The 52,174-nt window shown below is 57.5% G+C and overlaps 3 protein-coding genes across 8 annotated transcripts; 1 reads left to right on the top strand and 2 right to left on the bottom strand.

Moving 5' to 3' along the window:
* Positions 1-5,071: 5,071 nt before the first annotated feature.
* On the top strand, positions 5,072-7,673 carry CHRM4 (cholinergic receptor muscarinic 4). The gene has a single exon (XM_049647433.1). It carries the CDS (start codon positions 5,175-5,177, stop codon positions 6,609-6,611), a length of 1,437 nt encoding a protein of 478 aa, XP_049503390.1. The 5' UTR covers positions 5,072-5,174; the 3' UTR covers positions 6,612-7,673.
* A 294-nt stretch (positions 7,674-7,967) lies between these two features.
* Positions 7,968-9,906, bottom strand: MDK (midkine). The gene is made up of 5 exons (XM_049647443.1): positions 9,804-9,906; positions 9,412-9,488; positions 9,080-9,247; positions 8,799-8,960; positions 7,968-8,089 (listed from the first exon to the last, which is right to left on the bottom strand). The coding sequence occupies exons 2-5, from the start codon at positions 9,485-9,487 to the stop codon at positions 8,064-8,066; spliced, it is 432 nt and encodes a 143-aa protein (XP_049503400.1). The 5' UTR covers position 9,488; positions 9,804-9,906; the 3' UTR covers positions 7,968-8,063.
* Positions 9,907-11,128: 1,222 nt separating this feature from the next.
* DGKZ (diacylglycerol kinase zeta) lies at positions 11,129-44,547 on the bottom strand. Of its 6 annotated transcripts, none has more exons than XM_049647487.1 (31): positions 44,370-44,547; positions 23,355-23,463; positions 22,805-22,900; positions 22,438-22,515; positions 21,332-21,388; positions 20,897-20,965; positions 19,624-19,695; positions 19,402-19,518; positions 19,230-19,301; positions 18,862-18,957; positions 18,512-18,594; positions 18,350-18,410; positions 18,134-18,247; positions 17,892-18,032; positions 17,220-17,298; positions 16,969-17,024; positions 16,748-16,810; positions 16,571-16,644; positions 16,371-16,482; positions 15,802-16,001; positions 15,499-15,599; positions 15,322-15,401; positions 15,160-15,229; positions 14,976-15,016; positions 14,354-14,493; positions 13,531-13,562; positions 13,278-13,321; positions 12,696-12,816; positions 12,566-12,599; positions 12,241-12,340; positions 11,129-11,929 (listed from the first exon to the last, which is right to left on the bottom strand). In XM_049647487.1, exons 1-31 carry the CDS (start codon positions 44,543-44,545, stop codon positions 11,813-11,815), a joined length of 2,805 nt encoding a protein of 934 aa, XP_049503444.1. In that variant the 5' UTR covers positions 44,546-44,547; the 3' UTR covers positions 11,129-11,812. The 6 variants fall into 6 exon arrangements, with proteins under 6 accessions (XP_049503444.1, XP_049503430.1, XP_049503433.1 ...); XM_049647473.1 differs by lacking the exon at positions 44,370-44,547 and adding an exon at positions 42,101-42,372; XM_049647476.1 differs by lacking the exon at positions 44,370-44,547 and adding an exon at positions 42,101-42,371 and having other exon boundaries at positions 22,438-22,512.
* Positions 44,548-52,174: the final 7,627 nt, after the last annotated feature.

Genomic DNA, 52,174 nt, shown 5'->3' on the forward strand with positions numbered 1-52,174 from the left:
GCTGCTTCCCCGTGACATCACGCGGCTCGGGGAAAAGTGCGAGCGTGAGCGCGAGTCGAAGCCACAGCGCCGGGAGCTGCGGGCGGAGCAGGGGCCGCCCCTTGGCACCCCGTCCCCGCCCCCGGCCCGGCCGTGCGCCCCGCCCGCTGGCCCACGGGCCGCCCGCTGGTCCTGCCGTCTGTCAGGTGCGAGGGGACCGGGGCGGAGGTGTCTGGTAAGTGACTCCGCGGCGGAGCGGGGGCGGGGGGACACGGTTGCGAGAGAAGGACGCGGGGCTCTCGGACCCTCTGAGGCTCCCCGGAGGCTAGTCCCACTGGGACGTGTCCCCAGGCTCCTTTGGGGGCGAGAGCGGTGCTGGGAGCTGCACAGGGCCGGTGGGTGAGGGGCCCCGCTGGAAGAAAGACCCAGAGTCTCGGAAGCTTCTCCAGGTGCGCCTCTGGGAAGGAATGGACATTCAGGAGGTCGGGGGAGGGGGTGCCCGCCCACAGCCCTCAAGGCACCTGGAGCAGCCGTCGGGGGCGGGACCCCGCACTCCAGCCCTCCCACTGGCAGCTCTGGAGGGCGCCGGGCGCTGGAGCCCTAAGGAGCCTTTTTCCCGCCCGTCTCCCCGCCCCCCACCCCCGGAGCTGCCAGCCCACTCCGGTCCACGAAGTCCTCCATCCGCGACCTTGAACCCCGACGGAAACACCCCTACCCTCTCCCGGTGCCCCTCCCCCACTCCAGGACTACTCCCTGCGGTTGCCCAGGCTCCGAGCCCGGGAGAGCCAGAGCCAAGCCCCAGGCCCAGTGGCGGAAGTGTCAGCGCAATGTCGATGCCAAATTTCCTGAGCTCCTTCTCCCTCCTGTGAACTCTTGAGTCTCTTCTCCCGCCCCAAGGACGGATTCAGGGGCCACAGCCTTCCCAGAGCCCTACAGTGAATGCCTAAGAACCAAGGACCCACACCCCAACCCCCTCCCCACGTCGTCCAGAGCACGCGCTCCGTTCTCGTCCGGAAAAGGGGGGGGGGGGTGCTCCAGAACCCAGGAAAGCATGGTGCCCACGCCCAGAGGCTGCAAGAACTGCGTGCTAGGGCTTTGGGGGGAGGGCGGGGCACCAGAGAGCCAGGGCCCCATCGACCAGGACGGAGACCTGGAGGAGCCTCTGGAGGAGCCTCTAGATGAGCCCAAATAATACCCTCCAGGTCTTCCCAGGCCCAGGGCTTGAGAAATCAGGTGCCCACTCAAGATGCTGGGGCCAGACAGTGCCTCTCTGGTGGGGTCTGGTATGGGAGCGTTAGAATATTACACTCAACTGACCCAAGCCCTGGCTGGGCCTCCGCGTTTTGGGGTGCTGCTGGTACACTCTCGCGGGCGGACTGGGCACCCTTTGGGCATAATGCTCCACGGGCAGGCTGAGCTGAGCCTGGTGTCCTGTAAGGCTAGTGGGGCGACTCAAGCAGCGGCCCCTCGACAGAAGTCAGTCACAGGCTGGGACGCCACCCACACCGCAGCGTTGGGACCGGGGACACCACTGGGTGCCAGCTAAGGCAATGCCCCAAGGTCAGGATACCGTTGCAGCCCAGATTGTAGTCTAACCTTGCTGTCCTGGCCACGACCCTTCCCCACCCACGAGCAGAGCACGATCCAGACACTGGCTCTTGACTTGATTTTCTCTGCGCTGAGACAGCCAAAGTCTGAGCTGAGTCTCCTGGCAGGGGCTTTTGGACCGGAGTCAGGTCACCTACTGTGGACCCTGCCTTTGCTCCTGTACACAAACTCACAGGGACAGGGCACACTCGAATCGTGTGCATCCCCCAGGCCACAGCACTCCGGGACCGCACAGGCATGCACAAGCACGTGTCCACATGGCACGGGCCTGCTCACGCGCACACGGGCACACTGGTATCCAGGCGTGGCCGAGCGCGCACACACGCACATGCAGCTACTAGCTTCTACTCGCGCTCCCCAGTAATCACACACAAACAGAACTCGCACTCGCCTTCCCGCCCACATGTTCCTCGGCGGGGGCCGAGTGTAAGTCGGGCGCCCTTAACTTTTCCACCACTGAACCCGCGTGGAGTCGAGGGCAGCTCCCAGGCGGGGCTTGGCGGGGGAGGGGGTGAAGGGGTGGGGAGAACCGCGTCCTTCCCCTGGGAGGCCCTGCCCTGGAGCCTCCTCTGTGCTCGCGGTCGCGTTGGAGTTGGGGGCGGTGGCGAAGAGCGGCCGCCCTCCCGGAGTCCGGAGCTGGTACCCAGGGCTCGACATTGCCATCTAGTGGTGTGCACAGCCCTGGGCAGCGTCTCCCTCCTCCCCACATCTCGGGCAGGCCTGGATCACAGAGAAACGCCCCCAGAGAGAGTTGCTGTCTGAATGCCTCCGGGAGACCCCCCAGAAAGATGGTGGTGTGGGGGGCGGGAGACACCATGCCTCACCTTTTCTGGGCTGGCAGCTTCCCCAAGAGGACCCAGAGCGGAACTAAACCACCTGCCACCTCCTTGGAGACAAGATGTCCCGGAAGGAGACAAGAAAGAGGTCTCTTCTCTTCTGGGAAAGCCAAGTAGGGGGGCCGGCAAGGAGTGGGAGGGGATCCTTAGTTCTTTGGTTTTGAACAGTGGAGAGTAGAGGCAGGAAATCAACCTGAGGCGGGTTGAGGTTGAGAAGGTGGCTCCTGGGTTCTAATCCTGCCCCTGCCCCTACTTACACACTGGATGACTTTGGGCCAGCTAATTAACATTGTCCTCATCTGTAAAAAGATACTTACATCAGTGAGATGGGGATACTATTAGTACCTGCCTTATCAGGCTTCTGCAAGGATTAAACCAGATAATCTATATAAAACACTCAGAGGGGTTCCTGACTCATAGTTAACACTCAATAAACCAAGGCTATTATGTTTTTCATATTTGGCACCTCCAACCCTGTTCCCATCTCGCTGGCCTGCGTCCTGGCCTGGGGAGGTGAAAGCAAGGCTCTCCTTGGAGCTGGCGGACCATTGCCCACCCTGCACCTGCCTGCATGTGCCTGGGGAGGGCAGCCTCTCCATGCTGGCGGCCCAGCTCCGAGGGCGACACCCGGAATCTCTCCAAGCTGAAAGGAGCTGTCAGAGACCCCAGGGAGGGTGGTGTTCAGTCTTTGCCCTTGACTCGTTTGTGACCTTGGAGATGGCCACACCCCTCTTTGAGCCTTTCCTCCTGGGAACCAAGGGTTTGGACAGGTGAGCATGAAATGCCAGGCTAGGAGGCTGGGGCTGTGTCTGCAGTGGTGAATGAGGGGGGTCGAGGCCAGGCTTGGGCGGGGGGAGTCACCCTGACACCTGCCTTCAGCCTGTGGCACATTTTCATGCTGGAGATGGAAAGTCTAGTTGCTGATCCCCACAGCTGCTTGGGCGGGGTCCCAGGACCCAGTCGTCTCTATATAGTGAATGAGCAAGAGAAGGGCAGGAAGGTGATGTGGCTTGTCTAAGGCCACACAGCTACACCCTGCTGGCCTTGGAGCCTGGGCTGCAGCGGGACTGCTCCTTGCTCCACACACCCCGCCTCTCTCTCTCTCTCTCTCTCTCTTCCTCTCTCACACGCGGACGCTGTGTATACGACAGTGCTCAGGGCTGGCGGGGCTGGGAGGGGGCCCGTGTGCGTGTGTGTAATGGTGTGCATGTTGGCGGGTGTGAAGGAGGCTGGGCTGAACGGCTGCCCTGGCACGGCGCGCCGGGCGTGGGCCCCTCTCACGTGTATGGGAGAGGAAGGCGGGGGAGAGATGAAGAGGAACCTGGGTGGGAGGGGGCGCAGGCCGTGTGCTGGGGGGGGGGGGCACTGGTGTGCTGGTGGGCCCGGCGGCGGGGTCGGGTGGGGGGGGCTCTGGCTGCGACAGACTCCCCTGCAGCACTGCCCCTCTTCCCCCTGAGACGCTCTGGGTTCCCTTCGGGCTTCCTTTGGGTTCTTGGTCGGGGTGAGGGCTGGCCCTGGCCCCTTGGAAGCCATGTGTGCCTTTGCTTGGCTGGCAGGCCCTCTAGGCTTCTAGGCTTCTGATTCCTCACGTCCTCAGCTCCCACCACTCCCGCTGGCTGTGGACAGTCCCTAACTCCCCTGCACTGAGGCTCCCCCCCCCCCCCCCCCGCACTGGGGCTGGGAGGGAGGGCTGGTGGGGGGACGTCTCAATGGCATGTGCCTCCCGAGCCTCGCTACATGGCACTCTCCTCCTCATCCTTGAGGCTTCCCTCTCCGTGCCCGCTCTGGTCATCCCAGAAGCCCTCCCCGAGGTGGGACTACTGCCTCTTCTGGCTCTCTGGGCCTCCTTCTGCCAGAATCCTTAGCTCTGGGACAGCAACACGTCAAGGATTTTGTGGAACCTTGGTCAGGTTATTTAACATCTCCGTGCCTCAGTTTCCCCATCTGTAAGTAGTGAAAAATCAAGGATTCTACCTCACAGATTTGTCGTGAGGAAGAAATAAATTAATATTTATAAAAAGCACAGAAAGTTCCGGACACTTAGACAGTTAAGTATTAGCTGCTAATATGTATCCTTGCCTTTGTCCTCAGTACCTTCTGTAAGGATTGAGAACAGGTCCCCTGGTGACTTTTGGTTACAGAACGAGGAGGTAAACGAACACTTCCGGCCGGAGCCACATGCTGACCTCTGGGACCACTCAAGCCGTCCCCATTGCTTCTGTGGGCCCTGCACACACTGGCCTGTCTGTGCCCCACACGTGCCTCAGGACCTTTGCTCTGGCCATTGGCCCTGAGTAAGCCACCTCCGCAGCTCTTCACATGGCTGTCTCCTCGCCACTGTCCGGATATCACCTCCTTGGAGAGGCCTTCACTGATCACCCAGCAAGGCAGCATCCCTCTCTGTCCTCTGACTCCCTCACTCTACTGTTGCCCTGCCTTGTTTTCGTTCTAGCACTTTTTTTGTCGCTCACGTGTCTGTGTGTCTGCCCTGATCAGGCTGTAAGCTCCGTGAGAGTGGGGGCCGCGGGTGTCTCATTCACGTCCGTAACTCCTGCACCGAGAACAGTGCTTGCACAGAGTAGGCACTCAGTAAGAGATGAACGAAGGGATGGGTCAGAGTTCTCTAAGGTTCTGCGCGATGATGTCCCTCTGTCACCTTGAGTTACCTCTGCAATCCAATTCTACAGCTCATCCTTTTCTCTCTCTCTCCTTCCTTCTCCAGACACCGCCCGCCCACTACCGCTAACCAAAATGGCGAACTTCACACCAGTCAACGGCAGCTCGGGCAACCAGTCTGTACGCTTGGTCACATCGACCCACAACCGCTACGAGACGGTGGAGATGATATTCATCGCCACGGTGACAGGCTCGTTGAGCCTGGTGACTGTCGTGGGCAACATCCTGGTGATGCTGTCTATCAAGGTCAACAGGCAGCTGCAGACGGTCAACAACTACTTCCTCTTCAGCCTCGCGTGTGCCGATCTCATCATAGGCGCTTTCTCCATGAACCTCTACACCGTGTACATCATCAAGGGCTACTGGCCTCTGGGCGCCGTGGTCTGTGACTTATGGCTGGCCCTGGACTACGTGGTGAGCAACGCCTCTGTCATGAACCTTCTCATCATCAGCTTCGACCGGTACTTCTGCGTCACCAAGCCCCTCACCTACCCGGCCCGGCGCACCACCAAGATGGCGGGCCTCATGATCGCCGCCGCCTGGGTCCTGTCCTTCGTGCTCTGGGCACCTGCCATCTTGTTCTGGCAGTTTGTGGTGGGCAAGCGGACCGTGCCAGACAACCAGTGCTTCATCCAGTTCCTGTCCAACCCAGCAGTGACCTTCGGCACAGCCATCGCTGCCTTCTACCTGCCCGTGGTCATCATGACGGTGCTCTACATTCACATCTCCCTGGCCAGTCGCAGCCGGGTTCACAAGCACCGGCCCGAGGGCCCTAAGGAGAAGAAGGCCAAGACTCTGGCCTTCCTCAAGAGCCCCCTGATGAAGCAGAGCATCAAGAAACCCCCACCGGGGGAAGCCGCTCAAGAGGAGCTGCGCAACGGCAAGCTAGAGGAGGCGCCCCCACCGGTTCTGCCACCGCCGCCGCGCCCGATGGCCGACAAGGACACTTCCAACGAGTCCAGCTCCGGCAGTGCCACGCAGAACACCAAGGAACGACCACCCACAGAGCTGTCCACCACAGAGGCCACCGCGCCTGCCATGCCCGCCCCTCCCCTACAGCCGCGGGCCCTCAACCCAGCCTCCAAATGGTCCAAGATCCAGATTGTGACAAAGCAGACGGGCAACGAATGCGTGACAGCCATCGAGATCGTTCCCGCCACACCAGCTGGCATGCGTCCGGCGGCCAACGTGGCCCGCAAGTTCGCCAGCATTGCCCGCAACCAGGTGCGCAAGAAGCGGCAGATGGCGGCCCGGGAGCGCAAGGTGACACGGACCATCTTCGCCATCCTGCTGGCCTTCATTCTCACCTGGACGCCCTACAACGTCATGGTCCTGGTGAACACCTTCTGCCAGAGCTGCATTCCCGACACGGTGTGGTCCATCGGCTACTGGCTCTGCTACGTCAACAGCACCATCAACCCTGCCTGCTATGCCCTCTGCAATGCCACCTTTAAAAAGACCTTCAGGCACCTGCTGCTGTGCCAGTATCGGAACATCGGCACTGCCAGGTAGGCAGGCAAGGGTGCCCCAGAAGGTGCTGGTGGTCACGTGTGTGTGCTGAGCCATGTGGTCTCTCCCGTGGCTGTCAGGGAGAGATTTGGAAGCATCTCTCCGTGTTCACGTTCGCTGAAGAGAACTGAGGTCCCCAAGACCCCGTGAGGCTCAGGAAGAATCTCTGGCAGGATTCAGAGAGACCAGATCTCTGCTCAGGCTGAGGAGGGTCAGCCCCAGAAGCGTCTGAACCAAGACTGCCTGGCCCACCTCTGTTGCCCTGCCTCAGGGAGCTGGGAGGCACTGGCCTCCTGGGGCACCTGCCCCACTGTGACCAACCAGCATGGCTGAAATAATGACATCTGGAGGGAAGTAAAAGCCCAGGATCCCCCTTGGGAGGAGCAAAGGAGCCACTGCTTTGGAAAGGAGGCTTGGGAAGGGAGTGGAAGGCTGGGGTCCCCCATTGTGCCGTAGTTGGTGCTTTCTCCCTGCTGCACCCCGCATGTAGGCTCAGCCCCTCCTCCCGGGTCCCGTTCCAGGGGCAGAGCTCTCCCCTTGCTGCAGCTGTTCAGCCAGGCTCTGGGTGGGTGGGCTCTCAGGGCCCCTTGCCACATGCTCCTCGCAGCCCTGCACGTTCAGGATGGGGTAGCTGGGAGGTCAGGGGTGCACACTCAGGAACCGAGATCTGGCTTCCTGAGGTCCCATGCTGAGCAGAGAGGCCCAACGGATTCTGAAGAGTTCTCCCAGCAGGCTTCTGCAGTGAGGGAGGCCTGGGTCACAGGCGAGAATGGGGGCGGACTTGACTGTCACAGGCTTCAGTGACAGCGAGGGCCGGGCCGTACCAAAAGGCCTTTGGTTGAGTGTGGCTGAGATGGGGAGTGTCAGTTCTAGGGAATCTTCCAGGTTCCCTCCCAGTCCTGGTGTGGCCCCTGGAAAGACCAGACTGAAAGGCTCAGGTGACTTGGGGGTCCCCTTTCAGGAGTCAGTAGGGGCCCTGGGAGAAATTTTCAAAACCGTTCTGCTTTTCCCATGAGCTCTGGGGAGCATTCACCGCCAAGCCCCCTGGCCCCTAAAAGCCACAGTCCCCACAGCCTTCCCTTTCCTTCACCAGTTCCCGCCCCAACAAATTACCACAGCAAACTCCCTGGGAAGGGGCTTTTATATATTAAAAGAAAAGCTTTTATTGGGGGGAAAAAAACACAACGGTTTATTTGTTTCTTAGTAATGGCATCTTTGTGGGGAAGGACAAAAGGGGGTACCGGGAATCACATCCCTCTGGGGCAGGAGGCTCAAGTGGTCCACAGTCCCTTGTTCCTCCCCATTTGGGACACTTGGGGGTGGAGAAGTGAAAGGGAAGAAGCAGGGTATGATTGATAAAGCTAATGAGTAGACAAAAGGCACTGGTAGGTTCGATCTTGGCCCCGTGGGAGGGAGGGCACGGGCCCCGGGCTCCTTGGCATCCAGACCCGGCCGCTAGTCCTTTCCCTTCCCTTTCTTGGCTGTAAAACAAGTGAGAAATAATGCGTTAGAGGAGTCCCGGTGACCGGGAGAGACCCCCTGCACATACATCAGGGAGAAAATTCTGCCCCCTAGTGGCTCTGGATCAGCTGACCTGGTGGCCAGGGGGACAGTGCAGCCATATTGATGCTGGACCTGCCCCACACCAACTTATACTTTCACTGGGGTTCAGAAAACCTTCAGGCTCTTGGTCCCAGCCGCCCTCAGTCTCGGCCTCCTCACCTAAGATGTGGGCTGATTCACCTCTGCCCTGATGGCCTCTCTAGGCTGCTGTGAATCAGGAAGGAGCTAAGGGATAGCACAAGTGTGGGCTGTGAAGTCCTTTCAATACGGGAAAGGACCCAAGCTGACCCAATGCTCCCTCTGGCTGGAGAGATGACAAAGGCAAGTCCTTCCAGGTCAGTCAACTTCCCTGAACCCTAAGCAAAATGCTCCAACACCACAGAGCGGGTTTGTGCTTCCACTTGGGCCAGAAGATTTAATAACCCCTAAGTACCTTCCGCGGCCCCCCCTCGGTATGTGCCCCCTAAGCTATCTCTACAGACAGGGAAACCAAGTGCAGAGATGTCAAGAAGTCCTTCTCCAAAGTCCAAAACTTCAGGCTTAACCGTTCCCTTTCACAGGTGGTGCAGCACCCCCCCCCCCCCCCCCCCCCGCTATGACCCCGCCCCCCTCTCCCACTTCCCTGACCTTTGGCCTTGGCTTTGGTCTTGGGGGTGCAAGGCTTGGTCACGCGGATGGTCTCCTGGCACTGGGCATTGTACCGCGCCTTCTTCAGGGTGCCTTGGCGGGCCTTCGTGCCTGTGCCCCCATCACACGCTCCCCAGCTCTCAAACTTGTACTTGCAGTCGGCTGGCGGGAGAGTGCCCAGGATCAGCGGGGCGGCCCAGTGGCTGGAGGCCACAGACCTGCCCAGGTTTCAGTGAGGCCGTGCCCCCCTTTTCCTGCCCTCCGCCTGCGCCCCGCCTCACCTCCAAACTCCTTCTTCCAGTTGCAGGGCACCCTGCACCGGACGCGCTGGGTCTGGGCCCCACAGGTACCCTCGCGGAAACCCACGCCGCAGTCCTTGCTGCTGGGGGTGCAGGGCCCCCAGGTCCACTCCGCGCACTCGTTCCCCGGGCCGCCCTTCTTCACTTTGTCTAAGACACACGGGGAACGGAGCTCAGGACCTCGCGGCACGAGAGACTCACTCAGGGGCCGTTTCCTGGGGTCCTGGCCTCGGAACCCCGGCGGCCAGGCCAGAGGTCGCCAGCCTCGCTGGCCCGTCTCCAGCCCTCCTTCAATCCCCCACACCCCGTATCACCTTTCTTTTTGGCCACCGCGGTGGTGAGCGCCAGCAGGGTGAGGAGGGCGAGGAGGAGGAAGCCTCGGTGCTGCATCCTGGGGGTGGGGGTGGGGGAGAGGTCGGGTCAGAGTCCCCCCGCCTGCCCCCTTCCACACGTGGGGCCGCACGCGCGCACCTCCCACCCCCGTCCCCACAGTCCAGGCCTTCGGGCCGGGGCGGCGGCAGGATTCTGGGGCCGGCCCCTCGCCGCTAGCCGGGGCGCACAGCCGGAGGCGTCTCCCTGGGGAGGGCCTGGAGCCCAGGACGCAGCTCAGACCCCCACCCTGCCTCCGGCCCCCAGGGCGGCTGGGGCCCAGCGGGCGAGGGGCCGAGGCCGCCGCCGCACGCCCGCCGGGACCCCGCGCGCTCACTCGCTCGCTGCCCGCGGTGCTGCGCTCCCTCCCGCGCCGGGCCCGTCCCGCTCCGGCCGCCGCGGCCCCTTTTGTCTCCAGAACCGGTCTGAGCCGGTCACATGGGCCCCCGCCCCCTCCCCGCCCCCCCCACCGAGGAAGGACCCGCCCCGCCCCCTCCCCTCAAACCCGCGCCGCCCCCAGACCCCGGCGTCCCCGCCTCCGCTCCCGCCCCGCGCGTCCCGGGCGCTTCTACCCCGGCTTCCCGCCGCGGGTCCCCGCACCACCCCCCGCTCGCCCCGCCCGGGCCGTCCGCGCTCAGACGACGGGCTCTGCCGGTCCCCCGTCTTCTGAGCCCGGGGTCTCCCGGCCCCAAGCTTCTGCCCTGCCTCGGCACCCCTGGCCCCTGCCCGAGCCCCAGGTTCCCGCCCCCGCCCCCTCCCCGGGGCCGTCCTCTTTCCCCGCTGGACGTCTGCCTCTCCTCCCGGGGAGGGGAGACTGGGAGGATGCAGACTGGGAGGGAGCTGGTAACCCCGGGGTTGTGACGGGTTCCGGCGCTCGGCGAGGGGCCCGCGTTCCAGCCTATGTGCGGCTCAGTCCCCCGATGACTAACCCCGTCGAGGACCGGCCCTTTGCGCCCCCTTAGCTGCTGGGGAAGGAGCGCAAGCCCCCACCCAGGGTCGCTCCTTAAGTGAGCAGGGAGATGCCCCGCTCAGTGTTAGGGGAGCCTGGGGACACTGAGCCCCCGAGAAGGCGCTCGGACGCAGGGGACGCCGTGCCTTTCCAGGAGCGCAGGTTTTCGGGGGCGGGAGCTGGGGGGGGGGGGGAAGTTGTTGGAGGAGGAGCCCGCAGGCTGGATTTGGTAAGGCTAGGGAGCTGACGAGAGCCGTCTGAGAAGTTCCAGATGCAGCCACGGCGGCAGCTGCAAATGCCCACCCCTTCCGACCTTGGGGGATCACCTCACCCGATCCCCTAAAGAGTAAATGCGACTGAGGCCTGGGGGAAGGAGCTTGCCCAAGGCCATAGGGCAAAGGGGCCAAAGAATACAGGCCTCACCCCCGCCCCACCTCTCTTTCACTTTCATTGTTATCGTCCCTGCGGGAAGCGGGAAGCGAGAGGAAATCAGCGCTCGGAAGCGCCCCGGCACGCTCCCCCCCCCCCCCCCCCCCCCCCCCCCCGCCCCGCAGAGCTAGGCAGCCAGGCAGAGGTCAGGTCTCCGCCAGGTCCTGGCACGCCCCCCTCCCCAAAGGGGTCTGGGTCCAGGGTGTCCAGCCCCCCTCCACCAGACCCCATTGCTTCTGGAAGACCTTCCCAGCCAAAAAAAAAAAAAAAAAAAAAAAAAAGCAGAAAGGAAAAAAATCCACTTTACTGAGTCACACCCAGCTGTAAACATGTCACCACGAGAGCCCCACTCCAACCCCCAGGCCACACAGTCGGGCATCGATGAAATGACTGAGTACATAGGGAGGGTCACCGGGGGTAGGTGCCAAGCAGGGCAGCGGGCAGGCAAATGCAGCAGCCTGTTTCTGGAAGGAAGCCCTGGGAAGGGTGGAGTCGGGGCAGGAGAGAGGGCCCAAGCTGCCAGGAGGCTCAGGGTGGGGCCCCTAAAGGAGCAGGTGGCTTAGGAAGCCTCTTCCTGAAGGCTCCCTGATAGGGCCTCAAGCCCCTCTGCCCTCCCCCTCTACTCCTAAACCCCACGAGGGCACCTGCTGCGGTGAGGGCGAGGGCTGCCCTGAAGTGGTCCAGCCCCGTCCCCCAAAGGCCTGCCCAGCCCAGTCCAGTTTCCTGTTCCCCCGTAGGCCCCGGGTCGGGCTGGGGCCTCAGGGGGACAGGTGAGATCCCCCAGCTCCTCAGAGTCCAACCCTCGTCCGGGGCGGGCGGCTCCTCAGGGGGCAGCACGGGGCTCCTTCCCTGGGGCATGGGTCCCCCCGTGGTAGTCCGACTGGAATGTGGCAGTGAGGTGGGCGATGAGGGGGCTCGTCCTCAGGCTGGCCCTGTCCCTCCTCGCTGCCCTGGTGTCAGCCTCACAGCTACACAGCCGTCTCTTGGTCCTCCCGCTGGATCATCTGGTAGTGCTGCCGGTTCTCTAGGTAGGCGGCGAGCTCGGTGTCCTGAGCCTTCTCGGCCCGCTGCCGGGGGGTGTCACCCTGGATGAGGGGGTTGCCGCCATCAGTTCAGGGACCTGTTGACCCCCCCCCCCCCCCGCCCCAGGCTTGGGAGAGGGCAGGGAACCTTCCCTCCGGGCTGCCAGTGGGGGAGGGAAAAGCCTCAAAGGCCAGGCAGTCATCCACACCCCACCCTCCGCTGGCCCAGGTTTCTCAGGATCCGGACTATGCTGGCTGAAGGACAGCTTCGGGTCCCGAGCGGCGGCCCTCCCCTGTGGCTCCCCACTTACAAGGGCCCGAGTTTGGGAAAGGGTTGGTTTGTGCTGGTGTGGACTTCCTGCTAGTCTGCTCACCTGCTGGTCTGTCTTCATGAGAGAGGCCCCAGCCTCCACGATGTAGTGGCAGATGGTACGCTGGCCCAAGGCCGCTGCCTGGTGCAGACAGGTCTCCCCACTGCGGAAACAGGGGCTGGCTGTGGACCCCCATCCTGTTCTCAGGGCCCTCTCGTCTGTCTCCAGAGGGCTATTAGAGCACGAAGCTCAGAGCTGTGGGGCAAGGGCAGGACAGAGGTGGCCTGGAAGGGTTTATGGGCTCTGACCATGAACCGAGTGGGAAGGGCTAGATGAAGACAGGGCAGGTTCCAGAGCAACCAAGGTCTCCCGATGCCCAGATACTCACTTCTCCTCCACAGCATCAAGGATCTCTGGGGGCGCTAGAGAAGAGGGGAAGGGGAGGTCAGAGAGGCCTGACGCCCTTCCCTCCTCCCGCTGCGGCCCCCGGCCCCGGGGCCCCCAGTGGCTCAGCTCACCGTGGTCCAGCAGGTAGCGGACCACTTCCTTGCTGCCCGTGCTGACCGCATGGTGCAGGAGCGTGCGGCTCTGCTCGTCCCGGTGCATGAGGTCACCCCCAGCTCGGTGCAGCTCCTGGAGCTGAGGGCAGGAGGCAGAGAGCAGGGCTGGGGCTCCTCAGGGCTACCCCCCTGCCAGCCACAGAAACGCCCCATCTCATACAGGCCGCAGGCCTGACGCTACTGTGCTCACACATCATCCCTCTGGGGGTCTTTCTGGAGTGTAGGGGAGAGACACTGGGCTTCTCACACCCCAGGGGCCCATGAACTCCCCAGGACCACTGATGACCAAGCCCTGGAGCCTGCGGTTCCTCTAAGACTTGCTCCTTTCTGAGCACCGGGGACAGGCAGGCTGTGCCAGGGAGCCCCTACGAAGGGACACCGGGAGCGGGACAGGGACGGGAACAAGGTGGAATGGGACAATCACCATGGAGATTCTGCAGCGGGCCAGTGGCTGGCTCCCAAACAGGCCAACCCTTGGCCCCACCCTGAGGACCCACCCCACATGGCACAGAAGGGAGAAGCCGAGCCCCTCGCTAGTACCTTACAGAAGTTGTTCCTCTTGGCGGCCTCAATCAGCTCTTCACCTGCACGGAACACCTGCCTGTTACACTCTGGGGCCGGAGGCCCCGGCTCGTGTCGGTGCACGAACGTGCTGTGGGGAGGGCGGGCCTGCCGGGGCACGTGTGCTGAGGGCTCGGCTGTGGTCCGTGTGACCGTGCGGACCTTGCCGGTTGTGGGAGGATGTGTGTGGGCTCCACCCCACCTGGGGCCGGGGAGAAGGGAGAGCCCTCACCTTTGGGGGGTGCCACATCCCCTGGCAGTGACCTGCAAGCAGAGCGGGGTGAGATGTGAGCCGGCGACGGCACAGGCCCGGCTGGTCCCCCTCCCCGCCCCAAGGTGCTCCCTGCGTTCCTTCAACAGTTTATTGTTGCCTACATGGCAGGTGCTGTTCTGGGTGCTGGTGATACAGCCGTGAGCAAGACCGAGAGCTCGCTCGCAGGGAGCTTACATTCCAGTCAGGGAGATGAACAAGTCAACAAATATATAAGGCGTTCTGAGAGTGGGAAGCGCTGAGGAACAGAGACAGCGCGGTGTGATCGCACAGCAACTTCAGCTGGGGTTCCTGGGAAGACTCCTCTGAGGAGGAAACTCCCAAGCTGCGGTCTGAGTGGAGGGGGCAGCTCGATGAGGAACGGGGGAAGTGTCTGAGGCAGGAAGGACAAGTGCAGAGGAAGGCAAACTTGAGGCCCGGACAACCTGGGCAGGGCACTGTGCTGGGCAGCGGGGATGGAGGGTGGGTGGGTGGAGGGGTGAGGTTGGAGTGCTCGGATGTTGGGGGATGGGGAACAGGACTCATAGAGAAGTGGGGGGGGGGGGGAGGGGGAGGCGGGGAACCCAGCGCAGCAGGATGGTCAGTGACGCCACTTTCCTGGGGTCAAGGGACTGGTCAACTGGGTGTGGCCAGGTTCGGTTCTCTGCCGATGACTCAGCCTGTGGGGACCCAGCAGCTAGCTTGACACCGGACATGTGTCTGGTGTTGAAGGCGGGACTTCAGGAGCTTCTGGCTTGTGGGTGGGGTTTAGAGCCAGGGGGGCTGGAGGAGCGGCAGGACTCACCGGAGTGTGGGTGAGCAGGGGGAGGTGGGAAGAGGGGAAGTGGGGGTTGGGAGGTCAGGCCGGGCCGATGCCCCCAGAAGCTCAGGGTCCAGAATATAAATCTCATCCTGTGCGATCTCAGTCACATAGTTGAGGTGTTCCTGTGGGTGGGGAGGTCAGGGACCAAGGGTCAGGATCTTCCAGGGCCGCCGATGGTGGGGGTGCAGGGGCAAGGCCAACGGACCTGGAGAAGCCTCTGCTAGGAGCATGAACGCGAGCAGGCGCAAGCCGGGTGAGGGGCCTTCCCAGCCCCTTCCCACTGCTGAGCCTTTACCCAGGCTGCCCAGCCTCTGGGCAGAAGTGCCTTAGCATCTGTGTCTCACTGGGCAGCATCTGTGTTCCCAGGCCCTCGCACCCACCCAGCAAGACTTTTCTGGGAATGCCAGCTCCCTTCACTGTTGGCGGCGTGCGTGCCAGTCTGGAGGGCAGGGCCATGCCCTGTCTGCGGCCCGAGCAGGTGTGCGGGCGCGACACAGTATGAGGACTAGGGGGTGGGGAGCCCATCTGTGGAAGTGTGGGCCAACAGGAGAGGGCCCTCGGGTGGCTCGGAGCCAGCGATGGATGGAGGGCCGCGAGTGCTCACCTGGGCCCGGTCGATCCTGTAGAAGCGGCTGGCAGTGGTGGCTGTGGGGAAGGCAGAGAGCCGGCTGAGGGGACAGGAGGCCCTTGTCCAGGCCCAGATTTTCTGCTGCCCCACCAGGAGCCCTGAGGGAGGGGGCAGGACACAGCCCGGGACTGCCAGGAGCTGGTCCTTCAGGGCCACTCACCGTCCAGGAAGCACCACTTGGGGGACAGTTTCTGGCAGGTGGGGGACTTGGCTCCAGCACCTTCGTGCTCCTGCTGAGAGAGGCGGAGGCCGGGAGTTGGGAGAGAAAGGAAACTGCAGCAGCTGGGCACAAGCGGGACGGGCTCCTGACCCCCTCCCTCACCTGCTGGAGCCTCTCGATGTGCGCCCGGCAGAGCTCTAGGTCGCTGTCTCCTGGGACCACCACGGTGCCCAGTGGCACGGCTGGGGGACAGAGCAGGCCGTCAGCAGCTGGCCGTATCCTCCTGCCTCCCCCACCCACCCCGGCCTCGGCAGCTCCGTGCCCCCAACTGTCACTCACAGGCCTCCTTGAGCTGCTCCTTATCATAATGCAGGGCCTCGTAGTCATGCATGCTGACTCTGCTCACCTGGATCCGCAGCTGCTCAGGCACGGGCTGCTGGCTGAGGCACGGGGCAGAGGGTGGGAAGAGGGCACATGGCAAGGATCCTCAGCCAACCACTGAGGGGCAGACTGAGGGGCCCTGCCCAGCTTCCCTGGGGCAGAGGGACTGGAGGCCCCCTTTCCGGCTGGGGAAACCAAGGCTCAAGAGAGGGGCAGAGTCTGGCCTTGGGTCCGGGGCAGGTGGCCGGGAGGGGGACGTACTCGCTATGCAGGGGGGCGGCACTCCGCCGCTTGGCCTTCTGCACCATGGTGGCCTGGTTGCGCAGGGCGATGCGAATACGAGAGGCCGCGAGTTTGCAGGGCTCGCCATCCACCTGCACCGGGATGGCCTTAGACGTGGTGAGCACCACCTCGCGGCACTGTGTCAGCCGCTCACCGTGCCCGCCCACCTGCAGCGCTGCCTGTGGGCGCAAAAGGCTCAGGTCAGGCGCCAGGGCAGGGGCAGTGGGGCCCCCAGCTCTGTTCCCCCCAGGGATGCTCTGGCCAGGGAACACAATGACAGTGACCCCCCAGACAGAGAGCAGAGAGGGAGGACAATACCCCAGTCAGAGAGCTGAGGGAAGAGTGAGACCCTGCTGGGGGAAGGGAGGGAGGGAAGGGGAGACCCCAGCCAGGGAGATGAGCATGAATTCTCCTATCTCAGCCAGTGAAAGGAAGTTCGGTAATCGCCCCCCTTCCATCTTGGAACAGTATTCTTGGTCACTGTGGGGACAGAGCCAGGGGCAAAGCAGAGCCAGGGCTCCAGACAGGTCCCTTGCTGGCCCACTCACCAGGGACGTCATGGTAAAGCCAATGACCTCGAGGTAGCCATCATCATGCCGCTGGGGCTCAAAGTCGTGGTGCTCCCCAGGGTGGCCCCAGGGCATGGTGCCTGCGCAGTACCTGGAGGGGAAGGCAACACAAGGGCCTTCAGAGGACAGTCCTGCAGGATGGAGACAGCTGGGCCCACACAGAGCCCTCCCCTCCTCACCTGGGAATATTCAGGAAAACAATGCACTGGGGCTTCAGGTCCTGGATCTTGGGGGTCAGGTCGGTTCCATCACACTGGAGGCAGGAACAGGGGAGGGTGTAAGCTATACAGCCGTGCCAAGGCAGCCTCCCTCTCTGCTGGGCCCACCCACTCTGCCTGCCAGCTTGGTCCATTTACCACCACTCGGATGTGCTTGGCCAAGTCCTTAGAGCTGCCCATCAGGAAGTCAGAGAAGGCTGTCTGTGGGAGACAGAGGGCATCACCATCTGGTAACAGAGACTTTCCCTTACCACTGCCCAGAAGGGGTCCTGTGGCCTAGCAGACACAGGTGGGCAGGGGGCTTAGGTGGCAGAATAGTGGGCATGGTGGGGGCTATTGCTGGCAGACCCCAGACTCACCCCGGCGTAGAACATCTTATTTCGAAAGCGGCTGTTGAATTTCTCTGGGTTGGCCTCTGGGTGGCGATAAGAAACAGGGGACAGTCAGTCATTCTGAACTTGCTGGGGCTTCCCAAGCTGGGGTGGGGAGGAAGGGCTGGGAACAAGTGCCTTTCTTTTACTGCTGGGGGCAAGTTCTGACCCTCTCAGGGACCCTCCTGTGCCTCTTCCTCCCCAGCCTCCCAATGCCTCCTCAGCAAGAGGTTGCCAACCTCGAGACTCGTGAAACTCCAGGGTGACGTGGGCATCGAAGCCCAGGCTGAAGTAGTTGTTGAAGACATCCAGGGGCAGCTGGAAAAAGGTCACGGGGCCAGCATCAGGGCTGCGCCTAACAGACCCCTCCCTGCTCTGGCCTGGCCCAGGCCAGGGGCCACCAGGCTCGCTAAGCCCATGCACTTTTGGAAGCCTTTCCCCCAGTTAAGAGGATCTACCACAAAGTTCTTCCTCCAGCCAGTTCCCCGCCTGAGGCTCTGGCCTCTCAGCTTCCGGCTCCGGTGAGGCTCCTCCAAGCGCCCCATACACAAAACAGCCCCAGCTCTGCTGACACTCTCTTCCCTGGCTTTCTGTCCCCCATGATGCTTCTTCCCCAAAGTGCCATATTCTCTAGGAGCTCTGTGAGAACAGGGACTTTGCTTTGTTGCCGCTTAAAATGGTGCCTGGCATGTGGCAGATATTCAGTAAATATTTGCCAAGTGGCTGAATAACAACTAGCTTGTGGAGTACCATTATTACCATTGTACGGAAGAAGCTGAAAGTCTGGAGAAACGAAGAGATTTGCCCAAAGTCCCTGAACTGGCAAGTGAGAAAGAGGAGGCCAGCCCGGGTCTCCCGAGACTGCCCCCCGCCCCCACTGTAGCGGCTGCCCCTGGCCCTGGCCGCCCTACCCGGTCAGTGGCGCCCTCGTCACGCTCCTCGGGCCCCGCGTCGGGGTTGGGCTCAGCACGGAGGTCCCAGCGGTCTAGCTGCACTACATTCCCCTCCTCCACGTGGGAGAGGATCTTGGACACGGGCTCATCCGTGTAGCCCTGGTGGGACAAAGGGCTCAGGAACCGAGCCTCTCCTGGGGAGAGGCGTGCAGGGTTGCACGGCCCACCCCCAGCTCTCCTACCCTGCCGTGGGCTCTTACCCCTCCCCAGTTGAGGGTACGGGCCAAGTCATTGCCAGTGCCCAGGGGCAGAATGGCAACGGGCGGCGGTGGTTTTAAGCGCAGCTGGTCCAGGGTGGAGAGGATCCAGCCGACCTGGAGGGGGCAGAGCACAAGAGGCCAGGTCAGACCAGCGGGGCCCAGGCTCAGGCCCCAGAGAGGCGGGAGACTCGAGAAGCGAGCAGCGGGAGAACTCACCGTGCCGTCGCCTCCGCACGCCAGGATCCGCAGGTTGTGCACTTTGCGGTACATCTCCAGCCTGGGGTCGGAGGACCGGAAGTGTCAGGGTACATACACCCTACCCTGAGTGCCAGGCAAGCCCCCTGCCACTGTCCCCACGGAGCCTTGGCAAGTACTTACGCCTCCTTGGGCCCTCCCTGGCTCAGGTCAAAGACTTGTCGGGGATTGAGATACCACAGGAAGGACTGGATGATCTTAGCGCCCTGCGGGGGACCGGGGGAGTCAGTCAGGGCTGGTGGGCTGAAGTGGGGAAAAGCACATGAGAAGGCTGTGGCTGTGGGAAGCAGGCCCAGCGAGGGGCAAGGGGTGGAGACAGAATCAGATCTCCTCAGTATCTCTGGGAAAGAGGGATGGGGCAGGAGCCTGCCATGGAACCTGGGAGCAGTTGCTGGGGAGGGGAGGGGAGGGGTGCAGAGCCGGAACCCGTTCCTCCCCCAAGGCTCCCGGTGGAGAGGGGAGGCTGTGCGTACCTGGTTGCCCCCACTCTTGGGGTTCACAAACACCAGCAGGGGCTTCATGAGGGGGGATGGGGTGGGCCTGATGATGAAGGGTCTCCAGCGGCCCTCCTTGGAGACAGAGAGACAATAAGGCTCTTTCCTGTCTTGAAGACCTTACCCCCATTTTCGGCAGTGCGCCCTCATACTACCTCCAGGTCAGACCTTAAGTGGGCCTGGCCATACAGAGGCAACTCGGATCTGGCCTCACACCCTCCTCTGGGGCCCAGAGCCCAAACTGACCCACCAAAGGCTGCATCATCAGCCCAGGGGCCTCAGTATTCCAAGAAACAGGCCCCTCTTTCCTGTTCCCCTCCAGTGGCCCACCCAACCCCAGGACTAACCTCTGGCCCTTTCTTGCTAGATTTCCTCTTAAAGGATGCTCTCTTTTTCTTCTTGCTTGCCTTGAGGGTATTCTGCGAGGGAAGCAGGGGCATTGGTGACAAGGTGGGAGGGCTGGGGTAGCCAGCAGAGCCCAAACGTGGGAGTGGTGTCAAGGGTGCAGGCAAGACTCACCTGGGGCCTTCGAGCGCGAAGGATCCAGGTGGGTGGGATGACCACGGCAGCGTGGACCCCCAGGGAGCACGGCTCCTCGATCTGCTGCAGCATGAAGCAGGACACCTTGCTGTGGTACTAGAGAGGAGGGGGCACAGCTGAGCCGGGCTGAGCTGAGGCCTGGGGACCCCCACCCAGTGCAGCCCAGGGGACAGCCTACGGCGGGGCAGGGCGAGCACTCACTGCTTGCTTGCACCAGGAGCAACTGATGGCCACGATCTCCTTGCTGTGGAAGGTGAACTTCTGCTGGAAGCCCTAGGGGGAAGGGGGTGGTTGGGGCACCAGGGACCAGGTCCAGAGCAGCAGGCCCAACCCCTCTTCTGTTGCCAACCTCTCTCCACCCCGGGAAATTGAGCACATTTTTTAAAATTAAAAAAACAATGGGGTGCCTGGGTGGCTCAGTCGGTTAAGCGTCCGACTTCGGCTCAGGTCATGATCTCGCAGTTCATGGGTTCAAGCCCCGTGTCGGGCTCTGTGCTGATAGCTAGCTCAGAGCCTGGAGCCTGTCTTCAGATTCTGTGTCTCCCTCTCTTTCTCTGTCCCTCCCGTGCTTGCTTTCTCTCTCTCTCTCAAAAATAAATAAAACATAAAAGTAAATAAAAATAAATAAAATAAAATAAAAAACAGAACAAAATGACAAAAAAAAAAAAACCCTGTAAAATAAGCCCCTGGAGCAGGGAGGCTTATGACTCTCTGAAGTTAACTGCAAGGCGTTGGGTGCACACATGTGATCTGCTCAAAGGATCCACAGCTAACTCCTGTAGGCTGAGATGCCCTCCTCCCTGACCCCAGACCCCCAGGCCCCTGGGCATTTCCAGCGCTTCACGCTTCTTCACAGTACCTATCACATTCATACCCTTGTTCGCCCTACAAACGTTACTGAGGGCCTGCTGGGTGCCAGGCTGTGCTTGGCACTGAAAGTGGGCAAAGGAAAAGAGGCACAAGGCCCCTCGACCTTCCATGGCCTATGCTTACTGACAGAGACGCACAGGAAGCAGACAATGACTAAGTGACCACCACACTGTGGACTGTGCTCAGGAAGACTGCCTGCAGAGTCTGTCTTCAAGCCACACCCTCCTCCTCCAGGAGAGCAGGGACCCACTACCCACTACCCAGTGGGGCTCAGCACCCAACAGGCGTTCAACAAGTATCTGCCGAGTTACTAAATGAGTAAGTCTAATTCTCAGAGGGCTCACGTGTAATTTCCAAGCAGTCCAGATACCCTGCACTAGAAGATAACTTTCTTCCCTGCTCTCCTGCTCTGTCCAGAAGCCTAGGTGTTTTGGAACTGAATGGGCACCTCAGCCAGGTTGAAACAGAGCCCTAGGACTCTGCACTCAGGAGAAACAGTCGGTGATGGGCAGGTCACACTGGATGCACAGCCTGAGGCTCGGGGGCCACAGGGCCCAGGTCCGGTGGTCATCAGGCTGGCCAACTTCCCTGGGCAGGGCCTCACCTTCCCACAGTGCCGACACTTGCCATCCTGGCGTCGCCTGTGTACCCAGTGGTGGCGCACAAATGTTGGCTGGTGGAGGAAGAGAGAGTATCACCGGAGTGAGGGGTGGGGCTGCAGGAAGCTCTCTGCAGGAGTGTGTGTGAGGTGAGAGGGGCTGGAGACTTCTCTCCATGGCCTCAAGGTGGGGACTGAGGCTCGGGGTAGGGGAGAAGAGTGAGGAGGCACAAGAGGCAGGCAGTGTCCCATCCACTCTGCAAGCAGGGCCTGCCAGGCCTTCCCCATTGAGACGCTCTCAGAGCCTCAGCCCTGCACCTCCCTGGGCCCCAGAGCAGCCTCGAAGTTGCTGAGTCCCCTGGTGGCACTCTGGAGACACTGTGGAGAAGTCCACTCAGGAAACTTGGGGCCTCCTTACCTGTAACTACCCTGGGCACTTACCTCACGGATGTTCCTGGAGCCTGATTCACGGAAGGACGGCTTACAGCGGAAATTTATCTGTGAAACATTGCAATGACCACCCAAATGTCAGAACCTCCTTTCACGGAGTCAGGCATATAGCCACCTCCTCCAGGGAAGTGTCACTCACAAGGTAGAGATAGCCCCAAATCATCCTGGGAGCCCTCAGAATGTGAGACACCTCTTTTCAGAAGCCCTCCTGCATCCCTGCCTCCTCTCCACCATAGCCAGAAGGACTTTTTCCTCCCTCTGTTAGTATCCTGGGATGGGGGAGACTTGGAGTTTTGTGTCTACTCCCCCACCATTAAAAGGCAGTATGGTTTACCCCTCCCACATTTTCCCCTTACCCTCGAATGCTCCCAACCTAGGCACGTGCAGGCACCCTGATCGGTGCTTGCAGACTTGTGCTGGCTGGTCCCTGGAGACCATTAGCTCACTTATGAAAACTGGTGTGATCCCATCTTAGCCTCTGTAACACCTGGGGCTACGTTTGTCTCTCTTTTCCCACTGTCCCTGCTTCAGCCTTAGCAAAGTTGCAGGGAAACCTCACTCTATGAGTCAGGGGCTGGGGCAAGTGACCCACATTAGCCTTGCTGATGCCACTCCTAGTCCTACAAGCTTTCCCATGTGCTGATCGGGGTTTCTGCTGCCTGGGGAGCCCCCCACCCTTGGCCTGGATCTGCCTGCTCAATGTCCCCTCTACCTTGCTTTAGAAGCACGGGCCAGGGCTACACAGGAGTGGCCTAGCTTCGGCAAGACCATGGCCCCTTCTAAATGTTAATTTAGGTGCTAATAAAACGGGGTCTCGGCCATCGCTCATTATTCATCCATAGTGAGCCCCACTCTGTGCCAGGCTTGTTCTGGGCAGTGGGGATAGGGTAGCTAATAAAGGAGAGGAGGGAGACAGGACTCAAATGCAGGCATTTCAGCTCGAGGGTCTTTGGCTCTTCACCACCATGCAGGCCGGGGCACTCTTGGCAGGCAACGCTTGTAACATGAGTATCAGTGCAGAAATACACATGTGTGTTTGCTGAGGGGCTTCAGCACCCAAAGGGGAGGGGCAGGAAAGGCTGAGCACTCACACTTACCTTCTCCAGTTGCTCAATGCAGGGGGTGTGCACCACGATCTTGCAGGCTGCACACTTTCTCCGGGACACTGATTTCTGCTGCAGAAAATGAAGAGGAGGCCCTGAAGCACCAGGTAACTCCGTCCAGAATGCTGCCCCAGGGCCAGGAGAGAAATCCTTCCATCTTCCCTCTCTGTTCACTGGGAACCCCCGATCCTGGCACCAGAATACAGCCCCCGTTCCTCCTGCCACCCTCAGGCAGCCCACAGCGGGCGCTCAGGTGACAGTCCTGTTCCCACCTTCCCAAGAAGGCCAGCAGAGGTCTGTCTACAGGCTTCTAGACCCACTCTACCAGCAGGGGGCAGCATGCCGCAGAGAGCTCACTCACCAGCATCTTGGCTACACAGTACTGCTCCCCAACATAGCAGAAGTCCCCTGACACGTTGGTCTCGAACCAGATGTGCTCCCCATAGGTCGCGGACTCCTAGACCGCGAGACAAGCGTGCTCAGCGCGAACCTGCTACCCAGCCCTCCAGTCAGTCCCTGTGCTGCCCCACCAGCCCTCCTCTCTCCCAAGACAAACCTGCTCCAGCCACCACAATCTACTTTGCTCCATCCTGTTTCCACAATGTCCCTACTCTTTTAAGATTAAAAAAAAAATTTTTTTTAAGTAATCTTTACACCCAGCGTGGGGCTTGAACTTACAACTCCAAGATCAAGAGTCGCAAGTTCCTCCAACTGAACCAGCTAGGTGCCCCTCCCACTGTCCCTACTCTTGAGGGCTTGGCTCAAATGTGGATACCCTAGGAGGTCTGCCCTGACCCGAAGGCCCATGGGCTCCTCTCACAGCTGCCCCCAGCACCTCCTTCCATCTCTAACTGCTGCTGTGGCTCCAAGCCCATCCACCTGTCCCTCCCTCCTAGCACCCCGCCACTCACGCTCCAGTCCACAGTGCTCCGGATCTGCCGCTCTGGCTCGCTGCACAGGGCCCCGGGAGCGGGAGGAGGGGGTGCCAGGTGCTGGAGGCCCGACTTGGTGATGGCTTTCCTACAGGAAAGGAGATCGCTGAGGCCAGCTGAGCATCTGGTGACTCTGCTTCCTTCTCCCCTTACCTGGGATCTCTGCCCTCACTGTGACTTTAACCCTTGGCCAGGACAGGGACCGCAATGAGGAGGGTAGATGCCCCAGGACAACCTAAGACCCTGAGAGGTTCCCTGCAGGAGACTCAGCCCTCCTCACAGCCCTTGGGGAGCGCGCTGGCTTCCAGGCACTATCCAGGGCCATTCCCAAGCGGGGTGCCCTCAGGCCAGGCACAGTCCTCAAGGTCCTTCCTCCAGGCCAGTCCCCTTGGGGGCCACACACTCGCCCTGCCGGCCGCAGCTATACCTACGCAAGCAGGGCACTCCAGGTCTGGGGTCCCGCTGACTTGCGCCGTAGGGCTACCTGACGCCTGCGGGACAGCGGGCGCACACGAGCAGGCATCACAGGGCCAGCTGTGGTGCCTGAGGCTCTTCGACCCCCAGAGCCAGGGTGTTGGCCTGGGGGCCACTGCTGGCTGAGGCGCCGGTAGTAACCGTGCAGGCCCCAGAGGGCACGGTCGTACACCGCGTCGGCGGGGAGCAGGTGGGAGGAGGCACGGCGGCGACGGCGCAGGTAGCGAGGCACAGGCAGCAGGGTGCCCCGGTGTGAGGAGGGGCCTGGTCTCCTGGTGCCTGGCTGGGTGGCACTCAACGGTGCAGCTGTCACGTCTTCCTCCCGAGCTGCCTCCTCCTCCTCATTCGTGCCCATAAGCCCAGCCAACAGCAGAGGCGTGCCCAGAAGCTGCGCCCCAACAGCAGCAGGCTGTGGGGCGGGCACCTCATCCACGAGGAAGCGGGGGTTGCAGGCAGGGGGCACGGTGCTGGAGCGCCGGCGGCTGGTGCCCCGGGTCCCCACCCCACAGCTCAGGAGGCAGCCGTGGAGCTGCGCGCTGGAGCGGCGCCGCTGGAGCAGCGAGGAGGAGGCCTGCCCGGCAGGGGAGCGGCGTCGGACCTTGCCTGTGGGCAGCCCCACGCAGCCGGGCCGCCGCTGCCCCTCCCCAGGGCCTGGCGCCTTCCTCTGGAAGTGTCTCCTAAAGAAGGTCTCCATGGCAGGGGCAGGTGGATGGCTGTTGGGCAGAGATCGGGAGCATCAGGAGCTCGGTCAGGCCGCGGCCCATCCTGTGCCTGGGAGCCCAGTCACAGCCTCAGCCCTCTGAGCAGAGAAGGGACACAGGGAGGAAGCGGAAGGATCCGTGGCCTCTGACCCCCATAAACGGGGTGTTTGAAGGTAGCACAGAATCCTCAAGGGAGCCCACGTTTACCACTGTTGGAAGCACTGGCGCTCTCCCCAGTTATACCCTATGCTGCTCCCGCAATAATGGGTACAAGGGGCTTCCAGCTACCCATGTGGCTCCCCTGTCCAGGCACCATAATCCACAAAGCCCTGGCCTCTGCCTCCCTCGCCTGAGGCTGATGGAAAAGAAAAAATGGGAGCTGGAAGTCTGCAGTCCTGGGTTCCAGTTTGCAGTCAGCCTCTATGGACTGAGGAACAAAGGATAAGCCTCGTCTTTTCCTCTCACTGGGCCTTTGTTTGGCTACCAACTCAGGGCAGGTTTTAGCTTTCGGTGTCCCCTCCTAGGACACAGCACAAACTAAGCTATGGTAATAAAATGAGGCGCTCTGAAAAGAAACCCATGGGGCATCTGGGTGGCTCAGTTGGTTGGGCATCCAACTCTTGATTTCAGCTCAGGTCGTGATCTCATAGTTCACGGGATCGAGCCCCACATTGCAGTACTGGCCGTGAGGAGCCTACTTGGGATTTTCTCTTTCCCTTTCTCTCCGCCCCTCCCCCACTCGCGCTCACCTTTGCACTCTCTCTAAATAAACAAACATTAACAAAAAAAAAAAAGAAAAAAAAGGAAAGGAAAGGAAAGAAACCCAGTCTAGATAAGACCTCCAGACTCTCAGCCCCAAGTCATGGGGTCAGGCTCAGAGTGGAACTAGAAATGGAGAGGATCTGATTTAGGGATCATAAGGGCCCTGGGGAACAAGGCCCTCAGAACTGGAAGGGGGCTGCACAGGGGGAAAGCCACTCCAGTCCTCACCCAGGGGGACTTTGTATGGGGAGCAAAGAGAGGCCTGAGCCAAGAGAAAAGCCTTCTGGGTGGGTTCTGGGTGTGCATCTCTGTCTCTGGGGGGCTAAAAGAACTTTATTGGTACTAGACTGCTCTGTGTTACCCTTCTGGAAAGGCCTAGTATGGACCTCCCAGTGTGGGAAAGTACCAGGTGACAGGTGCTGTCTGAAAACCCTTCCAGCCCTGCTCTCAAGGGAGGCTGTGAACTGCACCTTGACCTAGGAGCCAATACTAGAAGCTCCAACTCTCGGCCCCAGAGCTCCCTCCTGCAGGAGGCAGAACCCATGGGGCCCATCCTCACTCAAACCATCCTTCCTTGACCTGTTCTGAACATGTGCCCAGCTTCCCTCACCAGCTCACCTACTCCCGGCTGCCCCTTCTTCACCGGCTACTGGCATTTCTACATCCTCAGCTCTTCCTGGTAAGCTGGGGCACGGGGGATGCCTCCAGAATGCCCAGGGATGCCTGTGCCCCGCCATCAGGTGACCTCCTGGGCCCTGGTAGCCACAGAGAGGTCTGAGTCACAGCCATGGGACATCTGCCTGCTGAGGGCCCAGCAGAAGTCACACGTGGTGGGTGACAGCCTTGGACAAATGACGGTAGATGACAGGTGGAGGACCGGGCCGCATGTCTACTGCCCATTCCTCCCACCACCCACACACCCACTCTTTAATTTGCTACCATCCTGTGAGTGCAGCAAGCCTGAAGCCCTGGATGGGGGCAGATATTAGGGGAGAGGCAGATGGGGCCAAGATGTCCGAGCTCCTGTGATCAGTGAGCAGCTGAGGCAGCCTGCCTGGTGAAGCAATGTTTGAGACTGCCTGGCTCTTGGTCTCTGCCTGCTCCAGCCCCCAGCCTCTGCAGGTGACAGGGAGAAGGGCAGGAGTTAAGCTCTGAGGGCAGGAGAACGGGAGTGGACAGAGAGCTCTTGGCTTCCTACTAAAATCAGCATCAACACAGCTAACATTTACTGAGTACCCACCGTGCGCTAGGCACTCTGCTAAGCCCTTTACAAACACACGTATCATTTTATAAACAACGGCAACATGAAAGGACAGGTACGGCATCATGCCGTGTTCCTGATGGGAAACTGAGGCACAAGGCGGTAACCTGCCCAAAGTCTACAGCCAGTCAACGGGGGGCCAATGATGGAACCCAAGTCTACCTGAAGGCAAAGCCCATATCCCAGAGCCGTAGTGGAGAGCAGCGTCTTTCCTTTTGGGCCACGAGGCTGGGACTAAAGTGAGACGGGGTAGGGAAGGGAGCCCTAATAAGAGCAACAAAGGCCCCAGGCTGGTCAGGAGTAGAACTAGGACTTGAACCCAGGTCTGCCTGACTCGGGTCTGCTCTGCACCCGGGAAGAGAAGCCTGAAGGCCCAGCTGCCCACTGCTGCCTGGGCACTGGCTTGCCAGCACTCCCCCAGGGTGTCAGCTTTCCCCGCCCGTCTGGTCAGGCTGCCCTGTGACAGCTGCCCAGCCTGGAGGAGATTAGTCACCCGGACACACCGCCTGATGCTAGTGTCACCCAGAAAACAAAAGGCCGCAGTCAGTAGGGGGAGGTGTTCCAGGCACTCTGCGGGTAGTGAGGAGGTCTGGGCCCTGCCTGCTGCCCCAGACCCACACTGACAAGAGGGGCCAGGAGGCAGAGGTTGCCTCTCGACATGTTCCAGCCCACACACTTCCGGGCAGCCCCAAGTTCAACTGTCCGGGAGTCTCATCAGCTGCCTGGTGGTGCGGTCACTGCAAGCGAGGAGCAAGACAGGCGAGGCGAGCCAGGCCAGTGTTCTGTGACCACGTGCAAAGCTGTCCCCACACGGGCCTCAGTTTCCTTGTCTGTCTGAGGAGGCTACGAGGCTGGCCGAACTGACATTTTATGACAAGTTGTCCTGCAAACCACCCATGCCTCTATGTTCCCAAAGCCCCCTCCCTGCAGGGCCCGTGCTTCCTGCTCCTGTGGTCTCCATAGAAACCTCTGTCCTCTGGTCAGCAGTAGCTTGACTCTTGACTTCCTATCTCTGCTGAGGTTTCTCCTGGTCCAGTCAGAAGCTCGGCCTGGCCTCAGGCCTGTCCCCGCCTTTCCCCACAGCTCAGCTCTGAGCGGCAGTGTCTTCTCACCTCATGCTCTGTCATCTTCTACATACCACACAGTACGTGTAAAGGTCACTGGAAGAAGCCCACAGCAGAGCAAAATGGCTGCCCCTCAGCTTTCTGGTGGGGAGCCTGAGCGGAGCTTGTCACACCCAAAGGGGTGGGATGGGAAAGGACTCAAGGGCTCCACGAACCTCCAGCTGGCTGTTGAGAGCCTAGGGAGGACAAAGGATGCTACAGGAGAGACACTCATGGTGGCATCTGGCCTTGTGCCCTTGACGAATAGCAGCGAGTGTGGCTGTGGGCAGCTGCCAGGGGGTGAGCAGGCATGAGCGTCCCAGCTTCACTGGCTACTGGCTAGAAAGAACCGGACTCCTGGCCTCTCAGCCCAGACCATCTCACACCTTGTGCTAGTTAGTTTCCAGTGGAAAAGCCCAAGGGCTTGGGAATCCCGCGTCTGCCATTGCTTTCCCGGGTGGATCAACTAAACTTTCTGATCCTCAATTTTCTCATCTGTAAAATGGGGATGATACCAACTGGTTCAGAAGGCTGGCATAAGGCAGATTCTGAAGAGACGATGGTGTAAAGCACCTGACATACCTGGCAGAGTAGGGGCATGGCAGGGCCTACACCCACAGCAGACGCAGGGCATGCAGATCATGCCATCTCCCGGAGTTTGTCTCTGCCCATGGCGGGAGTGGGAACCCAGAAAGGGAAGCAGGAGAACCCAGGGTGGCCACCACCCGCTTCATGAAGAACAGAGCCCGGCAGCCAGAGCCACCTGGGTAACTGCTCATGCTGGAAGAAATGCCCTCTGCCCCTGGTAGCAACCAGGCCTGGTTCCTAGAGGTGCTCACACAGGACACCCCATGGGATTCAGCCAGGGTTCCCACCCCCAGCTGTGAGCAGGGCTCCACGTGCCCCTTTCCTCAGGGAAGGCTCAGAATGGTGCTCGGTGGCCCCACTTCCAAGTAGCTGCAGGGCAAGGACCTGGAGGCCGCCTCCCAGGGGGCTAGTGGTCAGAAGCCACCTCTGGCTGCTCTGCTCTCACAGCCCGGATGGTCAGAGGGAAGGAGCTGGAGACAGCTGGGGGCCGGTAAGGGAGGGTCTCAGCTCTCCCAAGGTCCTTACTTGCTAAGAGGAGCCCGCTCAAAACAAAACAAAACAAAACAAAACAAAACAAACGCGCAGCAGGGAGCAGGTGGGCCAGGGTTGCACGGTAAAGGAGGCCAGCAGGCCAGTAATGTTTACTTCACCAGGGTCTGGTGGCGGCAGGAGCCCAGCCTACCCTTTTCCTTCCCTTCCCTTTTCCATCAGCTTCAGAGTCTCATCCAGGAATGGTGGTGCCAGGGCCGACCCTGATCTGCTCCTCCCCAGACCCACCCAGACAGATACAGGAAGGAGGAAGCAGAAGGCAAGGGTTGGGGGCAGTCCCCTTTGACCTGATCTGGAAGGCAGGGTGGCAGGCGGGTGGTGGGTGAGCGGGTGGGGCCTGGGGTCCCTGTAGGCAGGCGAGTCCAGGCTCTGGCTCCAGCTCCAGGCTGCTGGCCTCTGGCTGAGCAAGTCCTAGTTTGGAGAGCAAGCCGCTGTGGCTGCTCCTCTGCCCCCTCCCCCTCGTCACCCTCCCCCTGTAGCCTGAGACAGCCGTTATGAAAATAACCCGATTGGTAACCAACTGCACTTCCTCTCCCAGCGGCCGCTCCAGGCCCTGCAGCAAGCAGGCGGCCTGTGGGCGGGCAGGCACACACGCACCAGTCCTGCCTCCTGGCTTCTCTTCCCAAAGTCCCCAGAGCCAGGCTGAGCAATAGCCCAGTAGCCTCCTCTCCACCTGGCACTCGGTAGAGCACACACAGCGCCTGCCTTGACTCCTGGAGAAGATCTGGGAAGACAGAAGTGGGGGGGAGGGTAGGTTTCCTTTGGGAAGGAAAGGAGGACACCTAATGTCCTCTCATACTCCCTGGACAGGTGTTCTGGGGTCTGGGGAAAGACAGCTAATCACTGGCTCCAGTCAAAATAACCACAAAAACAAATATCTGTTGAGTCTTTGACAACTTACAAAGCACTTTCTCACAGGCACTTTCAGGCAGAGGGTTTATAATTCTCCTGCATAGGCAGCATTACTGTCCCAGCTAAACCAACAGGGCACCTGAGGTTCCTGGAGGCCTGTGACTACCCAAGCTCAGAAGTGGCTGAGCTGGGACTCTCAATCCTGCATCTCCCAGCCCTGCTGAGGGGGCCTGGCAGAACTGCCCTGGCGTGTGTCCAGGAGAGGTCAGCCCACGTCACACCCATTCTGGCCAGAATGCCACCCCCCTCCCAGCTTACACTCCTGGCTTCTCTAGGGTCTAGAGTGGCAGCTCTCAAACTCCCTGGCCCCGGGACCCCTTTACACTCTTAAAAATTACTGAAGATCCCCAAAAGGTTTGGTTTATGGGGGTTAGAACTATTACTACTTACCAATATTAGAAATTAAAACTGAGAAATTTAAAAAATATTAACTCATCTAAAAACAATAAACCCATTGTAATGTTAACATAAATAACATACTTTTAATTTCTTTTAATATTTTATTTATTTTTGAGAGAGAGACAGAGTACAAGTGGGGGAGAGGCAGAGAGAGAGGGAGACACAGAATCCAAAGCAGGCTCCAAGCTCTAAGCTATCAGCACAGAGCCCGACGTGGGGCTCGAACTCACGAACTGGGAGATCATGACCTGAGGCGAAGATGGACACCTAACTGACTGAGCCACTAAGCCACCCCAACATATTTTTATTAAAAAAAAAAAAAAAAAGGAAAAGCTAGAAGAGGGGCACTGTTTTAATTTCTGCTAATCTCTTTAATTTCTGGTTTAACAGAAGACAGCTGGATTCTCATATCTGCCTCTGCAGTCAATCTGTCATGGTATGTTGTTTTGGTTGAGTATATGAAGAAAATTCTGCCTCACACTGACATGCAGTTAGAAAGGGAAGAGTATTTTAATAGCCTTTTCAGGCAATTATGGATGTTCTTTGCTACTATATCAAAATATGACAGGTGGTAGTTTCTTAAAGGTTAGTGGCTATTGGAATCTGAAACCCTATCAATGAACTTTTCACCGGTCTATCTTGCATTTTGAATTTTGTAACAGGAAGCATTGGAAAATATATTTTACTGAGTTATGCAGACGTTCCAAATTTTGACATGTTTCCTTATACAAAATCAAGAAATCACACTTGCTAACATCACTACTGGTCTCATCAGTAAAGTCCTAGGAAGCTGTCGGGCTCTAGACAGTGGATACAAGATTTCTAATTTTTGCTTTCCAAAGGCTCAAATTTTATCATTAGCAACAGATCCTGATAATGTTTTTGAAGTGACAAGCTCACTACATTCATTTTTGAGAAAATGTCTGTCAAATACCCAAGTCTGAAGAGTTTTTTGGTCAGGTGTCAAGTAAAGAGGAAGAGAGGGAGCACGAGCAGGGGAAGGGCAGACAGAGGGAGAGAGAGAATCCCAAGCAGGCTCCGTGCTGTCGGCCAGCATGGAGCCTGCTGCATGCGGGTCTCGAACTTAACAAACCGTGAGATCATGACCTGAGCCAAAAGCAAGAGTTGGACACTTAACGGCCTGAACCACCCAGATGCCCTTATAATGGTGTTTCTTAAAAACTGTAACTAGTACAGCTCGCAACTCAGCAGCAAAACAGCTTTTTTTTTTTTAAATTTTTTTAACGTTTTTATTTATTTTTGAGACAGAGAGAGACAGAGCACGAACGGGGAGGGGCAGAGAGAGAGGGAGACACAGAATCCGAAGCAGGCTCCAGGCTCTGAGCCATCAGCCCAGAGCCCGACGTGGGGCTATAACTCACGGACCGCGAGATCGTGACCTGAGCTGAAGTCGGACGCTTAACCGACTGAGCCACCCAGGTGCCCCGCAAAACAGCTTTTCCAGACAACCATCGTAGTCCAGTTCGCAGCAAAAGTGCCTTAACGTACACTTCACATTTCTTCACACGGAATATTTAAAGATGTATACCGAAGGATCTGGGTGTTATAAAATAAATACTTCCTACTGCATTTGTTGCTGTTGTTGTGAGTGTGAAGAATACAATGGCTTCCAGTTCACGTCCGGGCCGTGCCTTGGTTTGTACCAAAGTTCCAGCCACTTTACGCTGCCATTGCTTTTGCACCATCAGTACAAACATCAACGGGGTGAAAAAGGCATGAACCAGAGCGGCTCTGAAAGTATTATTATGCAAACAGTTTTGACCTCACCAATCCTCTGGAAGGGTTTAGGGCGTCCCCAGGACCATACTGTGGGAACCACTGGTTCAGAATGAATTCCAAATCCTCAGGCCTAGCAAATGTGGCTTCTGCTGTATGGCACTAACTCAGCCTCCTACGCCCTGACACAAACCCTTGGGCTCTAACCAAGCCAACCTATATTCTGTGTGCCCCAGTCTGGCTGTGCCCGAGCTCACTGCTGTGAGCTTCTGCCCGGAATGCTGGCCCCTTCCCACCTTATATCAAAATCCCACCTGCTCACAGCTGCCCCAGCCAAGAATTCATTACTCCCACTGGTAACTTCACACTTCTTATTTGGCTTTGCTGCCACTGGACCTGGAAGCCCTAATTCTTTCAAATCCACATGTCTCGTTCCTCTCACCCACCAGGCCACAAGTTCGTGGGGGCCAGGGGCCAGGTCTAGTGCATCTGGGCATGCCCAGCACAGTGCCTGGCCGGGAGTCCAGTGTTTACCCCTGATCAGCTTAGGAGGAAGGAAAAGGGAATTCCGTGGGGGAGGGGTGAGAGCCATAAGGGAAGAGAAGGGCTTCCTCTGCCTCGGGTACCGCACCCAAGGCCTGACCACAAGGCCCGGGCTGGCCCAGGCCACTTCTCTTTGTTGGGCGCAACGGGATGGCAACAGCCTTTTTTCAGCAGCTACCTTCCCTTCCTCCGGGGGACCTAAAGAGCGACAGCCGAGGCCCCTTTCTGGGCTAGGCACCACTGCCCACTCCATGCTCTCCATGGCTTTGCTTACGAAACCTGGACAGCAGGACTGGCCAACATGAGGGAGGTGGGCAAGGAGGGGAGAGGAATGACTCAGGTGCTTGGGAGCTGGGCTCGGGCTCTAGCTCCGAGCTCCTCGCTAAAGCTCCTCAGTCTCTCTTTCACGTCCCAAGTCCTGTCTCAGGGTCGGGCTCCTGGCAAGCTCTGGAGAAACGTCTATGGAATCAATGACTGATCCATTCCGGGAGGGCCACCCCCCTCAAGCCGTCCTCCCACAGGTACCACAGCTCATTCTAGAGTGTCCACTTGCTCCTGATTGGCCGTCCACTCTCAGCTGGGCAAAATGCAAGCCCTGGGCCTGGCACTCAAATGGCTTCTCAGCCTCCTCTCCCATCTCTCCTGTACTTTTTACATTTTATTTGACAGATACATAACTCATTCTGTGCCAGGTACCGTTCTAAGCATTTTACAAATATAAACCCATTGAACTTCATAAAAATGAACAGTATTATTATCTCCTTTTTACAGGTGAGGAAACTGAGGCACAAAGAGATGAGATAACTTGCCTGTGGTCAAACAGGCTGCTGCTAGTAAGTGGCAGAGCTGGGATTCCAACTCGGACTCTGCTCTAGGGCCATTCTTGAAATCCCTCTCTCTACGTCTAGTAGGTCTCTTTGTGGCTGTGCATTTGGCACCCAGCAGTCTATCTGGAATACCACTCCCCTCTTCTGCTTAGTGACCTTTCTCATCTTTTTCCTCTTGTCTTTTCAGAGTTGGCTCAGACATGGGCTCTGGTGGAAAGTTCCTCCCAGCCCCCTCTCCCGGGGGGTTAGCAGCTCCCACGCTCAGGCCCTCTCTCAGTTATTCTCGGCCATCAGCGCTAGTCTGCAAATCTGTTTCCCCCTCACCCCCCAAACTGTGAGCTCCTGGGACTATGAACTGCTCATAATTGCATCCCCAGGGTCTAGAAGTGCAGGACGTGGTTTGATGAGTGAATGGAGGAAAAAGTGAATGGTCCAGGCTCAGTCTCATGGATTAAACTGAGAGCAAAGGGTTTCAGGCACAGCGACCCAGAGGCTGGCCACCTCCTGAGGCCTTCTTGCCAGCACTGGGTGGGGGAGTTGCTGGTTTGGGCTGAGCTTTTGTGTCTTAGAGGCACACACTGAAACTGATCCCAGATGGGATTGCTGATATGTCTCCCAGTCTCCCCGCTGGCCCCCAAGTCCTTCTTCCCTCGTGACTGGTCCATCTTGTTGCCTTCTCCTATATCTGTAGCAGGTCCCCATTCCCCATCTGCCAGAGCAGCATTATGCCTTATCCCTCATTCAAAATTTAACTCCCTCTCTGAGCTTTCTGTCTGTGTTGCTCCCTCCTCCGCCCCCTAGAAGATCTCAGAATCAGCTGTCAGCCCCAGCACCCCCTCGCCCCCTGCCCTGCTTCCATGCACCACACAGAGGGGTTTTTTCCTGCCTTTGAGGCAGATACTGTGTCTAAAATCTCTTTGAGAGGTTGCAGGAGACAGAACTTTTGCGAGGGTTTATAGACTCAAAGGTCCAGAGGGGTTCTGCATGTGACCAGCTAGAGGACCTCAAGTCAAGTCTCTTACCGTGTCTGAGCCTCAATTTCCTCATCTGATAAATGGGGATAAAATGCACCTTGCCTTCCTCATGGGAGCTTGAAAGCTTGTTCATTGTAACCAGTTTTTCAGTTGACCAAAACTTTAAAGAAAGGAAATAACTCCAGAGGCCTAAAAATTAAGACAACCACTTTGGGGCATAACTTGGCAACCACTATCTAAGTGGAAGATAACACCACTCTGTAACCACACGCTGGTAGACTGAACACACAAGGAGCTGTGTACTCGAATAGTCTCTGAAGGATTGCTTGCAATGGCAAAAATACTGCCAACAACCTAAATGTCCATCAGGAGGGTACCGGGCAAACAGCTTGCCATACAGTTACAAAAAGGAATAGTATATAGGAATCAAAATGGGTTCATCAGAGCTCATGTTTCAAAATGGTTAAATCTCCAAAACAACCTGGAGAGAAAAACCTAAATTCAGAATATGTACAGCATACCATTTAAATCAAGTGCAAAACTACACAAAACAGTACTATATGTTGCTGTGGATAAATGCCTATGCAGGAAAAATGTTTAAAAGACACGAGAATACAAACATCAAAAAAAAATCAGGATTGTGGTTTCCTCTGAGGAGGGAGACATGGGGCTCCCATCTCTGTCTAAAGTAAACATGGCACAGTGATAAGATTTCACCGAACTAAGTGGTAGGTGCTATGCTATTCTGTGTACTTTTTTAAAAATTTATTTTGAGAGAGAGAGAGAGAGAGTGAGAGAGAGAGAGGGAGGGAGGGGGAGAAGGGGAGAGGGGGAGAGGGGGGAGAGAGAGGGGGGATGGAGGGAAGGAGGGAGAGAGAGAGAAAGAGAGAATGAATATCCCAAGTAGGCTGCTCACTGACAGCACTGAGCCCAATGCAGGGCTTGAACTCACGACCATGAGATCATGACCCGAGCTGAAACCAAGAGTCAGATGCTTAACTGACTGAGCCACCCAGGTGCCCCTTTTCTAATTGTAAAATAATTTGTACTTTTTAAAAGATTTTAAAATAATTTCTTAATAGAATAAATTAAAAAAAATTTTTTAATGTTTATTTAATTTTGAGAGAGAGAAAGAGACAGAGTGTGAGCAGAGGAGGGGCATACAGAGAGGGAGACACAGAATCCAAAGCAGGCTCTGGGCTGAGCTGTCAGCACAGAGCCCAATGTGGGGCTCAAACCCATGAACTGGGAGATCATGACCTCAGCCAAAGTCAGACACTTAACCAACTGAGCCACCCAGGTGCCCCTAGAATAATTTTTTTTCATGTTTATCTATTTTTGGGGGAGAGAAAGAGTGAGCAGGGGAGGGGCAGAGAGAGAGAGGAGACAGAGAACCCCAAGCAGGCTCCACACTGCCAGCACAGAGCCTGACACGGGGCTCGAACCCACGAACCATGAGATTGTAACCTGAGCCAAAATCAAGACTCAGATGCTTAACCGACTGAGCCCTCTGGGTGCCCCGAGTTTTAAAATAATTTCTAAAAAAAAGACAGCTCTCTCAGGTCACCCTGGGTCTTCCATGTATGGGTCTCAACAGTGGCATGGAACCCCAGCTGTGTCCTTTTCACTGTCTCATGGTAGGAACCCCATGTCTGTGGGGCCGGAAGGTCTCCCCCCAGAGGATGTCTTCCAGAGGAGGGTGAGCGGGTGGCAGGTTGTGTCAGTGGGGTGTCTGTGTGGGCTGGGGAGCAGGAACCAGCTTGCTCCCTTTCACAACCACCCCCGCCTTAGTAAAATGTCAGCAAGCTGGGGAAGGGGGGGCGGAGAGCCAGGCAAGCTGTTAACCCGCGAGATGCTGATGCCGGGGCGTGGGTGGTGCAGGCCCAGGCTCCCAGACAGCTATTTTGGCATGTGCTGTGATCGGGCTCAGCCCTGGCAGGGGAGAGGCCTCTACGTGGGAGCTCTGGACTGGCACTGTGCCAGGCGCAAGGGGGAGGAGGTCTCTGAAAGGGAGGGAGAGGGCTCTGGGGCCCTTCTCTCTTCAGACCTCTCACCGTGAGATGCTGAGTACAAATGAGACCCAGCGCACTGTGCTCTCTTCCCTAGCACCTCTCCCCAGGCCACAGGCCACAGGCCACCCAGTGACCTCAGGGCAATATCAAGGGTTCCTTTGAAAATGTCTCGAGCCTTCTGCAACCTGCATTTTGAAAGCAAGATAAAAGATCACAGACTTGCCCCTCCACTCCACACCCAGCCAGGAAGCACATGACAATCTGCTTTTACAACCCGTTCTCCCTCATACTCCCATAGTCCCATTACCAAGGGTCCTCCCACCCAGCCTTGAAGCTAGGGTCCTGGTGGCAGTTCTCCCTTGGGGTCTAGGAGAAGAACATCTCATGGGTCTCACTCCACTCCCATACCAGACAAAAATCTCTTAATCTCACAGAGCGCTCAAACCCCTTTATAGGCTCTACCAGTTTGGAGATGGGAAAATAAAACAGAAGAAAAGAGTGCTAGTAGGTAGGGTGGCCTATGTTGTGAAAAGACCCAGCGGGAGCTGTGTGATACCGGGCCAGGCCTCTGACCTCTCTGAGCCTTTGTTTCTGATCTGTAAAATGGGAATAAAGCCAACCACACGAGTGTTGCAAGGATTACACGAACCGGATAGATTTACAGGCTTCGGGCGTCTGTTAACTCTGCTGAAGATGAGTTGGTGCATCACTCACCTGGATGCAGGGGAGGGTAGGGGAGGGTGGGAGTGCTCCTGTCCTCAGCTTCCCCCTCTTCTCCCTCAGCCACGGAGCCCTGGACCTCACTCAAGCCTGCTCTCCATCACCTAACCAACTCCCTGGTGTCTCAACTGAGGAAGGGGGCAAAAAACAAAGATCGATAATGACAGACTGCTCCTCAAGGGCATCTGGTCACTGCTCTGTCCACTCTTCCCATTCAGAACTGCCTTCCAAGGCTCACACCTGTGACTAGAATGCCAGGCGGGCCCCATGTTGAGAACTATGGAGGCAGTTCTGATACCTAAGGGTATCAGGGGCTCCACAAAGGAAACTGAGGAAGCAGTCCTAGGGAGCAAGAAATGAGTGCTTGGTAGCACCCAGAGGTGCACCCACTAATCTCACCCAGGAACGAGGAGAGCTGGTGAGCCTAGAGGCAGGTGCTCCCTCTTCTCATCTACACTGCCTCCCATGCTGACGTACAGAACTGCTCAGGTGGCAGTGGCAGCCTCCAGAAGGAGAGGCAGAGGGGGAAGGGAGGAGGGCAGGTTGGAAGGCACCAGATGAGGATTCCTCAGAAAGCAAGGAAGACTGTGGGGTCCTGAGCTGTGGTACAAATTGACATGATCCTGGGGTTAGGGGACCAGTGTTGGAGTCCCAGGTAACCCCTAGCTATCTGTGAGACTCTGGCCCAGTCAAGGCCACATCGCCAGGCCTCAAACTTTAGGGAGAGGGAGGGGTTGGGCCAGGTGATGTGAAAGCTCCCGCCTAGCCTGCCCTCTGCCTCATTCTGATTGGCTTGGCCCTGGCAGCCAGAGTGGCAGGTAACTCGCCAGTAGGAGGTATCCGTAGGTCCACCCAAAGCAGGTGTTTGGTACAAGTGGACTAGCTGGAAGGAGAATCTCCCCTCCCACCACCCTCTCCACAATGGTAGCTGTCGCCCCCCTGTGTCGCTATAGAAATACTGCAAGGACAAGTTGCCCATCAGCTTCTGGACCTTAAAATTCTCTCTTGCCTTCGTAGGGATATAGGGACCCAACCCCTGCTTCACCTAGAGCCCAGCACAGGCCAAGCCTCAGGGCCGATATGCCCACTCACTTCCTCCTCTGCTTGGGGGATGACTGGTGAATTCTGGAGAGGTCTCCAGGAAGCTGAGGAGAGTCTGATTCTTTTTCCCCTACCTCCAGCTGCCCAGGGCTTAGGCTTTCTTTGACTAGGGTCACTCAGTCCTTTCTCTGTCCTTGCCTGGGAGGACACCCACTCTCCTGTTCTGCCAGCTGGGTGGCTCTGTATCCTGAGATTTGACCTTTTGGGAATATGGCAGGAGACAAAATGACAAGAGTCGCCCAACCCTTCCCCCGACCTGTAAGCCAGAGAGACTCTGGTGGGTGTGTGGCAGCGGAGGAAGACTGTGAGAGTCCTGTCCTGGTTCCCAACCTCAGATGGATCCACAATGGCACACAATGTTGCATGGTGGGTGGGCAGAATGGGGTGAACTGATGCACAGCTCAGCCACTGGGGTCCCTTCTCAAACTGGTAGGAACCCAGGGACCCTAGCTTGCACCTGGTCCTCTGGACACCTGGGCCACTCCCAGCATCAGCCTAAGACAAACAACTCAAAGAGGTTCCTTTGCTCCCAGATATCCTGGTGCCACAGACAGGGGTTCTCGCCTCTGCATGAGGCATCCCTCAACATGTGCCTCCCCAACCACTGCAAAATCAACCCAAACTCCAGCTCAGGCACCCCAATGGGCACCCTCTACCAGTCTGGACTTCCGGACCATGCGGCATCACCTCTGAATGGGACCTATTGTTTCAAACTTGTTCCACAGGTGCGTTTCCTGCCCTCTGGGAACAAATGACATTGGCAGAGCCAATGATCAGGCTCCCAGGGGCTCTGTAGGCCCAGGCTCCTTTACGTCTAGGTGTGTGAAGTGCCAGGTAATTTCTGATGCCCCTGGGGTGCAAAACCAGTTAATCCACAAGCTGCGTGACCTGCCTTGGGTCAGGCTGCTGGGACCGAGCCAGAGGGTAAGTGAGCCCTCTCTCCAGGTGGGCCATGAGGAGGAGACAGAGTCACCTTCCCTCTCACTTCTGACCGCCCCCCCCCCCCCCCGCCCTTAGGCCAATAGGATCTGAAGGGTAAGAACAGAGGGAAGAAAACCCATATGCCCTGGGATTTGGGCAGGGCCTATAACCTCCTCTTCCAGGAGGGGCTGATGGTTCCCAGCAAGGACCCATAAGGTGGGATGGAGCTTGGGAGGATCATGGCCTAGCTTTTTGTCTTACTGCGCTGAAAGAGAAGGGATTCTTACTGCTCCCCAGGTTTCAAGAGGGTGAAGCCAGTTGTAGGGGTCTCAGATGGGCTTCAAGGACAAGCCTCTTTAAGGAAGATGCAAAAGAGGCTGTCATTCAGAGACCGTTGTACCTGACCAGATCAGCAATGATGAACACGCGGCCCATATACCACCACTACCCCTCCCAAGCCCACAGCAGAGCGCCGATTATAGAACTCAACCACTGAGCCAAGATCCGAATGCAGAATTCCCAACCCAGCTTTAGCAGTCACCAGCAATCTGTTATCCTCGGTCCTCCCTTCTAGCCACTGACAATTCACTTACCAGGTCCCTCAGCCCCAAGCTCTAAGGTGTGTACTGGATGGAAGGGGAACAGGATAGGGTGAATGCAGAGGGCGGAAACCCAGTGAGCAGCACGAGAGCCTGGTTAAGGATGAGCACGGAGCCTAGGGAAAAGACGGGGACGCTGGCTTCAGCTGGGGCACCGGGACCTTTACCCGAGATGGGCAACCAGTGAACATGGCTGGACCAAATAAAAAACATTAAAGGGGCAGTGCCCAAGGCAAGTGCACTATTCCCAATGTTTGCCCCCCTCCCTCCAATCAAAGCAAGGGGTGGGGGTCAGCCTCAGTGGGCATCTGATTCTCGGGAGTTCCCAGGACTATCAGGGAGGTCTTTTCCTCCACTGCCCTCTCCCTGACTCTACTTGGTTTTCCAAATACATTAATTTCTGAATGCCCCAGTGCCCCCAGCACAGTGCTACTATGCAGAGACACTCCTTACATGCTTCCCGAGGTGCTGTTTGATTTCCTTCTTATTAAGCAGCCTATCAGATCACTTACCATCCCCAGAGTGATGTAATACTGTGGTTCTCAAACTTGGTCGCACGTTAGAAACACTTGGGAAGCTTTAAAAAACACCCAGGCCCAACCTCCAGACCTGATGAGTCAGGCGTGCTAAGGATAAGATCTAGGAATCTGAATTTCCTAAAGCTCCCTAGGTCATTGTGATGTTTTGTTCAGGAACCTGGTATAGAGAAAGGGTTCTGGACTAGAGTTACAACTCTATCTCTGCCTCTTACTTGCTATGTGACTCTAGGCAAACTACTTATCTCCTTAAGCTCGTGTTTTTCCTCATCTATAAAAATGGAAAAATAACACCTGTTCTGCTTATGTTAGAGAATTATGTAAAGTATTTGTTGATTTTCTTGCTTCTTGTTCTTCCTCCTGAATGTGCCTGAAGTTCACCTCTACATGCACAAACCTGTGCCCTTCAGAACCGGCACAGCCACAGGTCACAAGAGCTCAACGCTTGGTACCCTGTGGGCAGGGACAGGAAGCCTCTGGTGGAGCCCCTCCCTCCCCCTCCGGAGCCTGCGAAAACTGGAGACTACATCCTGCAGAGCTGGGTGTAAACTGCTCCATCTTGCAGGGCTGTGGGTGACAAAACAGAGGTACGAGAAGCCTTGCTCCCTGCCCTGTTTTATATGACATTGAAGCCTGTGTGGCTTCACAAGAGCCCACAGAGCTCCATCTGCCAGTGTGAGAATCCTGATCTCTGGGTGTGCTTGGTGACACAGATACAAGGAACAGAGCCCTGGCCAGGGTAAGGCTGGCAGAGGGCATAGGTCAGCATTACAGGGACGCCAACCCGCACAATAGGAGAAAACTGTCCACATTATTGGTGGGTAAAGTCTACCCCGGGAAGGATCAGGGCAAAGCTCAGAGAGGGGGTTGTGCTGAATGCCTTGAAGCCTGGGCAACCAAAGAAAAGTGAGAGGGAGGCCTTGGGCAGGCTCCAAGGGATCAGAGTCCAGCCTGAGTTGGCTCTGGGGTCCTTAGCTAATTGGCTGCAAGTTCCCCAGCCACTGGAGAAGGGCAGGAGTCAGTTAAGAAAAAGCCCAGGGAGCCAGGTGGGATACTCATGGGGCCCCACCACCTTCCCTCACCTTACACCAGGGCTGCATGGCTGGAAGCGGCTCCAAGCCAACACTGGTACACATGCCATGAGCTGCCTGCACTCAATCTTTCCACACCCCTCCCCAGCTCCTCACCAGAGTCCTGGTCAAAGCCCTGTCCCAGGCTTTGCTGATGACATTTGGTGTGCCGGTGGAGGGGGCAGGCTGGGTCTTGAACAGCCAGCGCACGTTCCAGACTGCAGCCCACCCCATCCCTTTCCCAGCAAGGGCTGGAAGCGGGTAGGGGGAGAGATGCCTACTGCCTAGCAGAGGTAGAGACTGGGGTCTCTCCACCAACTAAGAGCAATATAGAACACAGGTGGCCAGGCACCCCCCAATCCCAGGGAGAGGCTTAAAGTGATGAGCAATTAGCTCAGTAACCAGCGCTCTGGGACAGCCATGTGTTGTGACAGTATCAACAGAGGCCATGTTCTGCAAATGTCATGCAGTGATGGTAGGCAAACGGCCCCACCGAGGGCCGGGGGGCGGAGGGGAGGAGGGTGATGGCATGACCCCCACCTCACTGTGGCCAGGAGGCTCAGAGGGGGCCCTGTTCTCTTCAGTGCCAAGAAGGGGTGAGTGGCCAGCCACGAGGGCCCTACCTGCTGGTGCCAAGGGGCTTAGGTGCTTCTCTCTCCCTGCAGGCAAGTTGGAAGCTGACCCTGCCTCGGTACCACAGAGGAGGCACGCTAAGCTGCTGGTGCCTGGGAAAGACCTCCGTGCGGTGCCAGTGCCGGGACGCTGAGGGATGACCCCGACGCGGAGCCAACCCAAGGCAGCCCGTACCGTCGGTGCCCGGGGGAGACCTCCACTCGGTGTCAGTCCCGAGACGGCCGAGGGACGCCTGCCGGTGCCAGGAGCGGTATCCGCCCGCTACCGCGGTGCCCACCCCGCCGCCGCCGCCGCCGCGCTCACCTGTGCCCGAAGAGCCGCAGCCCTGGGAAGCGCCGCTTGTTGAGGCGCCGTGGCGCCTTGTCCGGCTCGGGACCGGCGTCGCGCTCGGAGCCGCTGGACGAGGCGGAGGCCGACTCCGAGTCGCTGCTCCGGGCCTCGGGGCTGCCGTCCCGCGGCTCCATCCGGCCCTAGCCCCGGCCGGCGGCGGGCCCGCGGGAGACGCCCATGCCGGGCGGGCGGCCGGGGCTCAGCACGCCGGCTCCGCGCCGCCTGCCGCGGCCATGGCGCGCCCTCGTTCCGCCCGCCCCGCGCCGCGCGCCCCCGCGTCCCACGCCCAGGTGCCCGGGAAGCGGCCGCCGCGGCTCCAGGAAGTGCCGCCAGCCGCGGCCGCAGGACCCCGCATAGCTGGCCGGGCCGCTGCCTGCCCGTCGCCGAGCACGCCCCCTCGGCTGCGCGGCGGCACCGGCTCGCGGCGCCCTCTGCCGGCCACCGGCCGCGCCGCAACCTGCCTCGGTGGGGGCGGGGCCAAGAAGGGGCGGGGGCACGGGGGCCCCGCCTCCCCATCCCCCCGCCTCCCCATCCCCCGGCTGGTCCGCCTGGATCCCACATTATCTCCTCCGGCCTGACACGCCCGCGCTGAGCGCAGCCAGACGCACACGATCTTTTCCTCCCCGTAGCCCCTCCCCGAACAACCTACATAGTCACAAGTGAACACTCGCGAGGGCAGCTGTCACCCCCCCCCCCTTCCCTCCCACAGCCACACCGGTATAGACACCTCTCTTGCACCCCCTGTGCCCACTCACAACCACTTATACCGTCTCCACACTTACCCCCTTGGCTCTCCCAAATCACACCCCCCAGGAACACAAGTCACACAGTGCTCCCCATACACAGAACAAACACGCCTCTCACACACACTTAGGCTCACTCATTACTTAAGCTAACACTTCCCACCCCAGCCTCTCACACTCAGATATATATACCAAGGACCAAAGTCACTTCGTGACCCTGGCACACACCAGCAAAGAACATACACGTTTCTCATACAAGTTAATCTCTCCTCAGCTATTCACAGTTGTTTCCAACCCTTTCACACACTCCTAACACAGTGTTCTCCCAACACAATACCCAGTGGGTCCTGTAGATCTCTGACACTACAGGAGTCACCTGCACACTTCTTACACACTCATACACACATACACACAAGGACCACACTCTCATTCACCAACATGCACACCCACAGAGGACGTACACATCTTTCTCCTACTCACGAATACCCCCCTAGGACAACAGTTACACGTTGCCACATCCCTCTTATACACACATCACTCACCCAGAAATATGCCTTGCAAACACACCCCCAAAGGCAACAGAGATTGTCCCCCTCTAGAGACGAGGAAAGCAGTTGGAACCAGAGCAGTCAACTGGGGTGGCACAACCAGCACACGTGCTTGGGAATCAACGGCTGGGGCAGCTTCTGACAGTCCCCACAGGGCTGACAAGGGGAGGCCAGGAACCCGGAGATCACGGTCCTCTTCCTCCCAAACTGTGTCACCCCGATGCCCACATCAGTTGCCCGCTGTTTCTGTTAGCACTCCTTTTGCAAAGCCACATCCTGTGTCACCTTCACTTTCACCCTCTTCTCTGGGGTTCTGGCAGCCCATTTTCCAGCCTTAACCAGCCACATATAACCAATGCTCTGGGCAAACCTGTGGTTTTGAGAAACAACCAGTGCCCAGAAGCTCAGAACCTTCTTCCAGTGTCCTTCAAGGTTCCTGTAGGCCCGGAGAAAGTGTGACCAGGGAGGTGTGGGTACCAGCCCTCCAGCCAGCACAGGTGCCAGGGTGGCCAGGAGGAGGGCAGTGAAATCCCCAAATGGGTCTGACACTGTCCTCCTGGGGTGTATGGTTCCCTCTGAGGATGTTTCCCAATGGTTCTGACCCCAAGCTCTGACAGTGTCAGACCGGAGGCAGCTGAAGACCCCACGGAGTTTGCATACAGCGTTACAACACCCAACGCCACATTCCTGTGGGGGCTGTGCTTCCCAGATCCTCCTGTTACTAGCTCGCTCAACTCTTAGCCTCCCACCACACTGCCTCCCAGCAATTCAAACATCAGAACTCCCCTCACCCTGTCAAGAACACTTTGCCCTTTGCTGAGCCTCTGCAGAGCCGCTGGACAACGGGTGGGTAACCTCACTTTTGCCCCCCCCCCCCCCCCACCACAGATAAAGGACTCAGAGAGGGCCAGACATTGCTATGCCCATTCCCGGGCCACCTCGAGTACCTACTGTGTCTGGGGGGCCTCTGCTGGGATCTGTGGCACGTCCCAGGAACGGTAGCGCCACATCTGCCTCAGTGCCCCCGGCCGTTCCCCTTCTTCTGTCCCCAGCGCCTCCGCGGGGCCCAGAGCTGTGGCCTCATCGCAGCCTCCCCCGGTTCTGTGGCCAGCCCCCAGTACGCTCATCCTGCCCGGCGACTCTCTTCCTCTTTCGGCACTTCCTGATTTGGGGGGGGGGGGGGGCCTGCGAGAGGCCAGCGGGCTGCCCCAGAAGAGGACCACAGGCCTTGTAGGCGCCTTCCGCTGACTGGGGCAGGAGAATGGCTGGGAAGAGAGGCTGCATGGGAGGGCAAGAGGCAGGCAGGTGAGGACAAGTCCAGCCCAGCTGCCAGGAGACAGCCGGAGTCAGAGGCTGCCACTCAGCCGCCTGGCTTGCCTGGGCTGGAACCCGAACCTCAACCTCAGTCTGGCCTTCCTCTCCATTCAGCCTCTCGGATCGTCACCATTTGGTCCTGCTAAGATCTCTTCATCACAACTATGAGGCTACATGGCGGGCAGTGCCTAGCCCCTACACACCTCTCTCTCCTTAACACCTCTGTCAGCATCAGACCGGGGGTGGGTACACGGGACAGCGGTGGAGTGAGAAAAGTAACCAGAACAGAGTCAGAAGATGTGGGCTCATGGTCCGTTCCTGTCATTTACTGAATCAGATCAGAGAGGGCTACTTCTCTGAGTCACGTTAAATCCTTTCTGGAGTAAGGTGGGATAGAAACAGAAAAACTGATGAATATATATCTCGGAGCTTTTCTGGGCCTCAGTGTTCTCATCTGTGAGATGGAAGGGGGGCAATAGTAATAACTGGGCCATGGAGTTTGGTGAGGATTAGATAAGAGGTAAAGGGTTTACAAATTAATTCACTCAGTGAATATTTATTGAGTATCTTCTATGCATCGAGCACTATATCAGACCATATAGCAGTGAGCAAGGAAACAGGCTTCTAACCTCACAGAGCTTAGATTCTAGTGGGGAAGACACGTAGGAAACAAATAATACATGACATAATGTTGGGTGTGCTATATAGAAAAAAGAAGCCAAAGTGAAGGGGAAAGAATTTGATGAGGAAAGAGTTTGGTCTCCTACTTAGGTAGGAAATCAGGGAAGGCCTCTCTGAGGAGGTGACATTTGGGAACAGACCTAAATGAATCGAGAGAGCAGACGACGTGACTATCTGGGAGAACAGCATTCTGGGTGGAAGGAACAGAAACAGCAAAGGCCCTGAGTAAGGAATGTACTTGATGTGTCTGAAGGATAGCAACCAGGCCTGCTGGACTTTGAGGCCATCGGGAAGATTTAGTAAATAAATAGTAAGGAATACACTTACTTTTTATCGTTAAAGTTGGTTCTGGGATGGAAATCGTCTCTTCCTCAAGCATTATTTAATCACACTGCTCTATCACACTCTTTAATCACACTGCTCTTTAATCACACTGTTCTTGAGCTTTCTATGTGTTTGTTACCCCAGAAAGGCTGTAAATTTCTCGAGGACAGAAAGGGTGTCAGTTCAGTTCAGTTCAATCACTATTTACGCTACAGAACTTGAAGACACAGGAATGCACACAACGCCATCCCAGCTCTGGGAAACCTCCATCTGGTGCTGTAGTGACCTCATGACTGGAACATATTTCTCAATAAATATTTATTTAATAAATCATGCCATATCATGAATAATTAATACTCAGCATTGATAAAATAATAGCTAATATTTCTTGGACATTTCTGTGCCAGAAACCTCTGAACCCTTGTACCAAACTTATCCTCCTGTTATTTTCCTCCTGTTACAGATGGGGAAACCAAGGCACAGAGCTACCAAGCTCATCTGTCCAAGGTCATCCAGCTGGTAAGTGGTAGAATTAAGAAGCTCACCCCAGAGTCTGTATCCTTAAATAAGACATCCCATTGCCTCTCTGGGGTTGAGACATAGCCGGATGATTACTCTGAGGCTTGGCACCCCCTTTTTCCAGCAGCTCTCCCTCGAACCCATCATCTCGGAATCCCTCAAGGCAGGTCCTGTATGCTGTGGCCCATCAGAGACACTGCCAGCCAGGTCAAGGCCTATTCTAGAAGGAGGCTGTTGCAGGGCCATGTCATGTCCTCCTCTCCCAGGGATTTTGCAAGTAGCTCGAGCAGTTAAACAGAGGAAATGGGGCTGGGCTTGTTTTTAGTCTGAGGCTTCTGGCAGACCTGGAACAGCGGAGAGCAGGAAATGTGACTCTTGAGGGGAAGCAGGACAGGCTGGAGGCTCTGAGAGGCAGAGCAATCCTGACTGGGAGACCAGGATCCCCTTGGACTTGTGCTCCTCCAAGCTCAATACTTCCCAGGCGGGCTGGAGAGGACGAGGCTGGAAGGGACAGGTGCACAGTGCTGGGGAGGATGCCCTTGGCAGTTGCTAGGACAACATGTGCCAGCATTGGGGAGCTGGGGACCCCTCAGAATCCACCCAGATACACACAGGAAGAGGAATCTGGGTAAGAAAATTATTCTGGGCTTTGTTGAGGCCCCAGAGGGTGAGGTGTTCTACTTTCAGTGGCCTGGATGAGCAACTGGGAGCTGGGGAAAAGAAATGTACCAGGGCACGAAATGCTCAACCCACGATCTGGACAGCCTCTGCTCTCAAAACCAGCCAAGCCAGCCTCCTTGGCCTGACCTTCGAGGCTCCTTATGCTCTGGTTCCTTCCTTTTTTGCCTCTTTGTCTAGGCTTTCCCTGTGGAGACTTTCTCTCAGCTCACACCACGCTGGTGCCTGCCTCCCAGTAGGTGCTCAATAAACATTGCTTCTCTCTTTTTTTCACACTTCTTTTAACATGCCACCCTCACCCTTGCCAATCCATTCTGCCTATGGTGCTCTCCTTGCCCTGTCTGCCCGTAATGCTTGACCACTCAAAATCTCCATCCTTCAAAACCCAAGCCCAAGAAGCACAAGTGGGAAGGTGAAAAGAGCCCCAGACACAGAATCCACTGGTTCAAACTCCAGCCCTTGCTGTGTGACTCTGGGTGAGTCATGTAACATCTCTAGGTTGGACCAGATGATTTCTAAAATCTCGTCTGCTCTGATTCATTTGCATCTCCTTCCCAACCTCCAGGTTTTTACTTATCCATTCATATGACAAATATTTTATAAACACCCAAGTCTCGAATGCTGCCCCAGGGCCAGCATTCCCACCCCACTGATTTATCTCTGACACTCACTTCTGTTCCCAAGAACATTCCTATGTCATGCAACCTTGTGTGCACGTCAGTCTTGTCTCCTTGCAAAATTCTTGGACCCTATGCTGCTCCTAGGTCGGTGCTGGGTGCACAGTATGTGTGCTCAGTAACTTCCCGTGGAAGTGAGGAGAGGAAGCTGAGCAGAGGGAGGGAGATGGGCTTCCTGTTTGCACTAGTGGCTGTGGTGAGGCACAGGGAATTTTTTGAATCTAAATCCCTCCTCAGCAGCTAAGCCTATTGTCCAGGTACCTGCTGAGGGCCTTGGGAGCAGCCCAGAGCCCAAAATACCTGCTGCTCCCTGGCCTCTGCCCAGGTGCTGGGCCTCTGCCCCCACAGAGGAGACTGATGTACCTGAGTGGGGCTGCAGGTTGCCGCTGGCTAGTGACAGATGGAACTTTGATTAGACCCCTTCTGGGCAGGCTCATTAAAGCGGTGTGCAGGAAGAAATCTGGAGGAGGGGCTGGGTTCCTCTCCCCCTGGGGCAAGAGAGCTGTGGGTATAGGACTGGCGCTCTGCAGTCAAGGGTGGTCCCTCAAACCATGATCTCTCTCGGAAATTGTCCTTTGGCACACCCCAGGTCCCCAGGCTGCGAGGGGAGAGGAGCTTGGGTGGTTCTTCCATTATTCTGGGTCAGCTGCATCTGCCCTAAGGAGCTCCCTCCCACCCCTACTGTAGCCAAGCCCCCAGGGCAGGATCAGCAGACTTCCTGCCCTTCAAACCTCCTACACCCGTGTACTGGGTCATAAGCCCTGATTGCAGAAGCACCCTTCAGTCCTCATGCCTCCAGTCCTATCACCCCCTCCTGGAGATAGATGCACTTAGAGCCAAAAGAAAAAAGTCCCTAAAGATGAAAGCCCAGGCCCTTGGAAGGCTGACAGAGTAAAAAGGGCTTTGGGGTGAACTGTCCAGTAGCCCTCAAGCCCCCACCTACTCCGTGAATCCTGCTTTGTCTTCCTTCTGCAAATATCTCTAGGCCAAGAACACTGGTCAAACACAGTAGAGCTCATCAGAAGCCAAATCTAGTCCTAATGCCTTCCCTACCCACTTCATATATCCTTGAGGAGAAGCCTTTCCTAGCCTTTGCTAACCCTTGTCCTTGGGACCTGGACCTTGAGGGGCCTCTCTGAATGCTCTGTTCTGGAATTGTACAAATTGAAGCAACAATGAGACTCTGACCCAGGCATCCTGATGCCTGGCCCTTGGGCTACATTTTCAGCAGCACACCAGAGAAGCACCTGTTCAAATGGCTGTGCTCAAACTGGTCCTCCCAGCTTCCCTCCAAAGTGCCCAAATGGCTTGTGCTCCCCTGGTGTGGGGGTAGGGGGCATGAGCTGCGGGGGGGTATGTCCCAAATGCTATGTGCCAAAACAGGACCCGATAAGCCCCTCTCTCTGGGATCCCAATCCCTGCACTGTGCCTGGCCCCACCTCTGGGCACTGCCCTCCTTGGCCTTTGACTCACTAGTCAGCAAGAGTCTCAGGTCCCTGAGGGGAGGAAGGATCTCCAGTCTGGGCCTTGTCCCTGCCCTTCCCAAAGGAAGGAAAATGGATAGACTCCCCGCTTCCAGCTCCCTCTGTCAGCGGACCCCCTCCTCCAGCTCCAGCTCAGCTCTCTGCCCCCGGTTTTTGCATTTTTAATTCAGGACAGAATGTGATCTCTTGCAGCTCCTTGCTTTATTCTGTTGCTATTTAAATTACAAATCGGCCCCATCTCCCCTGTCACTCCAGGGTTATTTTTAGCTGCTGGTAAATAGCAGCAGGGAGAGTTGGATCAGGTGGCCCTCCCTCAAGGAGCTGTGTACCCGCAGCCCCATGCCCACAGGAGGGGCACCCTTCCCTGCCAGTTGGCGCCTCCAGTCGCTTCCTCCCCACCCCACCCTTCTCTGGGGACGGAGGGGGTCGGGGGAGGACTGTAGTCTGGGACAGGCATCGTGCTCAGTTCTTGCTTAGTCTCCGGGGAAACTCCACCACTCCCAGGTCTCATTACCCAACCATCACTCAGGGTCAACCTCCTTCAGGGGCCTTCCTGGACACCCCCCTCCCCCAGAGGTCCAGCTATAGAGGCCCAAAGGTCTTCTAACTTGTACATCTCTTATCTTCTTCAATCTTCCCAGCCATTCTCCTGTGTGGGTATTATTGTTCGTGTTTTCCATGTGAGGAAACAGGGTCAGAGGTAAAAGTGACTTGCCCAGCTAGGAAGGGCCCGGCTGGAATTCGAACCCAAGTCTCTCTGACCCCAAAGACTGCATACATGTGCACCGCAGTGCCTCTATTGGTGCAATGCATGTGCCCTCTTGCCCAGTGTCCAGGTCAATTCTCAGTGCCTACCGTCCCATCCCATCTATCTATTGGATCAGGGATTGGCAAACCATGGCCAATGGGCCACATCTGGCCTGCTGCCTGTTTTTGGATGGCTGTGAGCTAAGAAGGGTTTTTACAATTTTAAATGGTTGGAAAAAAAGCAAAAGAATAATATTTGTGACAGTGGAAATGATATGAAATTTAAAGTTCAGGGTCTATAAATAAAGTTTCACTGGAATGCAGCCATGCTCATGCGTTTTCAAGTTGTCTGTGGCCACTTTGGTGCTACAATGGCAGAGCAGAGTGACACAGACTGTATGGCTTGCAAAGCCTAAGATATTTACTGTTTGGCCTTGTACCAAATCATACTTTTGGCGAGGGAAAGGACCGTGTCCCACACCTCCATCTCATACAGTACCTGGCCCAGGGCCAGAACTATAGACAGAGGTACTGGTCCTCCTTCAAGGTCCTGTTGGGGCCACAAGAGCGCCCAGCACAGGGGAGCCCCTTGCCAGCCACACCCCCGTGATTCGGCTCACATGTTACCTCTCTTCTTCAGCTTCTTCACAGGTTTCTAAACCTGCTTCACCCCCAGAATCACCTGGGAGGGGTTTTTAAAGTTGAGATGCTCAGGCCCAACCCCAGACTACTTATATAGCAGGATCTCCAGGGATAGGGCTTTAGAGATGATTTAAAAAGAGATCCCCAGGTGATCTGGTTTGGGAACCACTGGGCTGAGCTCCAGAGGTCCGAGCTGTGCATCTTCTGACCCTTTCAGACCAAACCCAAGTCCCTTGTACCCCTCTGGCTTTTCCCAGGCTGGAGGCTGCCCCCCAGTGGTCTCTTGAGTCCAACCCTGGATGCTTAGGACTTTCTCAAGTGTATGGATACTTTTCCTCAAGCCCGGATGTAGATAGAAGCTGTCCCCCGACTTCCCTTGCCCACCAAGAGTTACTACTGGCACAGACCTGCTATCTCTCCATCCACCTAAAGCAGCTGCCGGCGCTGCGTCCAGCCCACCATGGGGCTGTGGGAACCCTTTTCCCAGAAGCCATCACATCCCTAAAAGCTTCTAGCGTCCTCCTGAAAGCCCCCCCGTCCTCACTTACGTCAGAGACAGCCAGGCCTCAATCCTGCTTCCGTTTCCACCCCTCGCCCTCAGATTTTTTTACCCCCGCGTTTCTGTCTAAAAGCCTTTTCTCTCCATGAAGGGCTTTCAACCGCTTTTCTTAGCAACTCCTCACAGCGGGGTGGGAGGTTTATCTGCGAGCCAGAGCCACATGGAACTCTGGCAGGCGGAGGATGTGGAAAAGGCCACTGTGGGCCTGAGCTCTTGTCTGCCCCCCCGCAACCTGTACAAGGAAGTCATCAGGCCATGCAGAACTGGAGGCCAGTTCCGGAGGCCACACGGGAGGGCTTAGCCAGAAACACAGCTCATTCCACTGGGGTTCCCCTCAGTTGGGGGCTTGAGGAAAAGTATCTCCCATATACTTGAGAAAGTCCTAAATACTCAGGGTTGGGCTCAGGAGACTATTGGAGGGCAGCCTCCAGCCTGGGAAAAGCCAGAAGGGTATAAGGGACATGTGCTTTTCCAGACCTTCTTCTGCCCTCTCCCCAGGGGGCTCTTCTTGCCTTGATGCCTTGTGCTGCTCTGGTCCTAAGTTTGGGCTCCTGGCCTAACTGCAGGGTGTAAGGAGGTGCCTTGCGTGATCTGTCCAGGGGTGACAGCTGGAACCCATGTGGGCTGTCTCCTGTAGCCCTCACATAGGTGGCCTGGAGGTTTCCTTTACAGCCAGAGATGAACCGTAGTTTGTCACCCTGCATCCTTCATGACTAGAGACCTCAAGTTCGGGCTGTGGAGGGGTCTCCATTCAGGAACCACCCTGGGGGAACCCAGTCTTTGCCAATTGCTTCTGTAGGGAGGTGAGGAGGGGGGCACACGCACACACCTTCCATCTCAGCCCTTTCATTATTCTCTACTTCTAATCCTCTAAGCCTCAACCCCATTCTGGCCTCCTTTCCAACTTCAGATGCTGTTTGTCCCTGCCCCAGAGCCAGGGAAAATCTTGGGGTCATCCCCTAATGTTACAGATGAAGAACTGAGGTTCAGAGACAGAGAGATTGTCTAGCTCAAGGACATACAGCAAGTTACCGGCAGAAGTGAGATGTAAGCCAGGCTTCTGGATTCCAGAAGGACATACAGCAAGTTACCGGCAGAAGTGAGATGTAAGCCAGGCTTCTGGATTCCAGA

Source organism: Panthera uncia, chromosome D1 (assembly GCF_023721935.1).
Source record: "Panthera uncia isolate 11264 chromosome D1, Puncia_PCG_1.0, whole genome shotgun sequence".
In the NCBI taxonomy this organism is placed as follows: Eukaryota; Metazoa; Chordata; class Mammalia; order Carnivora; family Felidae; genus Panthera; species Panthera uncia.

Bases quoted from the DNA above. Each gene is read 5' to 3' on its own strand.
- CHRM4 (XM_049647433.1), top strand. From the start codon at position 5,175: ATGGCGAACTTCACACCAGTCAACGGCAGCTCGGGCAACCAGTCTGTA.
- MDK (XM_049647443.1), bottom strand. From the start codon at position 9,487: ATGCAGCACCGAGGCTTCCTCCTCCTCGCCCTCCTCACCCTGCTGGCG. The intron at 8,961-9,079 runs GTGAGGCGGGGC...CTCTCCCGCCAG, and splicing joins CTGGAAGAAGGAGTTTGGAG to CCGACTGCAAGTACAAGTTT. The intron at 8,090-8,798 runs GTCAGGGAAGTG...CTTGTTTTACAG, and splicing joins GACCAAAGCCAAGGCCAAAG to CCAAGAAAGGGAAGGGAAAG.
- DGKZ (XM_049647452.1), bottom strand. From the start codon at position 24,543: ATGGAGACCTTCTTTAGGAGACACTTCCAGAGGAAGGCGCCAGGCCCT. The intron at 19,696-20,896 runs GTGAGGCCCTGC...CCTTCCCCCTAG, and splicing joins AGTGTCGGCACTGTGGGAAG to GGCTTCCAGCAGAAGTTCAC. The intron at 18,595-18,861 runs GTACGCACAGCC...GGTCCCCCGCAG, and splicing joins CCAAGAGTGGGGGCAACCAG to GGCGCTAAGATCATCCAGTC.